Source organism: Hemicordylus capensis, chromosome 16 (assembly GCF_027244095.1).
Source record: "Hemicordylus capensis ecotype Gifberg chromosome 16, rHemCap1.1.pri, whole genome shotgun sequence".
NCBI classification, from domain to species: Eukaryota; Metazoa; Chordata; class Lepidosauria; order Squamata; family Cordylidae; genus Hemicordylus; species Hemicordylus capensis.
Window position 1 is genome coordinate 5145381 of NC_069672.1, and position 72089 is coordinate 5217469.

At 47.0% G+C, this 72089-nt stretch overlaps 1 protein-coding gene across 1 annotated transcript; it reads left to right on the forward strand.

Moving 5' to 3' along the window:
• The first annotated feature begins 20451 nt into the window (after nucleotides 1-20451).
• Nucleotides 20452-49511, forward strand: LRRC38 (leucine rich repeat containing 38). The gene is given in 3 exon segments (XM_053281283.1): nucleotides 20452-20901; nucleotides 20904-21509; nucleotides 41370-49511. Coding segments are annotated over 3 exon segments (882 nt in total). The 5' UTR covers nucleotides 20452-20876; the 3' UTR covers nucleotides 41621-49511.
• Nucleotides 49512-72089: the final 22578 nt, after the last annotated feature.

Below are 72089 nucleotides of genomic sequence, written 5' to 3' on the forward strand. Positions count from 1 at the left end.
ATCTATTTTATTTTTTTGTCATTTCTCTGTGTAAACCACCCTGAGCCATTTTTTGAAGGGCACCGAAATCAAATATATATAAGAATATATAGAAATATATATAGAAATCAAATAAACAGAATATATAGAAATCAAATAAATCTAATATAATATAGAAATCAAATAAATCTAATATAATAATATATGATAGCTTCAGCAGGCACAGGAAAGCAGGATGGGGAAATGCCCCACGAGCGCATGTGTCCCAAAGTAATCCACAGACATGGCTGGTTTTTAAAGAAATGAAAGCTCAGATTCCAGATCTTCAGTCTCTCATTTAGCTTGGCCCACAGGCATGGATGTGACGTATAAGTCAGCTGTGTTTTCTGTTTGGCTGCCAGGGAACAAAGGCTCCAACTGTTCCAGCGTACCGGGGACAGTTCCCATTTTCTGGCCCCTCCGTTGGTATAACCCTGTCCCTGTTTGGGCCTGATTTCTGCCTTTTGGGATGTCAGATGATGTACAACGTTTGCAGGGCACCGCCAAGCAACGTGGGAGGCATGGCATACCATTCGGCAAGTGTGTCACAAATGGAAAACAGATCCTAAAGGGCATGCTAGAGCACAGGATTCTAGATGACCACAGCAGATGAGTCAAGCCCAGACCTTCCTGTATATCTCGGGTGAAAATAAAAAAAGCCCCTTGGAACAACCAGGTCTCATACCAAGGATGACTGCACAAGTTCCCATCCATGGGGTCATCTCCCCAGTGAAGTTTGCTTGGTCTTTCTGTTCCCTCAGGCTTTTAAAAACTGATTATTTTTTTAAAAAGGTTTGTACAGCAGAACCTCGATCATTGCAGAGGTTGCATTCTCGGCTGCAACAGAAACCACGGACTAGGCATTAGGGGCTATGGGGTCGCAGGGGTTAGGTTTCTGGTCATTGGGGAAATTGTCACAAATTGCCCCCCCAAAAGGCCAAATTTGGAGAGGGAAGTTCAAAGGGGGAAGCTCCTTTCTGTGCCCCAGAATGCCCCCAAATTGGCCGAAAATCACTGATTTTTTTCCCCATTAAAAAACAAACAATTGAGCCATTTTGTGGCTCTAAAACACAATATGGTGGCCAGAAAGAAACCTCTGCGGTAATTTTCAGCCTCCTCTGACCCGCAGATACATGAGATCAATGTCTATTTTTTTCTTTTCATGTATGCCGAGTTCTGGTGTCTTTTACCCTACCGTGGATATGTGAATCTATGGATAGCGAGGCCCTCCTGTATTGTGTTTTCTGTTGTAATTTGTTTGTCTTGTTTTAGGTATTTTTATTGGATTTCTTTTATTGTTGTGTTACTCCGAGCTGCTCCAGAGAACAATTTGTTATGTGATGACTAACAAATACAGGTTGTTGTTGTTGTTTTGTTGTTGTTGTTGTTATTCCATTCCATTGCACACCCATTGACATGAAGGTGTATGATGCCTCCACTTAGAGATTGAAGAGACTCTACAACTAGTACAGTACTACAAATACAGGAACTGAATCTGAAGAATAACAATTCTAATAACTCACCTGAAAACAGTGAAGGAACCCTGTGCATGCTGGGAGTTCGCCTCCATCATCCTGAAAGTGAGAGCACCACATCTATAGCATCCCCCAGACCTGCCCTTCACCTATTCCCTAATCCTGTCTAGCACAAGAGAAATGAACATTTGGCACCCCAATTCATTGTGGGGATGGTAAACAGAAAACCCTTTGGACTACGGATAGGGGGCAGCCTCAAAGTCGCCTCTGCCCACCAGGGCATCTCATCCTCTCATTAGCTGAGGAATGATCAACTGGGGTGGAGCCACCATTGAGCTAACGGGTTCAAAGAACGTGGGCCACCACCCTTCAAGGACCATGCCTCGAGCCCTAGACATGCCCCCACATCTGACGTCAGAAGCTGGGTGTGTGATTTAGCTCCCAAATGGGGCTGTGTGGCTCTGTTTGGGAGTTAAACTGGCCAGCGCTGTGTTCGCAGGACGGCCGGAGTGACTCTCACTGCTTCTTAAATGCAGGGAGAGCCACTCCTGGCCACGCTGCGAATGCAGTGCTGGCTGATTTAGCGCCGCATGGCCCCATTTGGAAGCTAAACCACACCCCAACATCTGACATCAATCACGGGGGGGGTGGCTAAACACTCCCTGCGTCTGCCATCAGAGGCAGAGGGTGGGCCTAGGGGGCTACGGTGGCAGAACCCATGGCCTACCTCTGATTGGTCAAATGTGCACAGCGCCCCTCCAGGTGCTTTACTTACAAACTCTTTAAAAAGTGTCTTTTTGTCTGTGTGATGTTGTCAGCTACTTCCCATCTATCGGCTGGACCACCCGTCACCACGATATGCAAGTGCTTTGCTTAGACTGTAGAATGTGTTAGGAGCAGGAAATGACTGGAGTTTTATTTTACGGATGCCTACCCATTCCCCTACTCACCTTGGTTCCGGTAGCTTAATAAAGTCATCGTTTCGAGAGAACGATCTCGCCTCTGGTGTGTGCATGCTCAGAGACTCTGGAGTTGCCGCTCCCTGCAAGCTGACCGCTTGGTTGAGCTACTTAAAAGGAGACACTGACCTAAAAAGGGGGAATCAAGCCTGGTTCCCACTCTGCAAGGATGGAGTGGACCCACCAATGGTTGATTCAGCCCAGACTTGAGTTCTGTCTGGAAGGAAAGAGTGGTGGCAGTGACTACCGGACCCGCACTGGAGCAGGGGTGAGTGAGTGAAACTCCCTAAACTCCAGTGAGGTCTCCTTTACAGCACCTCGGGGGGGGGGGGGAAGGACTTTGGCTGATAACAGAATGATCCCCGATGCCATTAAGAGTGAGCGGCTGTACAGGCTGTGCGGACAATCCTTGTGACCACTCCTTTTCAACAGCATTGGGGCTGCCTTGTGCCATGGATTGCACTGATGTCCAGGGACAGATTCCAGAAAACAGGGACAGCTGGAGCTTATGCACCAAACAAAAACATTCAAACATTCCCTCTCCCTACATGTTTGGATTGGTGCGATCCCCAAACCCACCAACATGGGTGTAGTGCCCATTAGACAAACAGGGACAAATGTCCCTGGGCCCAGAGGGTCAAGGCCCCCCGCAATGGGCTCTGAAGCAGACCGGATCACCCTGGCCCCTTGCCACCGCCCTGGCCCTGCCACCGCTTTTCATCTTTGCCCCCATGTGGCGGCAGCAGCGGGCGCTCTGGCTGGGCGGGCCTCTCCTCTCCAGCTGGCCGGCGTGCCTCTCTCTCTCTCGCCAGCTGGCCAAACTGTACACCTGCACAGTTCCAACCATGGAAATCACACGTCAATAGTCAAACTGTGCACATGCGCAGTTCAGCCGGCTGGCAAGCGAGAAAGAAAGAGGCACGCTGTCCGTCCAGAGAAAAGCGGCCCGGCCCAGCCACAGCGCCCACTGCCTAATATAAGAGTTTCCATTATTTTGGGAAACATACCAGCGTGGATTCGAACCGGCAATCTCTGGCTTGCTAGTCAAGTCATTTCCCCGCTGCACCATTAGGTGGGCTAAAGCTACTGCTTTATTAGACAATGAGTTGATCAACCTCTGAATAGCACCAATAGTGTACATGGTGCTCTAGAGAATAACATGAAGAGACAAGTCCCTGCCTTGAGGATCTTACAATATCAGTTTTAGCAAAGAAGGAGACAGCCCCAGGAGGGGTGAAAAGAGGCAGGCATAACAAAGGAAGACAATGCACATTACCCTTGTGAATACAAGGGTATTAAAGAGAGTTAAAGAGAGAAGGCAGTACAAACATGTTTAAAGGAATGAATTAAATTAAATACATAGTGGCACGTCCTGGGGCACTGTCCTTTCCATGGTGCTTTTGGCTTAACTATTTAGTCATCTTTGAGAGGCTGAGCACTAAAGGGTTAAACCTTTAAGCCTCACCGCAAAGGTGGATTTCTGAAGAGGGATTGGAAGGGAATGAATCGTTTATTCCGGTCGTTGATCCGCATACAGAAAATCAAAAATCAAACAAAATTATACAAAAACCAAATAAAGGAGAGAGAAAACAAAGGGGGGGAATCACTTTAAATCCATAATTCAGTTAAAGATTTAATAACAACAACACCACTCAAACTGTACATTAGACTCTGAGTCCCAGTTGCAGGGGAGTAACAGCAGGAGAGAGGGCATGCCCTCAACTCCTGTCTGTAGGCTTCCAGCAGCATCTGGTGGGCCACTATGGGAAACAGGATGCTGGACAAGATGGGCCTTGGGCCTGATCCAGCAGGGTTGTTCTGATGTTCTTATGTTCATAACTGATGAAGCTACCAGCTTCCGGCGAACTTTCCCAGCTGTTGAGCAAAATGTGGTGACATCTAAAGAAATTCCATCAGATGTATCAGCTAAAAGCAAATTTAGATCAAAATTATCTAAACACCTTGGAAATTCTTTTATGCGGGGTAACAAATAGTAATCCCGAATGAGGAGTAGTAACAAATAGTAATCCCGAACACAGGAAATGTGGAAGTACACTTAGCAGATCCATAGTGACACTGTTGTAGGGTTTAATCTGGAAAGCACCTGGGGAAGGTTTCATATTTTACTGCTTGCCAGATAGTATTTTTGGCTGCAGCAGGGAAAGAGGAAATTACTGGCAACCTATTATGTATTTTATTTTATTTTATTTTAAATATTTCTATACCACCCAAAACTTGCATTTTGGGCAGTTTACAATTAAAATCATTTAAAAATTAAATCAATTAACAATTAAAATCATTTATAACATTAAAAACATTGAAAACCCAGTATTAAATTTTTTAAAACTATAAATCTCATTAAAAGCCTGGGTGAATAAATGTGTCTTCAGAGCCTTTTAAAAAATTGCCGGAGATGGGGAGGCTCTTATTTCAACAGGGAGCGCATTTCAAAGTCTAGGGGCAGCAACGGAGAAGGCCCGTTCCCAGGTAGTTGCCAGACGAGTTGGTGGCAACTGCAGGCGAACCTCTCCAGATGATCTTAGCAGGCGGTGGGGCTCATGGCGAAAAAGACATTATCTTAAATACCCAGGGTCTAAGCTGTTTAGGGCTTTATAGGTAATCACCAGCACCTTGTATTTTGCTCGGAAACGTATCGGCAGTCAGTGTAGTTCTTTCAACACAGGAGTAATATAGTCTCTCCTAGTTGGCCCAGAGACAAACCTGGCCACCGCGTTCTGAACCAACTGCAGTATCCAGACTACATGCAAAGGCAGCCTCACATAAGGCGCATTGCAGTAATCCAGCCTAGAGGTTACCAGCAGATGTACCACTGTTTTGAGGTCGTTCATCTCAAGAAACAGATGCAGCTGGCCAAAGCCAATAAAAAGCACCTCTGGCCACCGCCTCAACCTGAGACACCAGGGAGAGGCTCGGATCCAGAAGCACCCCCAGACTGTGTACCTGTTCTTTCCGGGGAGCATGCCCCCATCCAGAACTGGTAGATCAAAATAGTCTCCTGAGTTCCAACCCCACACAATAAGTACCTCTGTCTTATCTGGATTCAGCCTCAGTTTGTTATCCCTCATCCAGCCCATTACTGCCTCCAAGCAGGCATTTGGGGAGTTTATGTCTTCTCCCGAAGATGTTGACATGGAGAAATAGATTTGGGTTTCATCAGCATATTGATAACACCCTGCACCAAATCTCCTGATGTTCTCCCAACAGTTTCATGTAGATGTTAAACAGCATTGGAGACAATATGGAGCCCTGAGGGACACCACACTATTATGGATGGAAGAAAACCACTTTCCATATTTCAGACTTAGGATTGTCCCTTGCTATACTGGGCCAAAGAAACAGTGAATCTGGAAAAAGGAAACATCTCTCCAGTTGCTGAGCAGCTTTGAATGAGTTACGAACCAGAGGTTTTTTTGCTTGAGGACCAGTTTTCAGTGTAAAGGGCCAAGACATCTGTTCTGTACTACAAGCTGGCTGGGAGCTGGATTTGTCTTGTGATTTATTTATTGAATTAAAAAATTCATACAACTCTGAGATCCATCCTGGATAGGTTTGCCACATGTCCAGGATTCACCTGGGTGCTTTCCAGATTAGACCCTGCAATGGGGTCACGGCGTCTCTCCGAAGTGTGCTTCCACACTTCCTGTGTTGTGACACCACAATCTCTATGCTGACAGCAGGGTGCCGTTCACATTTCCGATGCCTTGCTTTGGATTTAATCGCTGCAATTATTGCTCTAACATTGTATATCCAGTGTAAAAAGGTTGCTGTATTTCCCGGTTGTTCATTTTTGCAAGACTGCTCCCCCTGCTGGGTGCTTTGCTATTTATGTTCTGGATGAGATTTGCCTGAATGGAAGCATTTTGCCGCTATTGAGCAGGTAACTGGAAAGCACCCCGGAGAGTCCAGGAATGATCAGAAATCTGTCCAGGATGTAGGAAAAGTGTCATCCTGGATATGGAATGTCCAGGAATTTGAGTGGAAGCTTACTTTAATGCATTTAACCCATTTTCCTGGTTCGTCTTTCCAGGCATTGTAGCCATGTGGTGTCAGTTTTTAAATGTCTCATATTCTGACCCTTCCTCCGGAGGGGAATACCACCGGAATAGCTGCCCCACATTCAGTGAAGGCGCCCCCTGTCTCCCCATCTCCTGGCAGACCCAAACACATTGCCCAGTTTCAGTAGCAAAGCTAGCAATAGCACTTACTGCTACAACTCCTCAAACAGCCAAACTGAATAGAGTGCAGCCCAACACCGAAGGCCGCCTACAGGCTGGCCATGCCCGTGGCTGTGCCGCCTGCCGCAGCCCTTCCCTTAAATAGCTCCCAGAGTCCTTCCTCTCACAAAGGCCCCTGAGTAGGCGTGATGTGAGCACTCAGTGCCTGCAGGGGGTGAAGCATTGGCACCTGGGGAAGGGAGGATCCCAATTAGGCAGCAGGTCTGTGCTGGGCTCAGTTGGCCCGTCCAGCAAACGAAGGGTGGGGAGGAGGAGCTCCAAGGCCCCCAGCTGTCCAAGAAAGGAGGCTTGATAGTAAAAAGCCACAGCTCACCTCCTCCAGTCTCCCATAAGAGCATCCCCTTCTCTGTCCGCTTTTTGGAGGACCCTGAAGACATACCTGTTCCCCCAGGCCTTCAACTGAGATCCAGTTTTTAAATTTTAATGTGTTTTTAATGTGTTTTTATCTATGATTTTTTAAAAATCTTTTTATGAATTTTAAATGTTATATTTTATGTTTTAATTCTGTACACCGCCTAGAGATTTTTTTATACGAGGTGGTAAATAAAATAAAATAAATAGGGATCCCCAGATGTTGTGAACTACAACTCCCAGCATCAGCAGTGGCAATGGCCTTTGGTTGGGGATTATGGGCATTGTAGTCAACAACATCTGGGGGAAACGTGCAAAACAGCTGCCAAGCAAGAATGTCGAGCACTTCTTTCAATCCCAATTTAAAAAGTCGGGTTTTAAAATGTGAAAGCCCCAACTTTTGATGGTTGAGTCCAGGACGTCTCCAATGAATGTGGCAACCTTAATTCCACAGCCTGGATAATAAATGTTTATCTGTTGCAAACAGATGACTTCCTCTGCTGCAGACTTTAGCAGTGCTTCTGAAATTTTCCTTATCCAAACCTCTCCCTAGATTTTTGAGTTACACATAGCCTGGCTGTTTCCCTGAAGTGGAATCTATGAATTAGGACTCTTCTAATGTTCCACTTTTAAACTGGCCAACAATTTTACAGAACACTGCTCACACACACTTTGCTATAATTAATCATTCATATATTTTCCCTTCCTCTGACTGCATTCTTGATGCACATGTAAATGTTGAGAAAAACTACCCCCCTCAAAAAAAAAATTGGTGTGGGTGTATAAATGATTATTTGCTGCAATAGAGGATTCTGAATGCATTCATTCCATTTGAAAAGACTGGGTAGTTTTCTTGGGGAAATTTTCCTGGGGAAAATTTGAATGAGGAGATCTCTTGGCAATGTTCCTATGATTAATTAAAGCATTACCAATTTTAATTATTGAGGCTCTGGGAACATGTATTTTGGGTTAGATGCTGCAGCTGTTTTTTGCAGCTCACACAATGGTTCGAATCTAAGTTTAATGTGGGTTACCGACATTACACCTTAAGTGGTGCAGCGGGGAAATGCTTGGCTAACAAGCAGAAGGTTGCCGGTTTGAATCTCTGCTGGTACTATATTGGGTTCGCAGCGATATAGGAAGATGCTGAAAGGCATCATCTCATACTCTGCGGGAGGAGGCAGTGGTCAACCCCTCCTCTATTCTACCAAAGAAAACCACAGGGCTCTGTGGGCGCCAGGAGTCGAAATCGACTTGACCTAATACTGCTCAGGGCAAGTTCGGACAATCTTGCTAATGTCAGAGACCCACATGAAACCAAGGGCACATTCTGATCATCCAGGCAGTTGGGAAAACAGGAATCCTAAATCCAAATGGGGCCCGCCTACCTGATTTGGGGCTATATGAACCTAGAAATGTGCCTGTGAACTCCAGATCAAATAGAGATTGCTAGTCCGGGGTCAGTGTGGGATGAGAACAATTGCAAGTCCTATTTTTCTGGGTTCTCATAACAGATAATTGGAAGTGCTCTGCCACTTGGATCTAGGATTCTCACTTTTCCTGACAGCCCAGATCATCATGAGAACACGTCCTTACCAGGCCAAAGTGTCCCTTACAGCAAGGGAAATCAGAGATAAATTTGTGAGGACTAGGGGGATGGGGATTTTCTTCATGTATATCTTTAATTATTTTGCATATGTTCTGTTGGATTTGCTCCATATGCAGGAGAACTTCATTATTCATGGGGTTCTGTGTACCCAGGGGGTGTCTGATTGACACCTGTTTTCAGTATCCATGGATATAAAAGGGTTAAACTCCACATATCTGTGGTTCCCAGAGGGCCGAATGTGACCACGGAGGTCACTTCCAGCTGCTCTTTTGTCCGTCGGAGCCATTTTGTGGCTAATTACTTCTCATTTCTTGAAAAAGAACTTATTTTTTCCACCATTTTTCATGGTTTTGGGGGGGCATTTTGCAGTTTGGGGGGTATTCCTGGACACACCCTGGACACATGCTTTTTCAGTGGGTTTTTTGCACCTTTTAAAGCACTTTTCTGCCATCCTGGAACGTAAACCCCCATTTCCCATAGGAATAAAGCCTTATTACTCAGGAACAGAGGAACATAGGAAACCTTTGGTCCATCTAGCTCAGTATTGTCTTCACAGACTGGCAGCAGATTCTCCAAGGTTGCGGGCAGGAATCTCTCTCAGCCCTATCTTGGAGATGCTGCCAGTGAGGGAACTTGGAACCTAGATGCTCTTCCCAGAACCTAGATGCTCCATCCCCTTATGGAAAATCTCCATAACGAGATTCTCCTGCATACGCGATTTTCTTTTGTCATGACCTTTGTCCTGTACAATAAAAAGTGTGGTGATGATGATGATCATGTCACGGGCAATGATTACCGAGGCAAATTTGTGTAAGTGCAAGGCACATCTTCCTTTAGAAGAAGAAAAAAAGCTATTTTGGTAAATTATACTCAGTACTGGCTGTAGGGATGAGTGAACCAAGAGGCTGCACAATGCACCTGCCTGAAGGAAGTACCAAGCTGAGCGTGCAGGATCACTGTTTGTGGAGTCTGTACTGTCCACAGTGAAGTAGGCGCTTTCCAGATTACACGCTACGACAGCGGTAGTTTACTTCACCTCGGCAGGATCGTATTGAAACCGTAAATAAAGGTTGTTGAGCAAAGCCACCAGCAGGGGGAGTCGTCTTTTCTAGCTTTTGAAAACCTCCTACAATGGGAAAATACAGCTTGCTTTTGTGTGTGTGTGTGTGGCAACGTTGTAGTACTGTAATGCAAAGATAAAACCCCAAAGAAGGCATTGGAAATTCATTCATTCATTCATTCAATTTCATTCAATTTCTATACTGCCCTTCCAAAAATGGTTCAGGGTGGTTTACACAGAGAAATATCAAACAAATAAGATGGAACCCTGTCCCCAAAGGGCTCACAATCTAAAAAAGAAACATCAGATAGACACCAGCAACAGTCACTAGAGGCACTGTGGTGGGGGTGGATAGGGCCAGTTGTTCTCCCTCTACTAAATACAAGATAATCACCATGTTAAAAGGTGCCTCTTTGCCAAGTTAGCAGGGTAAATGTGAATGGCACCTTGCCGACAGCACAGGGACTGTGATTTTTATTGATTGATTGATTTGATTTGCCTTCCAAAATGGCTCAGGGCGGTTTACAATGAAAACAAAACACTAAAACAGTAAAGAGCTAAAACAAATTAAAAAACAACAACATAACAATTAACACTTTTAAAACATTTTAAAACAACAATTAAACAATCACAGTGATTAAAAACCCCGAAATCGGGTTTTTAATTTTAAAATAAACCAGATATTAAAAACCCCAAAATTTAGAAAGCCGAGAAAGCTTGGGTGAAAAGATGGGTTTCCGGGTGTTTTTTGAAAATGGCCAGAGGTGGGGAGGATTGTATCTCAGCAGGGAGCGCATCCCACAATCTCGGGGCAGCGACCGAGAAGGCCTGTCTCCATGTAGCCACCAAACGAGTTGGCGGTAACTGGAGATGGACCTCCTCAGATGACCCCAATGGGCGGTGGGGCTCGTAATGAAGAAATAATGTAATGGCAAAACACAGGCAGTACAGAAACACATTTAACGGAACATAGTGACACTGTTGTAGCGTGTAATCTGGAAAACATCCTAGGGAATTAAAAGCAGTGATAAACTAACCGGGGAGGGGGGGTGCTGAAGGCACTCCTTGCCCAGGGCATTCTTTATTTATCCAAGGCCTGGCCCTGGTTACAGTAAAAGGAACTGAAGTTGACATTTGCCATTACAGATGTCTGATTGCAGAGGATGCTCCGCAGTGATCGTCTGCAGCTGGCTGGAAGAACAGAGCGTCAAAAGCCAATCGGGGCCAACTTGAGTGCGTGAGGGTCGGCATGCACATGGCCGCTGCGCCTGTGGCAGCGCGGCCTGACTAAAACCCACAGCTGTCACAGGCTGAAAGGAAATCATTGTCGTTCAAGCGAGCTTTGTGCTGGTGCCATGCTGTCCTTCTGTTCTGCCTCACGAGCGGGTTCTGTGGAACACCAACAACGGAAAACAGAAGGAGAATTCTTTAGTCATGGCCCGGGTTCTCCCCACCATAAAGTCCCGTACCAAAAAAACCCACAAAAAAACAACCACCCCAAATTAAAATAAATAAAGTTGGCCAGCTGCTTAATGAAAAATATAATCAGGTGACTCAGAATCCAACACAGAGATGCTTAATTTTGGCTGCTACATTTGTTCTGTTCTGTTCTATTTACAGTCACCAACCAGAAAAATAGAGAGAGAGAGATAGACTTTATTACAGTCTTTGACAAGCACAGAATAAACAACAACAACAGCAACAACAACAACTGGGGCAGATGGACCCATAAGAGAACAATTTCTTCTTAAGGCTGCAACATTTAAAGCCGATCGCTGGCTGCTGCCTAGTGACACCCAGATTGGAATATGGGCACACATCTTTCTGAGCCCCAAACCAGCACATGTAATTAGGTTATTTACAAAAGGAACACATGCAAACAAAACACAGCAAAGGGCATTCACACATGTGGTGTGTACCAGGCATTTAAAGCTATATACTATTTCCGAAAGTGCTGAAATGTGGGGTCCTTATGGATTGAGGACCAGAACATCTGCAGGCAAGTAGGAAGTACCAGCAGGCTCAGGGTGATCTGCAGATGTGTCAGTGAACAAAACAAAACTGGAAGGGGGGAAACCCTAAGGAGTGCCAACACCCCCAACTAGAGGTAAAGTGTGCCGTGGAGTCGGTGTCGACTCCTGGTGCCCACAGAGCCCTGTGGCTGTCTTTGGTAGAATATAGGAAGGGTTGACCATGGCCTCCTCCATAGTATGAGATGATGCCTCCCCCCAACTACCGCCATGTTAATCAAAGGGATGGAATGTTTGTGAGCTCGAGAGTTAGCAGACAAGCAGGTGAGCAGAAGTGATGGAACTTCCGGGGGCGGGGGGCGGGGAGGGCTTGATGAAAAAGCTCAGGAAATGTCTGCACTTGAAGAACACTCCATCAAGACAGATGCGAGTCCTCCTGATTCTCAAAGGTAAAACTCTTTTGTTAGCTTGCCCACCATTTCGCATTTCGACCTCGAGCCAAACCAGGCCGATTCAAGTGCAAGCCGGCTCAACCTCAAGCGGACTCACACATCCGTAAACAAGACAAACAAATGTTTCCCTTGACTTCTGCATATCACAGCACAGAATTTGAAATGATTCAAAATACTATGCAGCTTATTTCAAGCTCGTTTCAAAACAAAACATATTTCTAAAGGAAAAATCTTTTGGACGACCCAGTGGGCCCAAAACACAGTAAACTGGTTTTGCATATAACCAAATATAATCTGACATGGGCTTGAACCCTGCTCTTCATTGTGTGGCCTGCAGGCCCCTGGCAGCCTGCATGGACCTGTGGCACCTTCCCTTTCCACCCTCCTCCTGTCCCCTTTACTCCCCTCGGCCCTCTCTCTCCCCCTCCTCTCTCTCCCCACTCTAAAAAGAATGAAGATCACAAAGCTAGAAGATAAGCTTCTAAAGTTACCGCTAGAGGGAGCCAGAACTTCACAGTTACATAGCCCAATTAATATAACCCAAACCCAGTGCAGAAATAAGTACATAAATATAATAATAAATAAGAATAATAAATATAATAATAATAATTTTAATCATCATCATCATCATCATCATCTGCCACACAATATACCAGATCTCTACAAATTGAAACTGAAAGGCTGTGGCAGAAAAAGACCCAAATCATCCCAGTGGTGATTGGCGCCCTGGGTGCAGTTCCAAAAGACCTTGAAGAGCACCTCAACACCATAGGGGCCACAGAAATCACCATCCACCAATTACAAAAAGCAACTTTACTGGGAACAGCCTATATTCTGCGACGATATCTATAACCATTGACAATAAAATTCTGGCATCCCAGGTCCTTGGGAAGGACTCGATGTCTGGATAAAACAAACCAGTCAATAACACCTGTCTGACTGTGTAAACAAGAGATAAAAAAAAATCTGCCACACAATATACCAGATATAACTGTAGTCAAAAAGAAAGAAAAACAAGTCAAAATAATCGACATAGCAGAATAGAAGAAAAAGAAACGGGGCAGGGGGGAATACAAAGATCTACAAATTGAAATTGAAAGGCTGTGGCACAAGAAGACCCAAATAATCCCAGTGGTAATTGGCGCCCTAGGTGCAATTCCGAAACAACTTGAAGAGCACCTCAACACCATCGGGGCCACAGAAATCACCATCAGCCAATTACAAAAAGCAGCTTTACTGGGAACAGCCTATATTCTGCAACAATATCTATAATAATAACAGCAACAACACTGATGATAAGATTCAGCCATCCCAGGTCCTTGGGAAGGACTCGATGTCTAGATAAAACAAACCAGTCAGTAACACCTGTCTGACTGTGTAAAAACAATAAAGTTGCTGCAATGATCCACTGGAACATTTGCAAGAATTACAAATTGCCAGCAAGCAAGAATTGGTGGAATCATCCAATTAAGAAGGTCACCAAAAATGAGGAGCAACAGGGTGGACCCTGCTTAGCTGAGGGGGCAAGGCATGCTTGCTACCACAAGAGCAACTCTCATAGGAACATCGGAAGCTGCCATATACTGAGTCAGACCCTTGATCCGTCTGGCTCAGTACTGTCTACCCAGACTGGCAGCGGCTTCTCCAAGGTTGCAGGCAGGAGTCTCTCTCAGCCCTATCTTGGAGATGCTGCCAGGGAGGGAACTTGCGACCTACTGCAAAAAGGCAGATGCTCTTCCCAGAATGGCCTCATTCCCTAGGGCAGGCCTACTCAACTTCACCTCCCCCAGATGTTTTTGGATGACAACTCCCATAATCCCCATCCACAGTGACCAGTAGACAGGGATTATGGGAGTTGCACGCCAACATCTACAGGAGGGCCAAAGTTGAGCAGCCCTGCCCTAGGGGGGAATATCCTCCAGGGCTCACATGTGGTCTCCCAAACCAAATGCACAGGGGCGGAGCCACTACTGGGCAAATGGGTTCAAAGAACCCGGGCCGCCACCAATCAGGGGCCACGAGTGTGGCCACAAACACGCTCACCGCATCCAACACCCGATATGAGGGGGGCATTATTTCGGTCCCTCCCAAACAGGGCTGTGCAGTGTTTGGGAGGGAGACCACGCCCCCACACCTGACATCAGATGTGGGGGCGTGGCTAGCCGGCCCTTGTCTGACTTCAGATGGGGGGGCGGGGACAGAGGGCCATCACCAGCCTCCCTACGCTTCTGCGAACGCAAACCCTGCTTAGCAAAGGGGGCAATTCCATGCTTGCTACCACACGGCCAGCTCTCCTCTAGCAGCTTCCTTACTAGACTCCATCACCTATAAATTCCCGTGTCCACACGACGAACACAGTTGGGAGTACCAAGCAGACCTGGAGCTCGTCCAGGGTTTCCGTACACGCCTCACACCTTCATTTCTCTCCTCCGCAGAAGATCCAAGTGGAGCTCCCCGCAAACCCAGAGCGATGTTACCGCAGGCGACTTGTGCGATATCAGAGCAACAGCCGGGCTCGCTCCCGGAGCAAGTTGAATTGATTCAGGTCTCTGATGGATGCTGCAACACTCGCTTTTAGGATTGGCTGACAAGTCCGGTTTAGGAGTCACATGCAGCAGACAATTGCTCGGGGAGATGGCTGAGCGCCCTGATTTAATCTCTCCTGACGTCTCACCCATCTTATTAACGAGGCAAGTGAAACGTCAAAAGCCATCAAGTCAGAAAGAGGCGGCTTTGCTGCCCGGAGGCTGCCGCGGGTGCAAGGAGCAGAGGGCTACATGCCGGGTCAGAGAAACGCAGCCGGGAAGCGGAGCGGCTGCCTTGGTGTGAACTTGCCTGATCGATTAGCACGGCATCTTATGTCTCGGGCAGTGTATCAATTTCAGGCTCACCCCGAGAGCTGTAACTGAACAGATGAATCAGCCTGGACGGGTCTCGCTGCACAAACTCGCATGCATCCCTGGTTGGCGAAAAAAGAAGAAATGCAACCAAAGCATGGATTCCCCCAAATAAGCACCAAGTGGCACGTTGAAAAAGCTTTTTTCTGCTGCTGCCTCCCGCTACTCTGGAATTCTCCCCTGCCCCCCAGATTCGGTCTGCCTCCTCCCTTTCAGCCTTTAAAACCTCATTGAAGACATTTACATAGGAACATAGGAAGCTGCCATATACTGAGTCAGACCATTGATCCATCTAGCTCAGTGTTGTCTTCACAGACTGGCAGCGGCTTCTCCAAGGTTGCAGGCAGGAATCTCTCTCAGCCCTATCTTGGAGATGCTGCCAGGGAGGGAATTTGGAACTTTCTGCTCTTCCCAGAGCGGCCCCATCCCTGCGTCTGATGTCAGATGTGGGGTTGAGGCCAGGGGGCCGTGGTGGCCAAACACAGGCCGCCGCCAGCCTCCCTCCATGCATGGCCCTGAGTCGGTGGATTGGGCTGGGGATTATGGGAGTTGAAGTCCAATAACATCTGGGGACCCAACGTTGAGAATCCCTGGTCTACACTGACTGGCAGCGGCTTCTCCAAGGTTTCAGGCAGGAGTTTTTCCCAGCCTTACTTGGAGATGCTGCCAGGGAGGGAACCTGATGATAAGAATATAAGAAATGTCCTGCTGGAACTTACCCAAGATCCAGCCAGCCCAGCATTCTGTTTCTACCAGTGGCTGGATACCTTCAGAAGCCACAAGGAAGGCGTGGGGATATGAGCCCCTTCCCTGCGGTCACTCCCCAGCAATTGGTCTTCAGAGTCAGGCTACCTTTGAAGATGGACGTGCCACTTAACCAGCTTGGCCATCGCAAAATGGCACCCATGAATCGGCCAAATCCCTTTTAAAGCCATATAAGATAGTGGCTGTCACCACATCCAACGAGTTCCATAAATGAATCAACGTTCTTCCTTTTACCTTTCCTGTATTTTCTGCCAATCCGTTTCACTAGGTAGACCCAGGTTCTCGCACTATGGGGAAGGAAGGATGCATGATTGTCTACCGTATTTATCCGAATCCAAGATGAGGTTCCTCCCCAGTTCTTTCTTGTAGGGGGTCATCTTGAATTCAGGGTCCTCTTTCATTTGGGTATATTTAACTTGTATTTAACCTCCATCGTCTTAAATTCAGAGTCACTTTCTTTTCAGGTAATTCTACAAATCATGTAGCTTAGAATTTGGTAAGGGAAAGGGAAAGTGTGCCGTCAAGTCGATTTCGACTCTTGGCGCCCACAGAGCCCTGTGGTTTTCTTTTGGTAGAATTTGGTCAATTCTGCCAAATCTCTTTAGTAGTCTTTTCCTAAACCTCCATCTGCAACGTGCTTTTCATTTCATTCTCTTTCTCCCCCTGCTTGCTGGCACCCAGGGTGCAGCCATCTCTCTTACAGGGCTAGTGATTTCATCATGGCCACCCGATGAATCCAGAGGTGAATAGAGATGTGAACCCGGCAGCATAAGGCACTCAGGGCACATAAGGTCCCTTCTGCTTTTGCTGCTTCCGAAACTTGAGAGCAGACAGGTGACGTGGAGAAGCCAGCCAAGAAAAGCACCAAGAGGACCCTTTGTTGTTTATTTAGATCATCAGAGATTCCAGTATACTTTCCCACAAGGGGGGATTCAAAATGGCTAACCATCCAAGAGATAAAGCAATCAACACCCCAGCCATTTGGAACATCCCAAGGGGGTGGGCCCCAAGGAAGTCCAGTGTGACCCGGAGTGAATGCCTGTCACCCTGACAGGTGGTGTGTGTGTGTGTGTGTGTGTGTGTGTGTGTGTGTGTGTGTGTTTGGCGTGGGTGGAGAAATGCATGTTGGCAGCAGTTTTCTTGCAGAGTTAGCAACTTGTCAGAGAGCATCAATAACGTCGTTGCGTCTTTCTGGATTCTAGTCCCTCTGGCAAGATTCCTTTAGCCAACACTCCAGTGAATGGTGACACTTCTGTCTAACTTGAGTTAGAAAGAGCCTGAACTCCTGTATTCACTATGACCTCCCCCCCACCTTCTTCTTGTAGGGTGCCCAATCACAGCCGGGATATTTTTTTTGCCTGGGGACATCACTTTCTTTTTGTCTTTTCTTTCCTACTGGGGAAAAGGGTATCCAAAGTAACCTGTTTCCAGACAATGGAATTAACACTCTAGTCCCACTCTGTGGGTGCGTTCTCCAAGATTCCACTGCAACTCCCTCAGCAAGGCTGCCCAATGGTTTCCCCTGGCTTGGCTATGCAAAATGCATCCTGGTCTTTGTCAGGAGGTCAACAGCCTCGCCTTGTATGGCCTTGTCTATGTCCCTCCTACCTACTGCGTATCCTGACTCCCCGTCCGCACAGTCTCCTGTGCCTAGTTCCCATGTTCCTGGATGTTCCTCATATCATAGAGTGTTAGAGCTAGAAGGCACTTTGGAGGTCCAGCCCCTTGCTCAGTGCAGAAAACTGCGATGGCATCTCTGACAGATTATAATTATTATTTTTATTTTTACATTTATATCCCGCTGTTCCTCCATGGAGCCCAGAGTGGTGTACTACATAATTAAGTTTCTCCTCACAACAACCCTATGAAGTAGGTTAGGCTGAGAGAGAAGTGACTCAGCAAGTAGTGACTCAGAAGAAGTGACTCAGAGTAGTGAAGTGACTCAAAGAAGTGACTCAAGTAGTGACTCAGAGAAGTGACTCAGCAAGAGTCACCCAGCAAGTATTTGGCTGAATGGGGATTTGAACTCGGGTCTCCCTGGTCCTAGTCCAGCACTCTAACCACTACACCACGCTGGCTCTGTCCAGATGGCTGTCAGATGGCTCGTGTCCAGCTTCACTTTAAGAGTCGACCATTGCAGGAGACCCAGTTCGATTCGAACTGGGTCTGATGCGGTTAGAACACGGACCAGACGGCTCTTTTTCAGGCTGGTCCAGTTCACGTTCAAACTGACGGCACCCGTTCAAACCGAACCAGTTCTTCACGTCCCTACTCTTCTTTTCTTCATTCCTGCCACTGAAGTTAGCAAACCCGGCAAGGTGAAATTCAAAAAGGGGAGAAATTTCCTACTGCAGTCCAGCTGCCTGAGCAGCGAAATGGGTTTTACAATGGAATTCCTCTTGGAAGGCTGTGTGCACACCTGATTTGCAGTACTAATATGAAGCCACAATGTATTCAGGTCACAGATCTTCACAGGAGCTCCTGCCAGGATGTGAATCACATTAAAGAAAAACTAAAGACGCAGAGGAGTCCATTGTGGATGATTCTGTTTTAGAGGAGGTAACCTGGCACTGAAGCTCACTTTTGAGCCAGAACTTTAAAAACACACGACACCACATGTTTTTTTAAAACATTTATATCCCGCTCTTCCTCCAAGGAGCCCAGAGCAGTGTACTACGGACTTAGGTTTCTCCTCACAACAACCCTGTGAAGTAGGTTAGGCTGAGAGAGACATGACTGGCCCAGAGTCACCCAGCAAGTCTCATGGCTGAATGGGGATTTGAACTCAGGTCTCCCCAGTCCTAGTCCAGCACTCTAACCACTACACCATGCTGGCTCCCTTTTAGATCACTGGAGCTGGGCATGTCAAGCTATCAATTTGTTTAAATCCCAGTGCACTGGGCTAGATGTTTAACTGGAAGGGAAGGAAAATACTTCTTTTTTAAGTACTTTGGAGCCTCTTTAGGGAATAATCTTATCAACATTTATATCCCACTTTTCCTCCAAAGAGCCCAGAGCAGTACACATAGCTATGTTTATCCTCACAACAACCCTGTGAGGTAGGTTAGGCTGAGAGAGAAGGGGTCCAGGATCACCCAGTGAGTTTTGTGGCTGAATGAGGACTTGAACTCGGATCTCCCTGGGTTCTCCCAACAATCTAACTACGATGCCACACTGGCTCTCTTCTTTTGTGCTCAGCCTGCTGCATGCAGCATATAAAGGTAGAGTGTGCCGTCAAGTCGGTGTCGACCTGTGGTGCCCACAGAGCCCTGTGGTTGTCTTTGGTAGAATACAGGAGGGGTTGACCATTGCCTCCTCCTTCACAGTGTGAGATGATGCCTTTCAGCATCTTCCTCTATCAATGCTGTCCGATATAGGTGTTTCCTATAGTCTGGGAAACAAACCAGCAGGGATTCGAACCGGCAACCTCTGGCTTGCTAGTCAAGTCTTTTCCCCGCTGCACCCTGATGAAAGTCATACGTTGAATGGATCTGGCTGTTGGGTTCTTCTTCTTTTCTCTGAGATTGCCAGGTTGTGTCCTCATGACCATCCATTACCTTAATTCTCCTTGAAACTTTAACCCCGCGCTTAGCTGGCATCTGAGGTTACACGCTACCTTATGTCACAGCAAACAGGAAACTAATTACATGTCATCTATTTGTACCCGACGCCTTTGCAAGGTGGAAAAGTAGAATTGGACTCTCCTTCGTTCAGCCAAGGAGGACGGCAGTCTTTTAACAAAGTCTTGCAGATGAAGCCTAGAGTAGAAACATAGGAAGCTGCCATATACTGAGTCAGACCATTGGTCTATCTAGCTCAGTATTGTCTTCACAGACTGGCAACAGCTTCTCCAAGGTTGCAGGCAGGAGTCTCTCTCAGCCCTATCTTGGAGATGCTGCCGGGGGTGGGGGGTGGGACTTGGAACCTAGATGCTCTTCCCAGAGTGGCTCCATCCCCTGAGGGGAATATCTTCCAGTGCTCACATATAGTCTCCCAGTCAAATGCAAACCAGGGTGGACCCTGCTTAGCAAAGGGGGCAATTCATGCTTGCTACCACAAGTCCAGCTTTCATAGGAAGCTGCCATATACTGAGTCAGACCCTTGGTCCATCTAGTTCAGTATTGTCTTCAGAGACTGGCTGCGGCTTCTCCAAGGTTGCAGGCAGGCGTCTCTCCCAGCCCTATCTTGGAGAAGCCAGGGAGGGAACTTGGAACCTTCTGATGCTCTTCCCAGAGTGGCCCCATCCCCTGAGGGGAAGATCTTACAGTGTTCACACATCAAGTCTCCCATTCAAATACAACCAGGGCAGACCCTGCTTAGCTAAGGGGACACGTCCTGCTTGCTACCACCAGACCAGCTCTCCTCTCCTGGCCTTTAGAGCCAGCCTCCAAAATTTCCTAGCCGCACCTCTGCTTGGCCCATGAGGACCCTGAGCGAGGCAAGCAGCAGATCCACGTCGGTCACTCACAACTGATCCTTGCAAGCTTGCAAAGTGTGCAAGGGAGGGCGCTTGCCAGCCAGCACCCCGCTCTTGTCCCCATCGGCGTTCCTTGCAAAGCTTAGGCAGCCTGCACCGCGCCCCAAGAGCGCTTCCCAGAGAAGGGCAGCCTGTACCCGCCGGCGCCCGAACCGCCGGGTCTCCCCGAAGAGCCGCCTCCCGAGCTCCCGCCTCGACACACCCACACTGCCGTGCGCGCGTGCCCGTGCGCGAGCGCTCTCAGCCCCGCGCAACGCCTCCGTCCGCTTCCCTCGAGCAGCGCGAGCGAGGCGCAGCCAGAGAAAAGGCTCTAGAGCGGGGCGGGCGCGATCGGCGCCGTCGGGGCCCCCGCTCGGCTGGAGAGCGCAGCCGGGCAGTGCGCACGCACTCCCCCCCCGCCCCTCTCCCTCCCCGCCCTGCCACCCGATCTCTGCCATCTGATCTCTCGCCTCCGACAGCAGGCTCGCGCCCGCCGGGGCCCAGCGCGCCCCCGCGAGGAAGCCTCCTCCCTCCCGCCTCCTCCTCCTGCTCCTCCTAGCCGAAGCGGCGGCTGCAGCAGCTGCGCTCCCCTCCGCGCGGCCTCGACCATGTGGCCATGCCTCCCGCTCTCCCGCCGCCGCTGCTGCCGCTGCTGCTGGGCGCGCTCTCCCTGCTGCCCCTGGGCCGCCTCTGCCCGGCGGGCTGCAGCTGCCTCGACTCGCACACCATCGACTGCCGGGCGCGGGGGCTGCCCAGCGTGCCGGCCGCCTTCCCGCTGGACGTGCGGAGGTTGCTGCTGGCCGACAACCGCATCCAGGCCCTGCCGGCGGACTTCTTCCTCTTCTACGGCGACCTGGTCTACCTGGACGTCAGCAACAACTCCATCGCCCGCCTGGAGGGCGGCACCTTCGGCAGCTCCAGCAAGCTGGTCTTCCTCGACCTGAGCTACAACAACCTGACGCAGCTGGACGGCGGCGTCTTCCGGGCGGCCGAGCGCCTCATCAAGCTCAGCCTGGGCAACAACCGCCTGGCGCAGGTGGACGAGGCGGCCTTCCAGAGCCTGGAGCAGCTGCAGGTGCTGGAGCTGCAGGACAACAGCCTGCAGGCGCTCAGCGTGGCCGCCTTCGAGGGGCTGCCCAGCCTGCGCGCCGTCCGCCTGGAGGGCAACCCGTGGCGCTGCGATTGCGACTTCGCCGCCCTCTTCCGCTGGCTGGAGGAGAACGAAGCCAAGCTCCTGAGAGGTAAGCGGGCGGCCGAGCGCCCCGGGGGCTCTGCGGGGCAGATCCTGCCGCTGTGGGTTAGGAAGCTGCCAGAAACTGAGTCCAGCCCTGCCTCCATCTAGCTCAGGATTGCCGGACTCGGACTGGCAGCGGCTTCTCCAGCCGTGGGCGGAGCCACTCTGGGACGAGCACTGAGGTTCCGAGGTTCCTCCTTGGCAGCATCCATCCATCTTATTTGTGTATTATTTCTCTGTGTAAACCACCCTGAGTCATTTCTGGAAGGGCGGTATAGAAATCGAATGAATGAATGCATGAATCTCCAAGATCGGGCTGAGAGAGATTCCTGCCTGCAGCCTTGGAGAAGCCGCTGCCAGTCTGTGAAGACAGTACTGAGCTAGATGGACCAAGGGTCTGACTCAGTATGTGGCAGCTTCCTATGTCCCTAAAGTTGCAGGCAGGAATCTCTCTCAGCCCTACGGTATGCTTTGGTAGTTTGTTGGTTCAATAACAAAATCTTGTCCTATTTAAAAAATAAATAAATCTTGTCCTGTCTGGGAGATGCTGCCAGGGAGGAACTTGGAACCTCAGATGCTCTTCCCAGAGCCGCTCCATCCCCTGAGGGGAATAATATCTTACAGCGCTCACACTTCTAGTCTCTCATTCAAATGCAAACCAGAGTGGACCCTGCTTAGCAAAGGGGACAAGTCCTTCTTGCTACGACAAAACCAGCTCTCCTCCTATAGATCAGCTCTCCTGCTATAGACCAGTTTAACTACACATTGTGTAGAGAAGTTCTTCCTTTTCTCTCTCCTGAATCTCCCCGCGTTTAGCTTCAGCAGGTGGCCCATAGGAAGCTGCCATATACTGAGTCAGGCCCTTGGTCCATCTAGCTCAGGATCGTCCACACAGATTGGCAGCGGCTTCTCCAAGGTTGCAGGCAGGAATCTCTCTCAGCCCTACTTTGGAGATGCTGCCAGGGATGGGACTGGGAATCTTCTGCTTTTCCCGGAGCGGCTCCATCCCCTGAGGGGAAGATCTTCCAGTGCTCACACATCAAGTCTCCCATTCAGATGCAACCAGGGCAGACCCTGCTTAGCAAAGGAGGCAAGTTATGCTTGCTACCACAAGACCAGCTCTCCTCTTATAGAACAGCTCTCCTCCTATTCCTCCCAGGGTTCGAATATTATGAGATAGAGAGAGAAACCTATCTGTATTCACTTTATCTATGTTGTGCATCGTTTTATGCATCTGGGGTGTGTGCATAAAATATTGAACCTGGGGCCTTGTGCATGCAAAGCAAATGTTCTTCCCCTGAGTATTGGTCCCCAGGCTAAAGAAATCTTCTCTTCTCCAAACGGAACATACCCGGCTCCTTTAACCTGTCCTCATTGATGCTGTTTAGTCTGATCAGCAGCTGCAACTTTGAACCTGAGGCTGGTTCAAGGCGGATCTCTCGTTCCCGAGCCTTCAAAATCTCTCATCATGAGAGTTTTTGAGCTCTGTGAGAAAACCTTCCCAGGGAGACAGGAAACCTTGTCTAAGAGGATAACCCAGCATGGAGCTTCTTGCAGCCGAGCCTGAATAAATCGGCGTTCTCCTGAAATCACCCTTTTCTGTGCCAAATCCTTTCTGACGATGTGCTGGGAATGCCCAGTTTTCATTCTGCCTCAGGACACGGGGAGGGCTGGAAAGCTTTTCCCATTACAAAGTCTAAGTTAGTCATGGCCAAGTCCCACGATTTTCACTGGCTGACATGAGAGCGAAAGTAGCCCTGTGGAGACACACAAAGATGTGCGCTTAACTGCTTGGTTGTCTTTCTCCACAGCCCCAACCGGCGCAGTGAGGAGGGCCTCATTCTCCCCGCTCTTTCCTCCCTCCTGATTGAGTTTTCACATGCAGGAATCTGTCCCTGAGGGTCATGCAGCCCTCGGGGACAGATGCCGGGAGTTTATATCGCCACCTGGACGCTCTCCAGATTCCACTCTGCAGCGGTGTCACAGCAGATCTTGGAAGTGTGCTTCCACATTTCCTGTGTTGTGACACCGCAGTCCCTACTCAGACAGCAGGGTGCCGTTCACATTTCTGATGTCTTGTTTCGATTGTAATTGCTATATAGTGCTATGACGTTGTGTATCCGGCGTAAAAGGTTGCTGGTTTTTTGGGTTGTTTCTGCGAGACTGCTAACCCTGCTGGTATGTTTCAAATGCGATCAGGGGTGCATAACTCAAATGTCACAGTGGGCCAGAAACAATCTTGACTTGATGTGTGGGGGGCTGAGGTCAATTTTTGGTGCATTGATTATTACAGTGAAATTAATTATAAAGATATTGAGGCTATTCTCACGATGAGGGGGAAATGGGCTAGAGGAGACCAGTCTGGTTTCCCCCCCCATCGTGAAAACCACTGGGCTCGCGGGCTCGCCCAGTGGTTCTCTGGTGGCTAGCCCGCCAAAGTAGCCTTCCTCTTAAAAAGGGAAATTCGGCCACCCAGCAACAAGCAACTGCTCGTCTGTGGGGAGAGCGGGCTAAGTGGAAAGCGAGCTAACTTCTCGTAAGGAGAGCCTCATTAATTAAAGCATTTGCTAGTTACTTGTGGGTCTTTCCCACAGGGGCCCACACTTTTAACCAAGGATAATGGCCTAAAATTGTCCTTACTCAGATGGGCACCTGACTGTGCCAGCCCCACAGAAACCCATGTTCTTTGTGGCTCCTGCTGTTGCTGGCTACCTGTGGGCCAGCAAAAATGTCCCCCACGGGCCAGATTTGGCCCACGGGCCTTATGTTGTGCAGGCCTGATCTGGATCGACCAAGAGGTGTAACAGCACTTGGGGCGTGGAACTATTCCAGGAACATTTTTGCGTCCTGCAGTGATGGGGATTAACTGGGCAAAGAGGCACCTTTTAACATGGTGATTCTCTTTATTTAGCAGGGGGAGAGTAACTGGCTCTATCCACCACCAGCACAGGACCTCCAGTGACTGTTGCTGGGGTCTCTCTTATGTTTCTTTTTAGATTTTGAGCCCTTTGGGGACAGGGAGCCATCTTATTTGTTTATTATTTCTCTGTGTAAACCGGCCTGAGCCATTTTTGGAAGGGCGGTATAGAAATTGAATGAATAAATAAAATAATAAATAAAGCTTGAGGTTTTCAAACCGAGGCTGGACAGGTATCTTCCAGGGACACCAAGGAGCTTCCTGCACTAAGCAGGCAGGGGACCTCTCAGGTCCCCACCAACTCTACCGCCCAGTGATGGTGAAATTCAGAAAGGAGCTGGCTGTTGCCTAAAGCAATATTTGAGACCAGCGTGGAGAGTCCTGATCTGGTGAGACATCTTGGGAATTCCATGGTGAGTTGAAAAGAATGTCCAGAACATTGAAATGGCCCAAGGGTTTGGAACTCTGGGTGTGGTGCTGCTGAAGGCACATCTCTAGGACGACATCATGCATTTTCTTGCCACTTTGGGTCAGCTAGTGGGAGACAGAAACTCAGAACAGCACATGGTCCTCCGCAAGATCCTCGGCACCTTCCTTTATGATCGGCCAGTCTTGTGAAGGATATCTGTTTCTGAAAGAGCTAGAAATCTTATTTTCCTTATGGGGGCCTCTGCTAACTGAGCAAAGAGGCACCTTTTCAAAGTGGTGATTCTCTTGTATTTAGCAGGGGGAAAGCAACTGGCCCTATCCATCCCCTGCACAGCATCTATCCAGTGGCTGTCTGCCTTATGTTTTCTTTTCAGATTGTGAGCGCTTTGGGGACAGACAGGGATTCATCTTATCTATCTATCTTTGTAAACCTCTTTGGACACTTTTGTTGGAAAGCGGTATATAAATTTTGTCCTATTTGTTCTTTGCACTGCTGCAGCCAGGGAGAAAACCAGTTAGCCAAGCTTTGCTCACAGCTCTTAGGGAGGTACTCTGCCTTTCCAGCACTGCTACCTGCCCCTAAGGTTTCATGTCCATTATTCTGTGTTCGCCTCCATCCAGGAATTGAAGGTGGCATATTGGACATACCTGTCACCAGTGAAAATAAGTGCATGCCTGTGAATATAATCCAGGATGAAAGAGAGGTGAGAGAAACCTCCTGTTTTCCCCAAAGCTGCAATCCTAAACACACACACACACACACACACACACACACACACACACACACACTGCACAGACCAGGATGGAAGCATTGGTTCTAGAGAAGTTTCTTGGGATTGTCTTAAAAAATCGTGATGGTTGGTTTCCAACAGGCTACAACAGACTAGGAATATAGGAAGCTGCCATATACGGAGTCAGACCATTGGTCCATCTAGCTACACAGACTGGCAGTGGCTTCTACACAGACTGGCAGTGGCTTCTCCAAGGCTGCAGGCAGGAATCTCTCTCAGCCCTCTCTTGGAGATGCTGCCAGGGAGGGAACTTGGAACCTTCTTCATGCAAACATGTTCTTCCCGGAGCGGCCCCATCCGCTGAGGAGAATACCTTACAGTGCTCACACATATACTCTCCCATTCAAATGCAAACCAGGGCAGACCTGGCTTAGCAAAAGGGATTGCAAGCAGATTCATGCTTGCTGCCACAAGACCAGATCTCCTCTCTTTATATGCACACTAAAACTAGCCGCTCCTGGGCTGTGGAATGCGCTCCCTGCAGAAATCCGTAATTTGAATTCATTATCAGCCTGCAGGAGAGCCCACAAAACCTGTCTGTCTGGCCTGGCCTCCCAGGGTTTTTAATTTCTCGTTCGTGTTTTTAATTTGCTGTAACCTGGTTTTCCAGGGGTTTTAAGCTGTTTTGAATGTTTTAACTGTTAGTTGTTGTACGGTGTGTTTATAGTCTCTGTTTCTAAGTGTTAATTGGTTTTAATTGTTTTGTTTTAATGAGCCATTTTTTGGAAGGGTGGTATAGAAATGGAATGAATGAAAGAGTAATGAATGTAGTATACAACAAGCAGAGATGATGCAGTATTGGTGGATCTCAAGCACGGCTTTATTTTGCTATGAAGCTGCCCAAAACATCAGTCCAGCTCTAGGGCCCTGTCCGAGGCCCCTTCTGCTGTGGGTCTGAGACCCCTTGCTGTCAGATGTACAGTGGGTGGTGTGAGAGACAGAGTTGCTTCTGCTGCGGGTCTCAGGATTTCGACTTGCCTCTCAGGAAGGGTCCACCTTGTCGTCTTCACAGTTCACTGTGGAACAGCCTGCAAAGACTGTTCCTTTCCAGAGGGATTTCCTGGAAGTTGCTGACAGTGTGCAGCGAAATCTCAGCATCCGCAAGCTGCCAGGAGGAGATCTGCTCTGCGCCTAAGATCCAGCCCTGGAGCTGTTGTGAAGCTCCTCAAAATAGGTGCTTTTGCAGCCCACTTCCACTGAAAACAATGCATATGGAGCAGGCCTGTTCAACTTTGGCCCTGCAGGGATTTGAACCGGCAACCTTCTGTTTGTTAGTCAAGCATTTCCCTACTGCATGTCATAGACCAGCATAGAGTATAAGGGTGATTACATGTTAAAAGTGAGAGTAGATAAACAGTGGTTACATATAAAGAGCCAGCGTGGTGTAGTGGTTAGAGTGCTGGACTAGGACCGGGGAGACCCGAGTTCAGATCCCCATTCAGACATTATACTTGCTGGGTGACTCTGGGCCAGTCGCTTCTTTCTCAGCCTAACCTGCTTCACAGGGTTGTTGTGAGGAGAAACTCAAGTATGTAGTACACCGCTCTGGGCTCTAAAACTGCTGGTTTTAAGCTGCTTTTTCTGAAAATGCTGGAGCAAATGGGAGAGGCACAGCGTGGTGTAGTGATTAGAGTGCTGGACTAGGACTGGGGAGACCCGAGTTCAAATCCCCATTCAGCCATAAAACTAGCTGGGTGACTCTGGGCCAGTCGCTTCTCTCTCAGCCTAACCTGCTTCACAGGGTTGTTGTGAAAGAGAAACTCAAGTATGTAGTACACCGCTCTGGGCTCCTTGGAGGAAGAGCGGGATATAAATGTAATTAATAATGATGATGATGATGATGATGATGATAAATATAAATATAAAACGGTGCATATTAAAACTAAAAAGACCAAATATACTAAAAATAGTAGACAATACCCCCAAAGCGTGAGTGCCTAAATGCCCATAAAAGTCATAAAAACGCATGAAAGGCATTAAAAGCAAGGGAGTTTAAAAATGGATGTAATAAAGTTAAAAGACATGAGAAGACCGAAATACATAAAAGCCTGAGTAATAAACCTGGAAAACAGCCAGATTAAAGGTTATAAGGAACAATAAAAAGGCAGGCCCGTGAGCAATTGCAAGGCCTGCCAAGTGTCACCGAGGGGCAGATTAAGGCTGATAGGACTCAATGCCTGTCATCCACCGATGAATGCTGATCGCAGCTGCACAGTACCTGAACATAAGAACAGCCCTGCTGGATCAGGCCCAAGGAGGCCCATCTAGTCCAGCATCCTGTTTTGCACAGTAGCCCACCAGATGACACTGGGAGCCTACGGGCAAGTTGTGAGGGCATGCCCTCTCTCCTGCTGTTACTCCCCTGCAACTGGTACTCAGAGGCATCCTGCCTTTGAGGCTGGAGTTGGCCTTTAGCCCTCCGACTAGTAGCCGTTGATAGACCTCTCCTCCAGGAAGTGATCCAAACCCTTCTTAAAGCCATCCAGGTTGTTGGCTGTCGCCACATCTCATGGCAGAGAATTCCACAATACCACCTGGCAGCGCTATATGTGATGGCAGGCTTAGAGTCCAAGAGTAGCAAGGAGCTGTAGAATTGGCTCGTACGGCCTGGATACTTGCTTAGCCATGGAAGGATGAGGGAGGCGCCAATGTCTCTATAGAGCAAGCAGTAGAGGAGAACATGCTCAGTAGCTTCGATCTGCCCTAGGCCACAGGGGATCTTGACCATAGTCCTGGTGACCCTTGATTTTTTTCTGCATGAAGGAAACCCAAATGTGTGTCTCATGCTTTCTAGATGGACCCAGGCTCTCTGTGCTCAAGATGTCTTTGGGAGATTTCCCCTCTTGGCTTGGGACAAGCTGAGTCCACGCTGTTACCACACTCATGTGCCTTTGCTTGGCATGGGGAGAACCTTTGTCCATGGATTCAGCTGAGGACAGAACGTCTCTTTGGCCTTACCTGGGTAAACAGCTCTTGAGATGTTGAGAGGAGGGATGGTGGAGGGGGAACCATAAGGAGGTCAAGGATGAGAGAAAGGAGACACCGCCGTCACACTTCAAGGGCTACTTAAACTCTAATTAAAAGTCATGTTAAAAATGCATTAGCCATTAGTAAACAAGGTCACTCTTGCAGTTACTCAAGACGTGTCGATCTAAAATGGTCACCTCTACAAAACACTTACTTAAGAATAGCTACTTGAATTGGTACCTCTCTGTTCCCGTTGAACCCATTGCCTGTCCACAAAAGAGAGAGAACCTGCCTTTGTTTTCCCCCAAAAAGTCACTCTACCTGTTACGGCATCTTCCATTTCGGCCTTCCCCAGATTAGCTCCCCAAGTTTCTTCCTGCATTAACACCTCTGAAAATTAGCAGCTCTTGGAAAGGGCAAATTTGATCTCCAGTCCACAGATGAAAATAACCAATTCCAACATTTGAAACCAAGGAGACCTTCATGGCCAGCATGGAGTAATGTAATGGTTAGAGTGTTGGACTAGGACCAGGAAGAGCTCAAATCCCCAATCAGCCATGAAGCTCACTGAAGCTGAACTCTGTCACGTGTCTCTCGGCCTAACCTACCTCACAGAGTTGTTGTGTGGATCATGTACCCTGCTCTGGGCTCCTTGTAGGAAGAGCGAGCTTTAACAGTTAGTTTAGGTCTAGTTTTGGTCTAGTTTTGGTCTAGTTTAGTTAAAGGCCTCTTGATGTTCCCTGCGGCCATTGTGTGAGGCATGTTTTGGATGTCCCTGTGGGTAGAGAGCACACACCTTCCAACACCAGAATCTATAAAAGCATGCATGGTGCGGAGAAAGTTGATAGAGAGCAGTTTTTCTTCCTCTCACATAATCAGGGGTCATCCCATGAAATTGATTGCCAAGAAATTTAGGACCAAGAAAAGGAAGTACTTTTTCACACAACACATAATCAACTTGTGGAATTCTCTGCCACAAGATGTGGTGACAGCCAGCAACCTGGATGGCTATAATAGGCGTTTGGAGGAACGGTCATGGAGGAAAGGTCTATCAATGGCTACTAGTAGGAGGGCTATAGGCCACCTGCAGCCTCAGAGGCAGGATGCCTCTGGATACCAGTTGCAGGGGAGTAACAGCAGGAGAGAGGGCATGCCCTCATCTCTTGCCTGTGGGCTTCTCGGACTGGTGGGCCACTGTGTGAAACAGGGTGGTGTACTGGATGGACCTTGGGCCTGTTCCAGCCGGGCTGTTCTTATGTTCACTTTGCAAATTAAAATAGGATCATATTTGTAATGGCCTAATTCTCATCCCAAGGATGACTGCCCAAGCCATCCTTTGACCCACTGGTGAAGACTGGATCCCACCCGCTAGATACGATTCACTGCATAGTGCCTTCATGTCGGGCACCCATTTGCAAGCAGGTGCACTAGAGAGAGGATGCGTCTGGCCACCCACTTGGAGATTCCATTTCTAGGGACTCCCAAGGAGGGAGCTGACGGTGACAACTCTTGTAACTTGTGGTGGGGGTAGGGGTGGTGATGGAAGAAAGCATTCCCAAGAAGGAACAAAATTGGGACACTGTTTTACCAGGGACAGAAACCAGAAAACAGGGCCTCTCCCCGGTGAGTAGAGGCAGTTGAAGTCAGTGCCTGGACTCTGATGAGTCTTGGCAAGTGAGGCTGGTGAATCAGGAGGAAGGGAGGGAGGGAGAGGTGGACTTCCCTCCTTTGCTCTCACTGCAGCCAGAGCACTAGGGATGTACGAACCGGCTTGACCTCGAACCGGTTTGCCATTGAATTGGTTCGGTCCGAGGGCGTGCCCTCGAGCCAAAACCGGGCCCAGTTCAACTCGAGGTCGATCTGAACTGTCATAGACTCACAGGCAGCACAAAAGGGAAAAGGAAAGGAAATGAACATTTAAAAAACAACAACATCCAAAACACAGGAAGCCCAGGACCATGAGACCCAGGACTGGCTAAGTCACCTGTATAAAACCACCATGCCCCCTGGCTTTGGGATGCTCTCCTGGCTGGGATCCACTCCTTTTGTGGGGGGAAGTAAAGATGTGGTTCTTCACCCAGGCTTTTGAATGAAAGTATTGTTTTTACTGCTGCTGCTGCTTTATGTTGTTGAGGAGGGCTGGTCTGGTGGTAGCGAGCATGACTTGTCCCCTTAGCTAAGCAGGGTCTGCCCTGGTTGCATATGGATGGGAGACTAGAAGTGTGAGCAGCACTGGAAGAGATTCCCCTTAGTAGGGGATGGAGCCGCTCTGGGAAGAGCAGAAGGTCCCAAGTTCCCTCCCTGGCAGCATCTCCAAGAGAGGGCTGAGAGAGATTCCTGCCTGCAACCTTGGAGAAGCCGCTGCCAGTCTGTGAAGACAATGCTGAGCTAGATGGACCAATGGTCTGACTCCGTATATGGCAGCGGCCCTGTGCTTTTCCTGACTTCCAATTCCAGGGGTGGGAGGAAAATGCCGGTTTCAGGTGAGCCCTGCAGAGCAAGTGCGTCTCTGGCCATTTTAAGCACTCCCTGGCATTCTGGGCTGCAGGCTACAGTCTCGAACCGTCTCCTGTTTACTGCTTGTGTGGTGGTTTCGCTGCCAGCGACATCTCCTTTCTTCCTTGCCTACCATCAGGGATGTCTGAGCTGCAATAATACGCCGAGAGAGAGAGAGAGAGACTTTGGCGGTGGGTGAGAGACGAAATGGCACTCAGCTCCTGCCTGCAGCTACCCGAATGGGGCGGGGGGGGGAACATTGCAGGCCTGAGTGCCTGCTGCAAAAGGGAACCCAAACTCCGTGCACGGACGGCTAAATGGAGCGGATGGATGTCTTGGGGTTATGCTTGCCCATTGTTCGCCGACGTTATCCTTAGAGGGTGCTGAGGTGGCGGCAGGTTGGAAACAAGGCCCTTGGTCTGGGTCTCAAAGATCTGATCCAGCACTGATCTCATGAAAGAGCGAGGGAGAAAGCAAGCCCACTCAGCCGGGGGGCTGCAAACCGGGAGGGGCCGAGGAGGGGCGCAGGAAAGAGGTGGACTAGCCCCCACCCCGATGCTGGCGTGAGGAAGGGCGGGTACTGACAAGGCCCCTGGCCAGAGGGGCAGTGATCTGTAGGGGTGGGCACAAAACCGCTTGGCCTGGTTCGGCTCGAGTCCGAACCAGACGTGAATAGAACCGGGCATGTTCATGGAGGAGGGGGTCTATCAACTTCATGGAGGAGAGGGCTATCGACGGCTACTAGTCAGAGGGCCACCTCCAGTCTCAAAGGCAGGATGCCTCTGAGTACTAGTTGCAGGGGAGTCACAGCAGGAGAGAGGGCATGCCCTCAACTCCTGCTGTAGGCTTCCAGCGGCATCCGGTGGGCCACTGTCCGAAACAGGATGCTGGACTAGATGGGCTTCCTTGGGCTTGATCCAGCAAGGCTGTTCTTATGTTCAGTTTCCCCCCGCCCGCGAACAGACCCCCTGGCTTGGCTCAAATTCTAGCCAGTTTGGAGTTTCTAACATCAAAATAATTTTTTTTCTAACACTCATTGCTTCCAGGGGGCACTGCCGCGGTCTCCAGCAGTTCCCCCTCCCCCATCAGCCTCCCACCAGTCTCAAAATGGCCCGGTTCGAGCCATTTTTGGCCCATTTGGGGCCTCTCTGAACTGGCAGTGGCCATTTTGAAGGCTGTTGCACATGCACCTGGGCCCTCTGTGTGACTGGAGTTTAAAGTGGTTCCTTTTTAAAAACACACACACGTTAGAACCCCTGAACCAGCCCGAAGCCAGCTGGGGGTGGTGGTGGTGGTTAAAGCCCGTACAAAAGTAAACCTGATGCAATTGTCCGTGTGGTTGCATTAAGATTCTTTCTGTGTGATGTGTTGTCAGTTTGGAGGAGATCACGGGCACATCAGTAAAACACCGTATGAAGCTTAATATATGCACACATACAATGCACACAAGCGTGCATGGACATTAATAAAATGCTGCTCAGATAGATCCGGCTTGCAGTCACAGTAAGAGATTGAGTTTGCAGCGTTTGATGGATGTGCATGTTTGATGGGTGGGATCTGCTGGCGCCCCAAAAATCTGCCGCTTGAGGTGACCACATCACCTTGCCTCATGAACGGGCCGCCCCTGTGTAGAAGGGAGAAAGTCTTGAAAAACTGGAAACGGCATGTGCTCAGTGCTCTGGACCAGTATTCCCTCTAACAGGGATTCCCAGAGGTTGTTGACTACAACTCCCATAAACCTCCAGCACAAGAAATTGCAGCCGGGTATTCTGGAAGTTGTAGTCAACAACATCTGGGAATCCCAGTTAGAAAGACACAATTCAGGACACAATTCAGAAATGCAAAATGGAGCGGTGGAGTTGTGATGCATCACTTCCACTTTGGAAGCAAGTCCAGGTCATCCAGAACTCCAACAACCAGGAAGTAATTTGAAAGGCGACTCTTCCTTTTATTTTTTTTTCAATTGTACAATTAGTTGGGATGAGCCTGCCCCTGGTTTTCCATGATCTTCAGTGCCAGTCTCAGATGTCAACAGTTAGCATTATGTTGTTCTACTGCAACTCTAACGAGGTTTAGAAAATCTAATTACAAGGAATGCTGGTGCTAAGTAAAGCAAAGCATCTGAGAAATGAAAGATAAGCCAGTGCAGAGACACCAAGATTTTGGAGGCCCCTTCATGTCAAGCCAAACTATTGTGGTGCCGACGATTCAATTTCCTGGCCCAAGAGATTGATCACTTGGTTCATTCCATCACCTGCTTCCTGAAGTTGTTAGTGAAAATACAAGGGCAGAAGATATGAAAGCACAGAGATGCACTGGAGAAAACCAGAATTTTCTTGGATCAGAAAGTAAAGAGCACACACAGAATTAGGGTGGCAGGTAAAGACAGTGTTGCCTCTCCCCCTTAGAGCAAACAAAAAGATATGTTTCCAGAGAGGCTTCTGAAATTCCCCTCATCTGAATTTTTCCAGGGATTCTAGGATTTCAAGGGTCATCTGCAGACTCGTGCCAATTCCTGGAGGGTTTGCAAGCCTGGCTACCTCACAGGGTTGTTATACAATCAAGAGAGATTGAGATACGATCCTCCACATCTCTGACAATTTTTAGGAAGCATTTGAAAACCCTCCTCTTCACCCAAGCTTTTTCAGTTCTTTAAACATTTTAAGGTTTTAATTTGTGGGTGATTTTTAAATTGTTAAATTGTTTTAAGTTTTTGTATGTATTTCAATTTATTTTATGCTATTGTTAAACCGCCCCCCCCCCCCCGAGATGAAAGTTTGGGATGCTGTACAAATGTGATAAATAACAGGGTGATAAATGTGGTAAATACAATAAATAAGAGGAGAACCCTTCAATGATTTCCTAACCATTGTTGGGAAAGCAGTCAACTCTGACTGAAGCTATTCCTGGAGATTTCCTCCCTAACATCCCTCCCCCAATTTCTCCCCCCCCCCCAAATAGCTGGCCCTTAAAATCTCCACAATTCCTTTCAATGGTCACCTGGGGATAGGAAACATAGGAAGCAGCCATATACTGAGTCAGGCCATTGGTCCATCTAGCTCAGTATTGTCTTCCCAGACTGGCAGCGGCTTCTCCAAGGTTGCAGGCAGGAGTCTCTCTCAGCCCTATCTTGGAGATGCTGCCAGGGAGGGGATGGATGCTAATTCCTAGTAGGCTGGCGCTGACAACCTTGGAGAGAAGTTTGAATTTGGTGTATTCATTCCATGACTAGTAGGGGGGGGAAATGGCAGAGAAGACACAATACAGAATAAATGACACATAATCCAGGAAATGCTGGAAATGTGTGTCATTTGCCTAATTAATACGTGGGGCAGAATGAAGCATTCCTCAGTGCAGTTTGGAGGATACACGAACAGAAGAGCTGGAGATCCTGTGAGCGAAGGCAGCAGGCAGCCCTTTGAATTCATCAGGCTGCTCAGGCAAGACAGCAAAAAAGATGAAACCCGACATGTGACGCTGTCCTTTGGACAGCTGGAGTCATCAGATAATGTGTGACCCTGACCAAAATAACAGAAGTGACATATTTATAACACTCTCACACTTGTTCTTTCATTTACGAGTTTGGTTTCAGCACAAAAAGCCAGCTCCTCAGAAACTGAGAGGGGGGCATTAGCTTTAGTTAGCTACTGCTAAGATCTGAAGCACAGATTCCTCTCCCTCAAGGAATGGAATTTCTCCAAGAGGAAAAAGGACAACAGCAAGGTGACCCTCAGCCTCTCTGTCGGAATGTTACAGGAAGCTTCTGAATGCAGATTCTGACCACTGGTCGATCCAGTTCAGTATTGTCTGCACGGACTGGCAGCGTCTTCTCCAAAGTTTCAGGCAGGAACATCTCCTCCATGGAGATGCAGCGAGGGAAAGGACCGGAGGCATTCTACATCCTAAGCAGATGCTCCTCCATTCAGCTATTGCTCAATTTCCAACTGAAAAGAAGAAGAAAAAGGACACCCGCTCTTGCCTCCAGCAAGCAGCTGGAAATTGAATTGAAAATCAAACTTCTTTGATTTTCAAACTTGAATTGAAAATAAGGATTGAATTGAAAATCAAACTTCTAACATTATAATGCCTTCATACAAGTCTATGGTGCAGCCACATTTGGAGTATTGCGTACAGTACCGGTCACCATATCTTAAGACGAACACTGTAGAACTGGGGAAGGTGCAGAAGAGGGCAACCAAGATGATCAGGGGCCCAGAACACCTTCCTGAAGAGGCAAGACTACAACACTTGGGGCTGTTCTGTTTAGGAAAAGGACGACTGCAGGGAGACATGATAGAAGTCTATAAAATCATGCATAGTGTGGAGAAAGTGGAGAGAGAGAAATTCTTTTCCCTCTCACATAACACTAGAACCAGGGGTCATCCCATGAAATGGATTGCCGAGAAATTTAGGGAATATTTTTTCACACAACACATAATCAACTTGTGGAATTCTCTGCCACAAGATGTGGTGGCATCCAACAACCAGGATGGCTTGAAGAGGGGTTTGGATAACTTCATGGAGGAGAGATCTATCGAGGGCTACTAGTCGGAGGGCTAAAGGCCACCTCCAGCCTCAGAGGCAGGATGCCTCTGAGTACCAGTTGCAGGGGAGTAACAGCAGGAGAGAGGACATGCCCCTTTCAACTCCTGCCTGTGGCTTCCAGTGCATCTGGTGGACCACTGTGTGAAACAGGATGCTGGACTAGATGGGCCTTCCTGGGCCTGATCCAGCAGGGCTGTTCTTATGTTAACCTGAACAACCAGATTTTTCACTCACCCCTGAAATTTCTCTTGTTTTGTTTCCCTCCCCTGGATCCTTTGAATTTGGTTAAAACTGCTTCTAGATTAATGTTCAATTCCGCTCTCCCAGTGCACGGATGCTCTTCACACCATCACATGGGGGGTGATGGTTCATCCCTACTGGCCCAAGGCGGGGGGAAACACACCGGCTTTCAGAAAATTACCAAAGTATGTGGCTTCATTAGCTTTGTTGTTCCTGTTGCCCTCGGCTGGGCAACATCCTTGCATGTTTCCGGCCTCCGTGACAGGCTCATGGAGCCTTTCGAGGCAAAGTGCCAATCTGATTACTGTTGCGGACGGGAAGAGAGAAGCCGAGACCCCAATAAATTCCCGCAACATCTGTCAGCTAGCAGGCAGCTAAGCTGAGGCGGCTTCTGCCTTATGTTCGCCTGATCCCTGTGGTTGTCCTTGGGAGAGAGGGAGAGCACATCAGGAGCCGAAGCTGTCAGAGGAGGGTGCGTGCCACGCGGAAGGGGCTGCAGGTCCGTGCCCGCATCCTTGGTTGACGTGCAGAAGGTCCCAGCTGCAATCTCTAGCATCTCCTGTGAAAACCATCCTGGCTTGGCGGGAACCCTGTCTGAAACCCCATGGCCTGGTTAACATAATCGTTCAGATCTAGGTTTGACGCTGCCCCTGGGGTTGGAACTCCCTCCTTGGGAGAGTGCTGGGGGCTGGCGTGCAGTCGGATCTCAGCAGGCGGAGTATTGAGGGCGTGGGGTGATTGCCATCACCATTCCACACACCCCCACCTCCCTCTGTCATGGCTGGTGGGGGCTCAGCTGGTCCCCCTTTCGGTTCCCCTTCTCTCTCACACACAGCCTAGCGAGGACTCCCCTGTTCTCCAAACAGGCACGGAGCCAGCCAAGCGGCGGCCTGCATCCAGACCCGCTCGGCAGCCCCCTCCAATACCCCTGTGCGCGTGACAAGGCCCAGAATGGGCCAAAAACAACCAGAAATGGCCTGAACCGGGCCAAATTGAGATCGGGAGGAGGCCATTGGGGAGGGGGAGCCCCCGGAGACATCCCCCCCACGACCACAGCAGTGCCCCACAGAGGTGGTGAGTTTCTTTTTAAAAGATCCCCCCCCCATTAGAACCCCTGGACCGGCTGGAGTGGTTCGGCTCGAGTTCAAACCAAACCGGGTTGGGTTCAGCTCGAGGGTGAGCCCTCGAACCGGCCAGATTTGATGGCAAACCGGCTCAAACTCAAGCTGGTTTGCACATCCCTGATGCCCACAGGGACCATTGGAGCAGATGCTTTGGACCGATCGGACCCTTGCTAGCTTTCCAAAGAGAGCTTCTCCTTGCAAAACATGTGAGTAGTCCAAGTTAAGATATGATGCAGTTGCTAAATTTACAGCTGTGTTTTCTGAGGGCCTCAGGCTGGGCTATTTAGAACATCCTCCCTAAAATTCACCAGAACAACTGAAGTGCTTTTAAAAAAACCTACCTTGCTCTTTTCTTGCTGAAGCTGAAACCTCACATCCACTCTGACATTTTGCTTTTGTTTCTCAGGACATTGGCTGGTTGGCAATGGAGATCTGAGGAAGTTTCCCCCAATCAGCTGAATGGTTTAAGAAGTGATGTGATTGGCGCAGGAGAGAATTTCAAATTAGGGACAGGAGAGGTTGCACTCCTGAGAGATTATTTAGACTGAAAAAGGGAAAGATTTTTAAATTATTGGAAGAAGAATTTCTTCCAGACCCAGACCTCTCCTGTTGGACAGTCAGTGGTGCAGAAATTGAGGTGTGGATGTGAAATTTCTTCCTCCCAAGTCTACTGGGTATTTAAACATTAAGGAAAAGTACAGATGACCAACTAGATTGCTGATCAGCTCATTGATGATAGAGCCTCCAGTGATATAGTTGAATCCCAGGATAACCCATGGTATTAGAAAAAAGAATAAAGAATGGAATTCTTTAAAGCATTTCAATGAAGAAAGGCCACCTTTATTCCAACCATCTCCCACCGACTTTCTTCTTCAGCGCCATCATTTCCTGTTCCTGCTTCTTCTTTTTGTTTTATAAAATCAGTAGCATCTGCATCTAAACAACCGATGTTATGAGACAGTTTCATTTCCAAATGGAAATCAGCTCTGAAATTAAAATTGCATCACTTGGGCTCTTCTCAAGATCTTATTGGGCAAGGATTAGAGCAGGTGCTTTGCTTTGTGAAGCAACGGCTCCGAGATATAGATTTGCAGGAGGAGTCCACACGGTTACCCAAGGGAATTTACTTAGGTTCTCAAATTTTAAAACCGGCTGAATATTTAGACCAGATCTTGGTACCAAAATTTAGGAGATTTTTGACCCTCGTGCAATTGAACATTCTCCCTTCGGCAGTACTTGATGGTAAATTCAAACGACTTCCTTATGATGAGCTGCAGTCTCTGCGGCTCATGGGATATAGAGTCTATCACCCTGTTATTCTTTATTGCCAGTTTTATAAGGACACTCACACCAAATTTATTGCTCCTATTTTAGCCACTTATCCTGGTCACACAGACCAATTTTATTTGGAAATTATGCTGACCGATATTTAAACCTGTAATTTCAGGTCATGTGGCAAAGTTTTGTTTTGTGGTGTTGAAGCTCCGTAAAGACTGTATTTGTAATTTGAACAGTTTGTGATTTTGTAAACTTTTGAAATTTTTGAACTTCTTTATTAATGTTATTAATTGTAGTTGTTTGTTAATCTGGTCTGTGACCGCAATAAACATACATACTATTCTAAACAAACGATGGAGAAATAAAATGATGGAGTTGAGGAACAATGTCATTGACACGAAGCAGGGAAAAGATTATTCTTTCAAGTTGTACTTCAGAGATACCTGGTCTCAGGAAGAGCAGGTATGCCCTCTGTGCCTGTTCAGAAACATCAGTTAATAAAGCCTACATGGTGCTGACGGGTGCTGCTCCTTCCCCACACAAGTTGAGCACCAGGTCTAGGAAATGTCTCCACCAGGCCTTCAGATCTGGGTGGATTTTTTTGCCATCTCTCAACTTGGAACTGGAATCTCTCCAGGCCTCCCATCTCCCCCCCAGAGCTGTTCCACAGTTAATCTCAGACTGATCTGTCCCCTCTCTCTTGTATCTCCAGCCTTCCTGTTCATTTTAATCTGCAATATGTTGCAATGATTCACTTCTGGTTTATCTCTAATTATGTACTCATGTCTCTTCTCCCCCCCTCACAACTGCTAGTCTTTCAAACATAAGGCTTTAGCAGCAGAAAGTTAGGGCCACTGCCCCTTCCCCTCCCATAAGAACAGCCCTGCTGGATGAGGCCCAAGGAAGCCCATCTAGTCCAGCATCCTGTTTCACACAGTGGCCCACCAGATGCCGCTGGAAACCTACAGGCAGGAGTTGAGGGCATGCCCTCCCTCCTGCTGTTGATCCCCTGCAACTGGGATTCAGAAACATCCTGCCTTTGAGGCTGGAGGTGGCCTTTAGCCCTCCTACTAGTAGCCCTTGATAGATCTCTCCTCCATGAAGTGATCCAAACCCCTCTTCAAGCCATCCAGGTTGTTGGCTGTCACCACATCTCGTGGCAGAGAACTCCACAAGTGGATTATGCATTGTGTGAAAAAGTACTTCCGTTTGTTGGTCCTAAATTTCTCGGCAATCCATTTCATGGGATGACCCCTGGTTCTAGTGTTATGCAAGAGGGAGAAGAATTTCTCTCTCTCCACTTTCTCCACACCAGGCATGATTTTATGGACCTTTATCATGTCTCCCCTCAGTCATCCTTTTTTCTAATCTAACAAGCCCTAAGTGTTGGTAGCCTTGCCTCGTAAGGAAGGTGCTCTGGGCCCTTGATCATCTTGGTTGCCCTCTTCTGTACCTTTCCCGGTTCTACAATGTCCTTTTTTAGATGTGGTGACCAGAATTGTATGCAATAATCCCCAGCATGTAAACTGCATTAAGTGGATCTAAAAGCAATGGGCTGCTGTGTTTTCCCAAGCCCATCCTGTCTGGTTTAGGGCTGAGTTATATGTGACATGAGAGATCAGTGGTCAGATCTCTCAACATTAAACGTAGGTAGGTAGTTAGGTGGATGGATGGACGGACTAGATCGGTAGGTCTCACTAGTGTGGTGTAAAGCGGACCTTCTTGTGATCGAAAATTCTGGTTCTATTAATGCAGCCTAAAATTGCACTAGCCTTTTTTTCAGCAGCATTACACTGGTGACTCATGTTCCGCTTCTGATCAACTGCAATCCCGAGATCCTTTTCACATCTGCTACTACCAAGCCAACCACCTAATGGCGCAGTGGGGAAATGACTTGCCTAGCAAGCATGAGGCTGCCGGTTCGAATCCCCGCTGGTACTATATCGGGCAGCAGCGATATAAGAAGATGCCGAAAGGCATCATCTCATACTGCATGGAAGGAGGGAATGGTCAACCCCTCCTGTCAACCAACGAAAACCACAGGGCTCTGTGGGCGCCAGGAGTTGAAATGGACTTGACGGCACACTTTACCTTACTATCAAGCCAGACTATGGGAAACCCCTCTATCGGGCAGCAGCGATATAGGAAGATGCTGAAAGGCATCATCTCATACTGTGAGGGAGGAGGCAATGGTCAACCCCTCCTGTATTCTACCAAAGACAACCACAGGGCTCTGTGGGTGCCAGGAGTCGTCACCGACTCGATGGCACACTTTACCTTTACTAACAAGCCAGGTATCTCCTATCCCAAGGCTTGACAAATCCCAGGCACCAGGGAGCCATGCTGCCTAGAAATTTAACCATGGTGCTTAGACTACGATATTCAGAGGCAGAGTTATTTAATAAAATATGTACTTGCTCCAGGCAACCCTGTTTCTGGTCTAAGGGTACCTGCTTGTAAAGGGGATAAAGAGAAGTCTACTTACCCTTGTGAAATTCTCTACCACTTGTGGAATTCTCTGCCATTTTCTGGATGGCTTAAAGAGGGGTTTGGATAACCTCATGGAGGTCTATCAAGGGCTGCTAGTCAGAGGGCTATAGGCCACCTCCAGCCTCAGAGGCAGGATGCCTCTGAGTCCCAGTTGCAGGGGAGTAACAGCAGGAGAGAGGGCATGCCCTCAACTCCTGCCTGTGGCTTCCAGCGGCATCTGGTGGGCCACTGTGCGAAACAGGATGCTGGACTAGTTGGGCTTCCTTGGGCCTGATCCAGCAGGGCTGTTCTTATGTTCTTACGTTCTTATCCTTCCCCTCCACAATGTCCATAACTAAGTCCAGTAATTTTGTCAAGTTGTCTGGTTCCCAAAGACCCAAAGGAAATTTGTCAAGGCCTGTCCTAGCCTATATCTGTCCATTTGATTCTCACCCTCGCATGCAGAACTTTACGTATATCTCTGCCGAATATTATTTTGTTTGTTTCAGCCCAATTTTCCATTCTGTCAAGGTCATTTTGAATCTTATTCTTCTGAGGGGGTTTTCTCTATTGGTCACTGTTCTTTCAACTTTCTCTCTTCCACTATGCAGGTCTCGATGAAATCCAGTGCACTGTCCCTGTGGAGGACAGAAAAATCTTCCTCAGTGAATTATCAGAGGACAGCTTCAGGGACTGCAAATTTAGCTTGTCACTCAGAGACCTTATTATCATCATCTTCTCTGGGGTTGCGGTCTCTATTGCTGCGATTGTCTCAAGCTTCGTTTTGGCTCTGATTGTTAACTGCTTCCAAAGATGTGCCCCAAGTAAAGACGATGATGAAGATGAAGATGAAGATGACTGAAGCCCCTTCCATTTAGAGATCAGCAGGTCAGTCGCTGATGCTCCCAAGAAAGGGGGGAAAGGACAACCACATGTCTAAGGGCTGAAGATCCCTTCCTGATGTTCAGTGGGATTTCTCCGTGGGTACCGGAGGGAAATAGAAAAAGGTGTGTGGGGAAAAATGTAACCGTACCTGATTAGAACCCTTGATGCAATCCACTGTTCATCACAGAAGAAGGGAAGAACTTACAGAGGCAGATTCAGATACATCTGCACCAGGTTACAGACCCGGCATCTTCATGCACTGGAACGCAACCTTCCTCTTGACCTCAGCATCCCTGCTACTGTAGCTTTTCTGGTTCGTCCACCGCTGCTTCAGATTCTCCAGATTCTTATAAATGCATCATACTTTGGTGTCTGAAGATGGATATGCTGATCCCACAGAATCACAGTTCACAAGGTCATGCAACTGGCATCAGTACACACAATCTCACCCCCACACCACCACCTGACCTCCAAGTTTTGGAATAGACCAGAACAGAAAGCCCCTCTGAACGTGTGATTATCTTAGAGGAGTGGCACAGTTGCTACTGCCACGTCTCTCCATCCTCTTCCACCCTAGGAAGAACAGAATGCAGACGATCGCATGAAAGGAGCCGTTATATCATGGCTTCAATACTTTGGCCCTCCAGTAGGTGGACCACAGCTCCCATCATTTCCAGACACCTAGTGGCCAATACAACTTCTACTACTACTACAACGACTACTACTACAGGCAAACCTCGTTATACGTGGACTCTGTGTCCGCGGTTTCACGTATTCATGGGTGTCTAATAGACACCCGGTTTCATATCACATATCCGCAGTTCCTAGAACGCCGGGAGTGACTGTGGAGGTAACTTCCGGCTGCTATTTTGTCAGGAGGAGCCCAGCGGGAGTCAGGAGGAACCATTTTATTTATTTTATTCATTTATTTATCATATTTCTATGCCGCCTGCTATGTACATCTCTAGGCGGTGTACAACATTGAAAATATTTAAAAGTTGCAAATGAAAATGCATGACGCTGAAAACAATAGAATAAAATAGATATTAGAACAAGTTTTAAAAATATTAAAATTAATTCTAATGAAAAGCCTGCGGAAACAGGAGAGTCTTGAGGTTCTTCCTGAAAACAAACGGAGAAGGAGATGCTCTCATAGGGAGCATTTTGTGGCTCATTGCTTTAAAAATAAATAAATGAATAAAATTCCAGCGATTTTTGGCAGTTGGGGGGGCATTCCGTGGATTGCAGGGCATTCCAGAGCATGGTATAGTAAATAATTTTAATTATTTTCACCTTTTTTTTTTTGCTCGTTTTTTCACACACGCGCGCACACACACACACCCTTTTTGGTCCATTCTGGATCCTAAACCCCCTTTCCCCGTAGGCATAATGCCACATTACTTGTGGTTTTGTTTCTCGTGGTAGTAGGCGAGGAATGGAACCCCCACAAATAACAAGGTCTGCCTGTACACCAACACTAATACAAATATTTATATACCACTTTTCAACAAAAGTTTCCAAAGTGGTTTACATAGAAATAAATAAATAAATAAATAGAATGGCTCCCCGTAGCCAGTATAAGATAAGACACCAGCAACAGCCTCTGGACGGTTGATGTACTGGGGATGGATAGGGCCATTTGCTCTCCCCCTGCCAAATAAAGAGAATCACCACTTTTAAAAGGCGCCTCTTTGCCCGGTTAGCAGGGGTTGTACCATGAATAGGTTATAAGTTTATTGGGTCATTGACCAGCAAACATTTACAATAAACCAGTACATATTTTACAAATAATATAACAAAACTTGGCCATAACAGAAATAATATCAGTGTCCTCATTAATTAAAAGATAATTTAAATAAAATTCATCAGACCGGCCAGGCAAATTGTCTAACATAGGAGATAAAAGTCTTAAACGGGGTTCCCTATAAAAATCACAATAAAGAATAACGTGCGAGGTGGATTCTATAACCCCTTTGCCACATGGGCAAAGACGTAAAAATAGCGGAACTCCCTTGAACCTGCCATCCAATACTGCTGTAGGAAGAACATTTAAACGTGCTAAAGTGAGGGCTCATCTAAATTTAGGGACAAGCACCACATCAAAATATTTAGCTGGTTTAAGATTAATAGCTCGACTCCCTAAGTATAAACCCTGCTTGAGCCATGCACCTTCTTGTTGAACTTCTATATCCAGGACACGTTGCTTAACTAACTTCCTGGCTTGCTCAATTCCTACAGTATGCAAATCCTCTATGGAGAGGTACCATGAATATTTATATACCATTTTTCAACAAAAGTTCCCAAAGTGGTTTACAGAGATAGATAAAATGGCTCCCTGTCCCCAAAGGGCTCACAATCTGGGATAGACAGGGATGATGGGAGTTGTAGTCCAACATCTGCAGGAGGGTTGCAGTCCCCTTTCTCCTTTATATGGCTGCTTCCTATCAGGGGCATTGCTAGCTCTGTTTGGAAATGTGATACTGGTGCCTGGTGTAAATTACCCAACCAAGGAATAAACACAGGGAAAATCCCTGACTTATAATGCTAGGTACTGAAAAGATCTGGGGCCCTGGCTCATGCCAAGGTCCCCTCCCCACCATTTTGGTAATTAACCCTTTTCATACTCTAAAGGAATGCAACACTCCTTTCCGGTTTTTGAAGCTATCACTCACCCATACACTCACCAATGTCAGGTAGTGCAGAGGAGAAGGACACAGAAGAATGGGAAGCAACAGAAACAGCCCCCCAAAGTGACGGATGTTACCTGCTTTGTTCCGAAGCTTGTGCTAGTATTGGAACCAAATCAAACTCGTTCAAAATGGGTGGACCTTTGAGATACTCCTTGTTGAGCTCTTCTCCTTGGGAACCAAAGTTGAGTTTTGATTGGCCGTTGTACACAAAGTGTATTGCCCACCTTCCCAACAGGAGTGGACAAGGCATCCTCAAGAAGGGCTATTTTTAAAAATTATCCCTCCTCTGCATTTCGCCGCAGATTTTGGTATCCTGAAAAATCTGGTCTTCTCCCTTCTGCCAGGCGTATTCTAGGTGGCCTCCTGCAACCCACGGCAGCTCAACATCAGGCTAACAATACGGGGCTAACAAAACAGGCTTCCCTTCCAGATGTGTTATGAGGATCGTCCCCTCCAACATTTCACAGATGGAAATAGGGACATCTCATATTCAAGCTCCTGCCTCACTCCATAATGTGCTGCTTTTGGCTTCTCTGCCTGTTCAAGCAGTATTATTTTACTCGCCCACAACCTCTCCTGAGTTGTTTTGAAAACAATAATATTTCCTTTTAGTTAATGTTCTAGGGACGCATGATGCTCCTACAGCATTGAAAATGAGTTTCAGTGGTGTGTAGAATACCAGGCATGATGCTGGAATGATCGCACATGTACTTTTTCATGTATCTGTGTATACATACATGTATACATCAAGCCCAGCGTAGAGGTTTAAGGTCTGTAGACCTGAGTTAGAAGGCAATCGCCTAAAAAAATGTGGAAACACTAGTCGCATTTTAAAAAGGCATCCCAAGAGGCAAAAATAGGGACAGCACTGGGACAGGAATTTACCGAGGACAGGAACCACCACTGGTGCAGTGAGAGAGCAGCCTAACAGAACTTCCCAACTAACTGCACCGAGGGAGTGGCAATTTTTGCTGCCCTCCCATTCCCCAGGAAGCCCTCTGTGCCACCTGAAACATGTCCCTTGGGGTCACACAGCCTTCGGGGACATCTTTTCAAGTGACACAGAGGGTTTCCTGGAGAAGAGGAGGCTGTTGAAATCCACCCTGCCCCACACATACCCTAGCACTGGTGCAACATTAGTTTGGGACTCTTCGGAAGCATGAGTGCTTGGTTAGGTTTTCAGCCAGTGGGCCTGTGTTTGTGGAATGAAGGATTACTCTACACATGATTACTCTACACATGAAGGATTACTCTAAATTTTTGTGTCTGAAGCACTTAAACAAGTCCATACACAGTTGCATGTGTATATGTACACACACACACATTCTACATGTAAACTATGCTTATAGGATTGGGGATGTTTCTTCCACAATATTGTTCCAAGAGACGCTAAAGACCAACTGACCCCTTTGACAGTGAACTTTGCAGGAGAGAATGGCCAAATGTTTAAAACCCTGACAGCTGCTCTTAAACAAATATATAAGAATTAGATGCTTTGTTTGCTCTTGCATACTGTGGATATAAATGCTGAGTAGCCCCAGAGGTTAACATGCTTAGCTTTGACATTTCGGCTCTGCTTTATCCTAGAACTGCCCTTGAAAAAGAAGAGATGCGCTGAAACCGTGACTGTTCTGTCACACCAAGTCCTATCACACCAAGTCCAAGAAAACACAATTAAATTGTCCATATTAATCTCACTGGAATGAAAAATTAAGCATATGGTCCCTCCGCCCACTCCTCCTTCCCTTCCTGAAATCCTACATGAGCTCCTCTCTCTCCAATTGCTGTCCATTTTTAAGCAGAGACATAATATAATCAGTTCATGGAATGACATTGCCACAGGGGTATATCATCAGATTGATAGGCTGAGTTCACACATAGTGGGAAACCTGAGGTCCCCCCAGCCCAAAACTTAGAGGAAACCTTAATCTGGCACTGCAGGCAATCACATATCTCGGTTTATTGAAGCAGCCAAGTTGAGCTTCCTGTCCGGGCGTCCCAGCAAGGCCCCGATGATCTCCCGGCCTTCTTTGTCCGTCCACTAGCAAGCCTGCCCTACACCATCTGCTTTGTAGCCACCTGTGTTTTGTGTGAACCAACCTATAGATTGGGGACTATGGTAGAGGAACAGGATTACTTCGATCCACAATCTGGTGATGAGTCCTCCATGCAATACCGTAAACATTTTGGTCTTCGTCACGTTCACGTTCCTAAAGTGAAAAAGCTGTGAAATAGCCCAATTCTATGCTAGGGATCATTAGGAAGGGGACTGAAAATAAAACTGCTAATATTAGAATGCAAAACTATGATGCAGCCACACCTGGAGTACTGCGTACAATTCTGGTCACCACATCTAAAAAAGGACATTGTAGAACTGGGAAAGGTGCAGAAGAGGTCGACCAAGATGATCAAGGGCCTAGAGCACCTTTCTTATGAGGCAAGGCTACAACACCTGGGGCTATTTAGTTCAGAAAAAAGATGACTGTGGGGAGACATGATAGGGGTCTATAAAATCATGCATGGTGTGGAGAAAGTGGAGAGAGTGAAATTCTTCTCTCTCTCTCTTATAACACTAGAACCAGGGGTCATCCCATGAAATTGATTGCCAGGAAATTTAGGACCAGCAAACCGAAGTACTTTTTCCACACAACGCATAATCAACTTGTGGCATTCTCTTCCACAAGATGTGACAGCCAACAACCTGGATGGTTTGAAGAGGGGTTTGGATAACTTCATGGAGGAGAGATCTATCGAGGGCTACTAGTCGGAGGGCTAAAGGCCACCTCCAGCCTCAGAGGCAGGATGCCTCTGAGTACCAGTTGCAGGGGAGTCACAGCAGGAGAGAGGGCATGCCCTCAACTCCTGCCTGTGGGCTCACCAGAGGCATCTGGTGGGCTACTGTGTGAAACAGGATGCTGGACTAGATGGGCTTCCTTGGGCCTGATCCAGCAAGGCTGTTCTTATGTTCTTACATTCTTTGCAAGAAGTGAGATCAGCCACACTTGCTTGTATGAGGTCACCTTTAAGTTTTAAAGTTAGAATGGTGTTGGAATTTGATTTGGTTGGTGCTGAGATGTAACTAAAGAGGTTGCCAGAGGTCCCAGGCAGATTTTAAAAAATAGCAAGCAAACAGCCACTACATATTGGCTGTAGATCTGAACAACAGTGTGAGATATTGTGGAATACACATGCCTCAATTTCCTTGCTCAAGTGCCCTGATCTGATAAAGTAAATGGGTCAATAGATTCTGGATTTGAGGGGCGGGGGGGGGATGGTCTGTTGAGTCAACTCAGGGGTGTTAAAGTAAACACCCTAGTAATACCAAAGGGCTCCATTCTTGGAAGTGCTTATGGGCTGCCTTCTGCTCACTTTTATGCAAAGGGGTGTGTGTGTGTGTGTGTGTGTGTGTGTGTGTGTGTGTGTGTGTGTGTGTGTGTTAAATTCTCATTTACGGGTTATGGATGAGAGCAGAATGTCACTCATTTTGGAATCCACTAACAGCAGTTTCTTGTTCAGCTCTTTCCTCGATGAAATGGCATTGCTCTGGAGCAAGCCAGAACCCAAAGGGCACAAACATCACTGCAAAATTAGGACTGCTCTTTTTGTATGCATGTCTTCCTTGTTGGCCAGTAAGGAAGTAAGAAAAGAAAGTGGAGCTCAGATTCACAGCTTCTGCTCTCCTCTCCTGGCAGTAGAAAGACTGAGCAAAGCTTCTGTTGTACCTCTCGGGATTCTGAAAGGAGGTTCACTGAACTGGACTCAGCTTCGCCCATGCAAGAGGCCGGAGATCTTTGGTCAGAAGAATAAAACAAAAAAGAAAAACAGATTTTAATAGCAGAAGTTTTTTGTTTTTTGTTTTAATTCAGAAAAGTCTGTGACGAGGATAGGTATATTTTTTAAAAAATGAAAATATATTTTAGGAAAAGATAATAATTTTAAAACAAGCAAAAATCTGTAGCTTAAAAGAATAACTAGCCAAAACAAAACAAAAACCCCAAACTCCACAAGGCAATATGTTTAGAAGAATCAGAGCAGAAGTCAAAATTAGCATCAATTTATTGTAAATGCTGCTGTTTCTATCTCTCAATTTTGTACTATATTTGTTGACATTTGGCTTCCCTGCTTATTATTCTTCTGATAAGTTCTATATGTTCTCAACTGGACACGAGTGCTAATATCGGAAGGTAGCATTTTAATTTGTGGGTTTTTTAAAAAGAAAATACAAGCACTGGGCTACGTCTTGCTGAGAAGCCATGTTCTGTAGCCTAGAGGCTTTGGCTTTCAAACACTGTTGGGCACTCTTTACACATGCTCAGGGGTACCCTATTCTTTAAAACTTACTTCCAGGTTCCCGGGATGAGGCTTGGCATTGAAAATATGACTCAAACGCAGGACTAAATGGCTGACATCCAGACTCACACTGCAGTTGTGCAAAGTTTTTGTAAGGATGTTGTGCGTAGTTCCACGATGCTGGAAGCTCGCCTTTGAGACTAGTGATGTGCAAGCACAATGCTACTACCTAACACAAGGACACAGCGCAAGGATGTGCATAACCAAAATAATGTCTCTCCCCGACTAGTCCTTATGTTAGTGGAAGAAGATGAGAGGTTGCACAATACATTACATTACAGAGGGCACAGCGTTGTAGTGCAACCTTGTATGTGTTCCTGAGAAGTGTTTTCATGAGCCCAACTCTGAGCATCTGTGCAGATATGTGTGACCTTGTGTGTGTGCAACTTAGTGCATTGTGCCAGCACAGCGTTAGTCTGGATGTCTGCCGGTATCTTTCCCCCTTTCAACATCACCAACGTGCATATTGATAAACCGTGACGTTATTTTATGTACAATTGCATCAAGATTCCCCCCGCTGCTGTTATACAAGAGTATGACAGCTTTGCTTTAAATGAGCATGAGATCATCTCCATGGAGTTCTTTCTGATTTGTCTTCCGTTTTCAATGCCATCCTCTCTTTCCAGTTTGTTTAGCCAAATGTACCAAGATCCACTTGCTCATAATCTTATTCCCTGTTGCTGGGAATCTGGATGATGTGGGATGGTGAGAGGTGGAGAAGGATATCCTGGGTCACTTTAGGCCCTAGTTCTTTTTCTCCCAAACAGAAACTATTTTTCACAATGTAGTGCCATGGTTACAAAGATTAAAAGAATATATTTCTAATTATCTCAAAGTTGTGTTGTGTTGTCTCGTCTTTAGAAGCACCGATGATACGGATATGACGGATATTTATATAACGCTTTTCAACAAAAGTTCCCAAAGTGGTTGACATAGATATAAATAAGTAAATATATCAGATCCCTGTCCCCAAAGGGCTCACAATCAAAAAGGAAACATAAGACAGACACCAGCAACAGCCATTGGAGGGATGTTGTGCTGGGGATGGATAGGGCCAGTTGCTCTCCCCCTGCTAAAGAAAGAGAGTCACCACTTTAAAGAAGGTGCCTCTTTGCTCAGTTAGCAGGGGATGGCGGCATGATCTGTGCCTGTTTCCTGCTCCTTGTGAGAATACAGATATAACATATAGACGGTGGGGCCAATCTGGAAGTGCTTGCCCCACATCCATCCATATGAATCCTCCCCAGATTTTTGTGTGTGGGGGTGTGTGTGTTGTGGTGTAGATCAGGGTTTCTTAACCTTGGGCCCCCAGATGTTGTTGGACTACAACTCCCATCATCCTCAGACTGTGGCTGAGACTGATGGAAGTTGTAGTCCAACAAAATCTGGGGGCCCACAGTTAAGAAACCCTGGTGTCAATGTTGGCTGTGACCACGTCACCAAGAAACCTTGGACCTGCAAAGCAGTTATGGACCATTAAAAAGGTGTCCCTTTTCAAAGAAATGAGGTGGTGAAAGAATTGATAAGCTCATGACCATTTTCGTAGTGAATTTAGAAATATTAAAAAGCACAATCCAAGACCAGCTCTCCTCAAGAAGCTTTCTGAAATCATGGGGCTTGTTTTGTTGGTTTTGGTTTTTTTTTTTTACAAATGTATTGCTACTCAGGCTTTAGGGAAAAGAGCTGGTCTTGTGGTAGCAAGCATGACCTGTCTCCTTAAGCTAAGCAGGGTCTGCCCTGATTGCATTCAAATGGGAGACTAGAAGTGTGAGCACTGGAAGATATTCCCCTCAGGGGATGGAGCTGCCTGCAACCTTGGAGAAGCCGCTGCAAGGAGAGGAGAGCTGGTCTTGTGGTAGCAAGCAATGACTTGTCCCCTTAGCTAAGCAGGGTCTGCCCTGGTTGCAAATGAATGGGAGACTTGATGTGTGAGCACTGTAAGATATTCCCCTGAGGGGATGGAGTTGCACTGGGAAGAGCTGAAGGTCCCAAGTTCCCTCCCTGGCAGCATCTCCAAGATAGGGCTGAGAGAGATTCCTGCCTGCAACCTTGGAGAAGCCACTGCCAGTCTGTGTAGACCATACTGAGCTAGATAGACCAATGGCCTGACTCAGTATATGGCAGCTTCCTATGTTCCTATGTTTCTTCTAGGATGATCCCATCCACAAATGACCCCCCCAAGACACACACCCCTTCACTTGTGACCTGTATTCATGCAATGGAATTTTGGCAACCCTAGGCAGCATCAACAAGTGGGGCTGGGAGAGACTCCTGGCTGGAACCACCGCCAGTCAGCATAGACAATATTGAGCTAGATGGACCAATGGCCTGATTGCCTATGCCCATATGATGGTGAGGGGACTGGAAAGTAAGTCTGATGAGGAAGGGTTGTTCTTGTGCTAGCAAGCACGACTTGTCCCCTTAGCTAAGCAGGGTCTGCCCTGGTTGCAAATGAATGGAGACTAGAAGTGTGATCACTGTAAGATATTCCCTTAGGGGGTGGAGCTGCTCTGGGAAGAGCATCTAGGTTCCAAATTTCCTCCCTGGCAGCATCTCCAAGATAGGGTTGAGAGAGACTCCTGCCTGCAACCTGGGAGAAGCCGCTGCCAATCTGTGAAGACAATACTGAGCTAGATAGTCCAATGTTCTGACTCAGTATATGGCAGCTTCCTATGTTCCTAAGGGTTAAACTGTGCTTCCCTGCTGGTTCCACCCCACCACACACACACAGTGCTCAGTTTGGTGTTTTGGCTTCTTTCCTGCTGTCACGAAAAAAAGTTGTACCTGCTGTAAGAGACGAGAAACCAAACCACTGAGCATGACCCAGATACAGTGTGGTGCGCATAGAGCTAGGAAGCAGCCATGAGAGTGCCCAGGGGGATGTCTCTGTCTCCTGAACGACCCTGCAGCTTCAAATCATGAAGCCTAGAAGCGGGGTTGCTTAGGAAATTGGCAGAAGCTGAAGTGTTGCTGGATTGTACTGACGCAGCTCTGGCAATTGCATGCCCATCACCGCAGGGCTCTGTGAAATTATGTCCCTGAGGATATGGGGCTGTTGTGCTGTCGACTTGTGGCGCCCACAGAGCCCTGTGGTTGTCTTTGGTAGAATACAGGAGGGGTTTACCGTTGCCATCTCCCACGCAGTATGAGATGATGCCTTTCAGCACCTTCCTGTATCGCTGCTGCCCGATATAGGAGTTCCCCATATTCTGGGAAACACTATATTGCTCTCTTTACCTGTCATAACAGGAAAGAACTTATATTCCCTTTGTTAGAGCAATTTCCAGGAAGAGCCGACCCTTTTTATTTGAACTTCTGTCTTGAGGACCAAAATAATGAGGTCACTAAAGTGGTGGTGAAATTCTTTTATGTTGCTATCAGAATAAGATCTTGTTTAAGGTCTAACTCATGGGAGCTTCCTGTTTTATTTTGTTTTATTATGTTTACTATGTATAATATCTTGTTTTAATGCTTTTTATTTTTTTTGTATGGCCTATGGCTGTAATAAAAGTGATTGATATTCTGGGAAATACACCAGTGTGTCATGGCTCAGACTTCTGACTCAGAAGAGTCAGAGCAGGATGACTTACCAGCTAGTGAGGGCTTAGAGGCACAGCCACAAGATTGGGCAGAGAAACCAGACTCTGGAGCTGAGGATTCTCAACAGCTGCCAGACATGATCTCTGATGGAGAAGAGCCTGGGATTTCACCTGTCTTGAGACAATGACTCAAGAGACAGGCTCAGTGGGAGTCACGCAGGTGTAGGAGATCCCAAGAAAGAAAGCCATAGTGCTGACTCAGGGAAGCCTGATTGGCTGCTGGTTCTCTTGAGCCATTCAACAGTCTCTCTTTGCTCTGATGCTGTTTGCAACTCTGTTGGCTGCAGATAGTGTGTTCTTGAATTTCAACCATTTCTGTGTCACAGTTTGCCTTGTCTGTACTTTCCTGCATTGTTCCCTTAATTCCTTGTTCTGTGTTCTTCGCTTGTTTCATTCCTTGTTTTGTCTTTTCCTTCCACTTATTACTCAGTTAGTGTTAGAGGGGGGTACCTAGTTTCAGTTCAGGGGCCTTAATCCATTGACTAATTGCTTTGTGAGCCTTTTGTTTTCCTTCATTTGGTTTCGCTGATGCTTTCTGATTACTCTCAGGGGAAGTACTGAAGGGGGGTTGTAAAATCCCATTGGGTTAGCTGAACCAACAGATTCATGACTGTTTGCAAACGGCCTTATTTATCACACCTACTTACCAGCTCTGGGTAGAGAATGGCTGAAGCCTTACAAGCCCAGATTGACCACCTGGTGCAGGCTTTTACTTTCCTTCAGGCTCAGGTACATGCTGGCCCCTCCCCACCTCGGCATAAATGCCCAGTTGCAGCTCCTGATAAGTTTGATGGCTCTCTTGCTGGCTTTGCTGCTTTTCTGGCTCAATGTGAGCTATATATGCAACTGCGGGTAGAAGGCTTTCCTCAGGACACCCACAAGGTGGGGTTTGTTATCAGTCTTCTCTCAGGAACAGCAGCTAAATGGGTGACTCCTCTTCTGACTGGGAATAGCCCATTGTTAAACAACTATGCTGCCTTTATAACTGCCTTCAGGGGAATGTTCGAGGATCCTGTAAAGGCGGAGACTGCTAATAGGTAGATTTGTCGGTTAAGGCAAGGGAGCGGGTCTGTGGCTGATTATGCCACTTCTTTCAGATTGTTAGCCCAAGATCTGACCTGGAATGAAGCAGCTTTGATAGATCAGTTTCAAGAGGGGTTGGCTGAGGAGGTCTTGGATGAGCTGGCTCGGGTAGAATGTCCAGGCACATTGAGAGCTTTAATTGATTTATGTCTCCGCATTGACAGATGTCTGGAAACCAGGCGCCAACACCGTTCCACTACCTCAGCACGTAGAGTTCCTGTGGGTACTTCTAGAGCATTACCCCCTCCCATACCTGCCATAACTGATAAGGGGGAAGGAAAGCCTATGCAATTGGGTGGAACCTGCCCCAGATTAACCTTAGAGGAGAAGGACCCACCGCAGAAAGGACGGGCTCTGCTTGTATTGCGGTCAAGCAGGCCATTTCGCTCATTCATGTCCTGCCAAGGTTCCACGCCCGTGGTTGGCAGGAAACGCTTCTCCCCAGACTTAGAAGGGACCCTAGGGCTGGGGTGTGGTTCCAGGTCCATTCATGTTACCTTATTAGTTCAGGTTACCTTATTAGTTGTTCAGGTTACCCTAAGAATCTCTGGAAAGTCTCCTATAGCCACTCAAGCTATGGTGGACTCGGGCTCTAGTGGGACCTTTATGGATTGCTGGATTGTGGAGAACTGGGGGGTGGTTTGGAGAATTTTGGAGAAACCCCTTACAGTGGAAACAATTGATGGCCGCATATTGTCCTCAGGGCCTGTGACCCGGACAACAGAACCAGTAGCAATGGAAATACAGGGGCACATAGAAAGGATCAAATTCTTTGGGGCAGAGATTTCCCCAAATCCCATAGTTCTGGGGATGGACTGGCTGCAGAGCCATGACCCCCATATTTCATGGAATTTAGGGGAGGTGGTATTTTCATTTCCTTATTGCCAACATAATTGCTGTCCAACTCAGGCAACAGATGTAGCGCTTGGCTCCGCATGCTCTCATAATACTCGTGGGTAGCTGGTGGAGTTTCAGACTTCAAGGCACGTTTGGCAAGACCCCATGGGCTGAGCTGCTTGTCTGCTCCTGCTACAGCTCTGGTCCTGCCAGTAAAATATCAGGACTTTGCTGATGTCTTTGATAAGAAAGAGGCAGATCAGTTACCTCCCCATCGACCATACGATTATACGGTCGATCTGATCCCCGGGGCAAAGATACCAGCAAGGCCTATTTACCCTCTTTCCGAGCCAGAAGTTCAGACTTTACGGGATTTGGGGGGGGGGATCGGAAATGGGGTTTTATAAGACCTCCTACCTCCCCAGCATCTGCTCCTGTGTTATTCGTCAAGAAAAAATGCGGCGAGCTGAGACTCTGTAATGATTATCGAGCACTAAACAAGCTCACAATCCGTAATCGGCACCCGTTACCACTGATATCAGAATTATTAGAGCAGTTGAAAGGGACTACCATTTTTACCAAATTAGAGGGGCTTATAACCTGATCCGAGTCAAAGAGGGAGATGAGTGGAAAACCGCATTCTCTACCCGGTTCAGCCATTATGAGCACACAGTTATGCCGTTTGGTCTGTGTAATGCCCCGGTGGTCTTCCAGCACTTTATGAATGATGTGTTCAGAGATTATTTGGACCAGTTTGTGGTCATTTATTTGGATCATATTTTGATTTACTCTGCAACTCCGATGGCCCATGTTTCTCATGTCAGGGCGGTCCTGCAGAGACTGCACAAAAACCACCTGTACGCCAAATTAGAGAAATGTGCGTTCAACCTTCGGGTCATAGACTTGTTGGGGTATCGGATCTTCACTTCAGGCTTGGAGATAGACCCTAACACAGTTGAAGCGGTGGTTTCATGGCAACCTCCATGAAACAAGAAGGAGGTACAACGGTTTTTGGGTTTCGCAAATTACTCACACTGTTTCATTCCACATTTTGCGGACTTAGATATACCCCTAACCAACTTGCTTCGCACCAAAGGCTCGTTTCAATGGACTGCGGAAGCTCAACAAGCCTTTGAGACCCTAAAGAACGCCTTTGTAACCGAACTGTTGTTGCAGCATCCTGATACACTAAAACCATTCCTTTTAGTAACCGATGCATCAGACACCACCATTGGGTCTGTTCTATTAAAAAGGAGCTGCCGTGTGGCTTTTTTTCACGCAAACTTACCGATTCTGAGTGTAATTGCACTATTTGGGAGAAAGAACTCCTAGCAATCAAAGCTGCCATGGAACATTGGAGACATTTGTTAGAGGGGGCTCACTTCCCTATAGAGGTGAGGACTGATCACCGAAATCTAGAATCAGTTATTCCCAAGTTCAATCAGCATTTCCAGGAGGCTTGACACGCAGGGCTTCTGCCCCGAATCTCCTTCAGAAGAGAGTGTGTGCATTCACACACCAGCCAAACTAACCCCAAGTCCCTTCGAGATCCTTGGACCCACTCCACACACAAACCGGCCTTTGTGATACAAATTCTAGCTTATCTCAATGCACACCCAAGTTTTTAAACTGCTGGTTCTCTGGACGAGATCTGTCTTTGGTGGGTCTGAGCTACCAGATCTAGCTCTTGGGCTTGTTGTAATCGATCCAAGAACAATACGGAAGGTGCTGAAGCCAGCAAAGCATGAGTGGGCAATACGGTAGATGGTACTGTTGAGCACTCTTCTTTCATGAACTCAGGCTTTCGAGATAAAGCATCAGCAAGCCTGTTGCTGGAGGTGGGGATATATTTTATATGAAAATTGAAACGGGAAAAGAACTGTGACCAGCAAATTTAACTGATTTGGGGGGGGGGGGGTTGCAGGGGAGAACTCCTTACCACCACCTCCTTCCTTTTTAAAACGACACCTTTTTAATGGTCCAAAACTGCTTTGCAGGTCCAAGGGTTCTTGGTGACGTGGGACCCTGCTTAGCTAAGGGGACAAATCATGCTTGCTACCACAAGACCAGCTCTCCACCTCCAACCCTGATTATACTGGTCGTGTGAACCGGTCTGATATTCCCAAGTGCATGGATGCCTGGATGCAGCAGCAGCAGTATTTGAGGTACCAGAGAAGGAGATCTCCAGTAAGCCTTCCTCCTTGCTGCAGCTGCATGGCTGATGTCAGGGGTTGTCATATCAGCCAACTCCCCAAACCTTGTTTGACCTTGGGCCTGGCTCATAAAAATTTGCTAAGTAAAGTGTGAGTTGGCCATCGACAGCACCGCCCCACAACCACCGCAAAGAAAATCTGCTAGAGAGAAAAAGCGTTGATGAGTGAGCCCAAGCGATGGTTTGGAACTCGTTCAGATCACAGACCGATAATTCTTAATCCCTGCCAAGGATGCTCCAAATGACAGGATTGTCCGATGATGCAACACAGGGAGAAGCTTTCCTCTGCGTGCAACTGATCCTTGGATTAAAATAAAACAGCAGCATATAATTGTTTGGTTTGACTTAATCTGCTTGATGAGCAGCTTTGCCGTCCTGATTTAATGTACTACTGCTGTCTGCTAAATCAGACCAAGCCATGGGCGATTTGTAGACCCACCCCACTTCCCAAACCAGCTTTATGTGCATGTGATGAACAGACCGGATCCCAGCCTGAGGGGAAGGACAATAGCTCAGTGGAAGAGCATCTGCTTTGCATGCAGAAGGTCCTGGGTTAAATCGCCGGCGTGCTGGGAAATGCCCATTTGAAATGCCCATCGTGGCCAATGCTCTGACTGGGCACAACAACAGCAGCATCTTACATAGGAACATAGGAAGCTGCCTTCTACTGAGTCAAACCTTTGGTCTATCTAGCTCAGCATTGTCTACACAGACTGGCAGCGGCTTCTCCAAGGTTGCAGGCAGGAGTCTCTCTCAGCCCTATCTTGGAGATGCTGCCAGGGAGGGAACTTGGGACCTTCTGCTCTACCCAGAGCAGTGCAGCCTTCCTCAATTCGCAGCCTCCCTGAGGTCTATTTGTAGCTCCTTCTCTAAGCCGAGGTCTCTGTAGCTTTGGGGGATTATGACTGTATTTTGTGTGTTGTGCTGCATTATTGCTCTGTGGGTTTACACTGCCTTAGGTCCCCCCCCCTTCTGAAATCCAGGAGGAATCTAGGAAAATTTGTTAAATTAATTATAGAAAATAATTAACTCTTTGAGCCTTGCACAAAATCACATGGAGTGTTGTTGTTGTTGTTGTTGTTGTTTTGGTGGGGGGATAAATATCTCCTACTGTAGCCACAGATGAGCAGAACCTCTGTTTCAGTCTGCAAACTCAGCACACACATGATTAAGGCAGCTGCAGTCTCCATTGCAGAAAATAGGAGCTGGATCTTCTGAGGAGTATCATCCATCCTAGCATGCATTGTGCTGCCAGTTGTGACTGGCAACCCTCATTGCATCATCAGCTGTCTTCTGATTGGCCAAAAAAGAGGCAGGAGGTGGGCTCAGCCCTACTGAAGGTACTGCAAGCAACAGGATCATAGAGTGTGCTTTGCAGAGCGGCACATTCGCAGATAGCAGCCCCTGTAGCCATCACACTCTATTGAAAACATGGCTGCTGCTTCCTGAGACTTGCAACTGATGGCAAATTCACCCAGTTGAATTCGCCCATTGTGCTTGGGTTGCTCTCTTTTTGTTCTACCTGAGTAAAAAGCAAGGAAGAGGAGCTGGGTTGCCCAGACTTTTGAATGACTGGGTTGCCCAGACTTTTGAATGAGCTGGGTTGGAGGAATTCCTGTGAATTCACACAAGCATTAATAGCTGGGTTGACTGCCTCTTACCCTCTTTGTACTGGTTGTGAGAATGGTCTCTCTGGCTGAATGCCAAAGGAGCTTCTTGCAGTGCTTCAGTTTAACACTGCAGGACATGTGAGCAAATATGCCCCGTATAGTATCCCTGTCTATTTCTCTGATTGCTATGCACCCATAACATAATCGCGAGTGAGGCTATTCACACGTGCATGCAAAACTGGGCGAAGGGAGCCCGGCCTGGTTTTGCACACGTGGGTGAACTGCGGGATCAGGCCCTATCCCGGCAGCATCACAGTGGCAAACCCACCTACGGATCCACCCGTTTATTTGATCACATGTCAGCTGTGGCTGGCAGACATGGTGCTTTATTGGAACATCCCAGCACCCCAACCCTTGGAGCTGCTGGCAGGAGCCCATGGTCATCTGCCCGTCCAAGAACGGACAACTGCTCATGTGCGGGAAGGTGAGTGCTGTCGGGCTTCCTCCCCGCCGGATCAGGTAGCCATTTCTCACTGGTCATGAGAAGGGACTCCGTGTGTGGCCAAATTCTTTGCGGCTGCATGTAAGGTTAGTTCTGAGCTGGTTTGAACTATGCTTAGCAGTACTATGGAGATTCTGCATGGAGTAGTGGTTAGAGTGCTGGACTAGGACCGGGAAGACCCGAGTTCAAATCCCCCTTCAGCCATGAGACTTGCTGGGTGACTCTGGGCCAGTCACTTCTCTCTCAGCCTCACCTACTTCACAGGGTTGTTGTGAGGAGAAACCTAAGTATGTAGTACACTGCTCTGGGCTCCTTGGAGGAAGAGCGGGATATAAAATGTAATAAAATAAACAAATAAATAAATAAATAAATAAAAATACTATTTGTACTACTTATACTATGCTCTGTGTTGTTTCTGTCTTGTCGGGTCAAAGTCCGTAATGAAGTTTTCATTCATACTAGTTGATCCAGTGCAGAGCATCAGCGCCCCTAGTTCTCCCTGTCTCTCCTCCCCATCTTCATTTCCCCCCTCCCTTCAACCCCAGTCCATTCTCCCCCTCCCAGTCCGCTTTCCCTCGCTGGCCAGCTTGGCCGGTGCTTTCCCTCCCCCCACCCCCACCACCACTGCCATTTTCTCGCCCCATCCCCGTCACTATCCAGGCAGCTGCTCACAAACTCTTGCGAGAGTTGCCACGCATGGGATTAGTGATGGGTACACTTAAGAGAAATATATAGATGGATAGATTAATGAATACTCTCCCCTCTCCCTCCCTCCCTCCCTCTCTGAAAATCTCCTCTGTGAATTTTCTCTTGCATACTTGTTCCCAACCATTTTAAAAGTAGAAGTCCCTTTTTAATTCTTTTCTGACATTCTAGAAATCTTTAATTTTCCATGATCCTTGAGATCTGGTTTCAGGCCAGCCTCCTTTTATCAGCGCAACTAGCTTCTGTCTTTCGCTCTTTTGTGTCTTGTTTCCTTCAGGTTCTGCTCAGTGGCTGGAAAGTTCCTGAGTATCGTATGTACCTGTTTCTTCAGATCTTCTTCCCCTTTGGCATTCGTTCCAGGTTGCAATGTTCTAGACAGCATGTCTGCTACAGGTATTGCTTTCCTTAGATTGTACGTTGTGAGTCTCAGGTCTTTTTTCTGCATACGTAAAATCATTACTTGCAATCTGGCTGGTGCCTAATAAATAATAATAATAATAATAATAAATAATTGGCGCCCTAGGTGCAATTCCAAAACAACTTGAAGAGCATCTCAACACCATAGGGGCCACAGAAATCACCATCAGCCAATTACAAAAAGCAGCTTTACTGGGAACAGCCTATATTCTGCGACGATATCTATAACAACAGCAACAATGTTGACAATAAAATTCAGCCATCCCAGGTCCTTGGGAAGTACTCGATGTCTGGATAAAACAAACCAGTCAATAACACCTGTCTGGCTGTGTAAACAATAATAATAATAATAAAACTTTATTTGTTAGCCACCTGATAACAAATTGTTCTCTGGGTGCCTCACAACAGAGGATTAATTCATACAATAAAAACACATAACACATTAAATCATAACAAACATAAAAAGTGAAAATAAAATATAACACAAAGCAGCATTAAAAACTCATTTTAAAATTAGTTAACAATCACATACAATCTGAAACTTGTGGCTTGTTTCCATTGATGCAACTTCTCACAACTACAAACTTTTTTTTGGGGGGGGGCAATTTGTGCATAACCATGTTGGAGTCTGTAAACGTGATGCATGTGCAACAGATTCCCCTTCTTTCATCTTCCAGTTCCCTTTAATGAAAGGACCTTCCATATCTTTCGTGCTTGGGATGTCAATGTTTTCTAACCCCAATCTCTTCTGTTTGCATATTGCACATAGGTAGCTGCTTCACACAGAGTCAAACCATTGTTCCATTTAGCTCAGGATTGTCTACACAGCTGGCAGCAGCGCCCCAACATTTCAGATGGGGCTTTCCACGCTGTGTCTAGAGATACCAGGGAACAAAGCTGGAACCTTCTGAATGCAGCAGAGATGCCCTCCCGTGGACCTATGGCCTTGTGCCCCATGTGGAATATTTGTGCTGGTATTCTTGGACTCCTGTGACTAATATGGATGGGAGACGCATTCTTGTTATGCCTCTGCCTCCTTTTTATATCCACATGGGCTTCATTTTGTTCATTGTTTGCCCTTGTAGCTGATGTGAACCTGTATGTGGGGTAAGGTGGCTGGTGGCAGAATAATGGGGCACCAGCAAAATCCACCTCCCCTTATTTTTAAATGAGAAACTGGTGTTGGAAATTCTCTGTGGTGAGAGAATTTCCAACAGGTTATGGGCTCCAGCAAGTTATGGGAGCAGTATTTTGAGCTGCGTGTGCTGCAACTAGAGAGTTAGGTTTGTTCCAGGAGATCCATTGAGATCTAGCGTGGACACTTTGAATTGCTAATCTACAGCAACAGCCTTTTGGAGCCGGTGAGCATGGCTGCATACCTGGAGGGAAAACTCAGGCTTACCATCCTGGAAGTGGATAATTACTTGGAATGGAAGACCAGACTGAGGATTTCACTGAAAGCAGAGGGACTCCACCAAGTTACTGAAGAAGACCCCCCGCCAGATGGAACCACAAATGCTGAGAAAGCCCTGAAAGAGAAATGGGTGCGCCAAGACCAAAAAGCTGGAGCGATGATTGCAGCTTCCATGAGTAAAACTTTCCTTTATGCTATTTGTGATCTTGGAACCTCAAAGGAGATGCTAAACAAGCTAGATTCTATGCATATGAGGAAAGGATGGGCATACACGTTTAATTAACGCCGAAAATTGCAAGATCTTCAGTATAAAGAAGGGGACTGTTTCTCTACTTTTATTGGGACTTTAGAAGATTTCTTTTTTCAATTTAGAGAAGCAGGGGAACAATTTACAGAGAGTCAAAAGCTGGAGACTCTGTTCTTGAGCTTGCCTGCTTCTTATAGCAATTTAATTGGGCAATTGGAAAGCCACACCAATCTAAACTTTGAAAAGGCTGTGGAGACGCTCTCCTCAGAGGCAAACAGAAGAAACCTTTTAAACTCACGCTGTGAAAGTGAACTGGCTAGGAACTTTGCTCTTAAAGCTACAGTGGGTCATTCCAGCCATAACCCGAGATGGGGAGGGAATGCTGCAAGAGGGAACCGCATGGGCACCTCACATTTGCATACAAAGAGAGCCGATTACGCCAGAGAAACTCAGCCCAGAGAGAGAGGTCACATGACCACCAGTGCTGAAATGAGGTCAGCTGGAAACAAAGCCTTTAGGTGCTTTTTGTGTAACGAATTTGGCCACGGGGTGGCACATTGTCCCAAGAATCAGACCAGGAGGTCTGGGAATATCAGTCAAACAAAGGAGAAAGAAAATCGTGATTCCAAGTATACAGACAGACATTTCAACAAGAACTATAGTGTTAATTTAATGAAAAATAATGAAAAGCTGATTTTAGATTCTGGGTCATCTGTCCATATTTCTAAAAATCTAAGTTTCTATACTGAACTGTTTGATATTCCTGAAGAGACTGTTTATTTGGGCAATAATACTACAATTAAAGCAAAGAAAAAAGGCGAAGGAATTTTATATTGCAAATTGCTGGATGGATCTGTTAAACCATTTTTTCTGAGAGATGTTTTGTATATCCCTGACTTCTCAAGCTCCTTGATTTCAATTTCCAAGCTAGAGCAACAAGGCTGTGAACTGTATATTAAAAATGGACAATGTGTTGTTACCCAGAATGGGGAAGTTTGCCTTGTAGGCTCGGAATTTCAAGGTGTTTATTGTGTGGAAGAGCATTCTACAGACAGAGAAAGACCTGAGGATACCAGCCTAATGTAGTGAACCTAGCCAAGTTGTGCCAGCATGGAAACTGCTCACTACTATGGCATAGGAGACTAGGACACAGGAGTTTTGAATCAATCCAGAACATGAAGGAACAAGGATTAGCTAATGGCATTGATTTTGTACCATGTGACATTGTAACTAACTGTGTTTCTTGCCTTAAGTTCAAAGCAGTAAACAAGCCATTCCCAAAGCAGAGTGAAAGGAAGACGAAAGGACCCTTGGATCTGATCCACAGCGACATATCTGGACCACTACCAGCAACCATAGGTAATCAAAAGTATTTTCTAACTATAACAGATGATTTCTCACGATACACGTGTGTTTATTTACTAAAGGAAAAATCAGAGATGCTGGAGAAATTAAAGGAATATGTGGCGATGGCAAGCAACAAATTTGGCTGGAAGCCAAAGATCCTGCGCACAGACAATGGAGGAGAATATATGTCCAATGCTACACAGCAGTTCTTGAGAGAACATGGAATCGTGCATCAAACTACGGTGCCTTACTGCCCGCCCCAAAATGGAATCGCAGAAAGAATGAACAGAACTCTACTGGACATGGTAAGATGCATGCTTGCTGACGCACACCTCCCACAGAAATTCTGGGGAGAAGGCATCATGACTGCTACATACATACACAACAGAATGAACACAAAACCTATTGAAACAACACCTTATGAACTTTGGCATGGTCATAAGCCGTCCATGACGCATCTGCGTGTCTTTGAAAGCACGGCTTACTCATACATCCCAAAGAAAAAAAGAACTAAGTTAGGGGCTAGGGCCACAAAAGGGATTTTTGTAGGCTACCAAGCACAGTCCAAAGCCTACAGAATTCTGGATCCTAACACCAACAGGATAACCATAAGCAGAGCAGTGTGTTTTGAAGAGAATGAAAGAGCTACACCTTCAGAGGGGGCCTACACCGAAGCAAGCAACCAGACCAAGCACCCTGATGACTGGATCATGCTTCTTGATCTCAGAGGAATTGAGGAGGAGGAGACAGCAGATCCAGATCCAACCACACTTGACGCAGAGACCCCCAGCGATCCACCAGACACACCTGAGGTGATGGGAGAGACCACAGAGGGTGAGTTGAGGCGATCAACGCGCTCAAACAGAGGTGTTCCAGCTCCGAGGCTGTCCTACCTCACAAGAACGGTGGAACAACCAGAACCTTCATCATGGGAGGAAATATCCCAGCTACCACAACCAGAAGCCCAGAAGTGGAAACAAGCTGCAATTGAAGAGCTTGAGGCTCTACAGAAAAACAAAACCTGGACTCTTACTAAGTTACCACAAGGAAGGAAAGTTATTGGCTGCAAATGGGTTTTCAAACTCAAACATGATGCTGATGGTGAGATTCAGCGCTACAAAGCCAGATTAGTAGCAAAAGGATATTCACAGAAATATGGAGATTATGATGAAACCTTTGCACCAGTGGTTAAACATACCACAGTAAGGACTCTATTAAGTATTGCTGTTAGCAAAGGAATGAATGTTGAGCACCTAGACGTGAAAACTGCATTCTTGCATGGTGAACTAGAAGAGGACATTTACATGCAACAACCACCAGGTTTCTTACAGAAAGGCAAAGAGGACTATGTATGCAAACTGCAAAAGAGCATTTATGGTTTAAAACAAGCTGCCAGAGCATGGAATATAAAACTGAATGATAAGCAAACTTCAAAAGAAGTGAAGCTGATCCCTGCCTGTACACGAGATGCAGAGATGGGAAATGGACTTACATTTTGGCATATGTTGATGACTTGATTTTTGCCTATGAAAATCCAGATGACAGCAAGGAAGTAATGGATCATCTGAACAAAGAAGTGGAAGTCAAGCAACTTGGCAACATTGCACACTACTTGGGCATTCAAGTACAAAGAGAGAAAGATGGAAGTTTCCTGATCAACCAAGAACAGAAAATTAAAGACTTGATAAACTTGCTCAGACTGGAAAATGCAAATCCTTCACCAACTCCAATGGAAGTGAACTACATAAAGCAAGAAGATCAAACTGAGCCACTATCTGACAACCATAGATATCGTGAAGCATTGGGTAAGCTTTTATACATTACTACACTCACTAGGCCAGATATTAGTACAGCAGTTGGCTTACTTTGTAGAAAGACTGCATCACCAACAGTCAAGGACTGGAATGCAATGAAAAGACTTGTTAGGTACCTAAAGGGTACTGCACACTTTAAGCTCAAGCTGCCAGCTAATAGTCAACCAAAACTAGAAGCATACGTAGATGCAGACTGGGGTGGAGATATAACAGACAGGAAATCCACCAGTGGTCACATAATTTTCTATGGAGATGGAGCGATAAGCTGGTCAAGCAGAAAGCAAGACATAACAGCATCATCAACCACTGAAGCAGAATATGTATCAGCTGCACAGGGCTGTCATGAGATACAATGGCTGTGTCAACTACTGAAGGACCCAGGCACAGATGTACCACAGCCCATACCAGTGTATGAAGACAACCAAAGCTGCATTCAACTCTCCAAACAAGAAGATGTAGAGAGAAGCACCAGACATATTGATGTCAAGTACCATGTAGTGAGAAGTCTGCAGAAAGATGGACTAATCAAGTTGCTCTACTGCCCGACAAATGAAATGCTTGCAGACTTACTCACTAAGCCACTACCAAGACCCTGCTTTGAAAAGCTGAGAGAGAAAATGAATATTGTGAACTGAGTCACGAGACAACGAGAGGGGGTGTTGGAAAGTTAAAGGACTTTGCACTGTCTCATGCCTCAAACAGTGGAGGACAGACTAGTAAGTCAGAGGGCTAGAAGGTCAAAGACATTTGGTCATCACTTCCCACTGCTCTGATACTATCCCTTTGAAATGTAGATTGCTGATCTCAGGGGATTCAACTTCCTTCCTTCCTTCTCTCTCTCTCTTGCTACCTGGCCGTTGACCTTGCAACATGGCAAGTCTCTTGCCCTGCACCATATGTGCAGAGAAGATGGTGAATCCATCTGCATCCATTTAGATAGATAGATTAGAGATCCTAAATCCTCACTTTCCTATCTAGAATGGAGTTCCTTAATAAATGCCTTTTATATTGATTTGAAACTAGCAATTGGCTCCAAGTTACTTTACTCTCAGCACACACGCATGCCTAACTAAATCCGCTGTGTTTGTGCCTCTGTGCACTCTGCTATATTGAAAAAGGGATTCTCTCACCACAGAGAATTTCCAACAACTGGGGAAGAGGCCGTACCTGGCACACTGCCTCAGGCACACAGAGGTCTTGAGCCATCACTGAGCCTGTGCCATCACTGACCCTGTGCCATCACTGAGCCATCACTGACCCTGTGCCTCTGCTTGCTTCAGAAATTCCTTCTCTTCCCTATATCCATTCACTTTCCTCAGATTTCTGTTTTCTGCAGTGCAAGCTTGTGCAAAGTAGCCCCTCTGTTGGCAGCTGTGACATGTCCCCACCCCCCAATGCTGGGCATTTCCCCTCTTAGCTGTGTTCCCCTCCCCCCCCACACACCTTTCCCACTTTTCCCCTCTCCCCTTTCCCAAAAATCATTTTCTTGTGAGGTTCCATGGTCTCCAACAGTGTGGAATTATTTCCTCTGGTAGAAGGAAGGGAGGAGGGAGGCTCAGTTGTCGTGCACGCAGACAGGGCCTTCTCTGTTGCTGCCCCCAGACTCTGGAATGCTCTCCCGGTGGCTATTCGCTCCTCGGTCTCCATCAGAGCTTTTAGAAAGAGTGTAAAATCTTGGCTTTTTGCCCAGGCTTTTATTTGATTGTCTCTGCTGCTGCTCTTTGTACTCTGTATTGCTTTTATGCTTTTGTTTTAATTTTTTAATCAGATTCATTTTGTATTTTTAGCTTAATATTTTAATTGTGTCTTTTTTACAATCTTGTTTTTAAATTTTGCTGTAAACTGCCTTGGGATTGTTTGAATGAAAGGCGATATATAAATTTAACAATAAACAAACAAACCCTCAGTAGTGTGACGCAGCAGGGAAATGTGTGATGAACAAGCAGACGGTTGCTTGTTCAAATCCCTGCTGGTACTATATTGGGCAGCCATGATATAGAAAGGAGCTGAAAGGCATCATCTCATACTGTGCAGGAGGAGGCAATAGTAAACCCTTCCTGTATTCTACCAAAGGCAACCACAGCGCTTTGTGGGCATCAGGAGTCGAAATCGACTTGATGGCACACTTTACCTTTAGCTGGTGAGAATGCGGTCCTGCCATGCTTTATATAGGAGATTCTCAAACCGTTTTTCATGGACCATCTGAAAATCACTTGGGGGCTTTGCAGATGACTTCATGCACTTTATTTTTCTCCTGCAAAAAAGCACACATATAAAATTAAACATTAAAACATGAAGTGCAGGATGAATTATAGATATTCTCAACTATCCTGTGGCCTTTCTGTGGACTACTGAGAAAGTTCATAGACTGCTGGGGATTGGGTTGGATCTCAGTGGAAGAGCATCTGCTTGCATGCAGAAAGTTCCAGGTTCTCTCCCTGGCAGCATCTCCAGGTAGGGCTGGGCAGGAGTCCTGCCAGAAACCTTGGAGAGACACTGTGTTGTAAATCTGTTGGCACAGCTGACCCGACAGGGTTTACGATCCCTTCAGCTCTACTTGTGTGAGTCAAAATAAAGGTCTGTAGCTAAGAGAAGCAGCTTAGCTGCACGAACTAAAGCAAAGAATGACTCTCAAGATCAAGTAGTATAAACAAAAGAAAGTCCCTTGAAACTAAACTAGGTACCCATCTCTTCAATAACTGAGTAATAACTGAAATAACGGAGCAAGGAAGAACAGAACAAGGACAGGCTGAAACAGGGAAGATTGAGAAAGTACAAATATGAGGACACAGTCTGCGAAAAAAGGCAAAGTTGCTGACAGTGCAGACTTAGAAACCACGTCGGCTTGATATAGGGCTCGAGATAACTGGAAGTCAATCAGGCTTTCCCGACTCAGCATTTCTATTGCCTCTCCTGTGAGATCTTGCGCCTGCGTGTCTCCCACTGAGTCTTTCTCTTGAGACGTCTTCTTAACACAGGTGAAATTCCAGCTTCCTCCTGGTCAGATTCCTCCACCCTCATCTCTGTCAGCTGTCCAGATTCCCCTGTCTGTTGCCGACCCTGCTCAGTTTCATCGTTTGTTCTCACAGCCAAATCCTCCAGCTGTGCTTCTGAGCCTGTTCTCCCAACCAAGTCCTCCCGTTCCTCCTCTAATACTTCTGGCTCAGAGGTCTGAGTCATGACACCCTGCCAGTCAGAGCAGACAATACTGAACTGGATGGACCAAGGGTCTGACTCAGTATCTGGCAGCTTCCTATGTAAGGAAAGGGGGGAGGGGAGGCACAAAATGGACAGGGCCATAGCTCAGCAGTGGAGCCTCTGCTTTGCCTACAGAAGGTCCCAGGTTCAATCCCTGGCAGCATCTCCGGGTAGGGCTGGGAAAGATCCGTATCTGTAACACTGGAGAGATTCTTTAAAGTACTACCATCTAATCAAGTCTATAAAACTAGGTAAAGTGAGCCGTCGAGTCGGGGTTGATTCCTGATGACAGCAGAGCCCTGTGGTTGTCTTTGGTGGAATATAGGAGGGGTTGACCATTGCCTCTTCCTGGGCAGTATGATGCCTTTCAGCAAGGCTCTTCACACAATCAGTGTAAAGAGCCATAAGGATGTTTGCAGGGAGAGTGGGCTTAGCCCACTCTCCCCGCAGATGATCAAATGGCAGCACTAGGCGGCTAGATTGGCCACCCTCATGACTGTGGGGGCTGCAGGGATCGAGGGCCGCGTGGCCCCTGGAAGTTCCAGGATGCCACACGCGGGCACACAGGGCATCTTGGAGAGACCCCCGAGCTCGGGAGGCTGCTTGCAGCCTCCTGGTCAGGGGTCTACTTGTGTGTCACCATGCGCCATGGAAACACATGAGCAAAAAGATAAGGTTAATGGAGCGCTCACTCTGTTAACCTTGTCTAAGGGGAAGGGTATTTATGGCAGTTTGCAGTTGCAGCACACGATCGCCCCAAAGCGGCTAGGCTCCTTTAGCCTCCTTTTGGGCAATTGTGAGAATAGCCTCAGCATCTTCCTGTATTGCTGCTGCCCGATAGAGGTGTTTCCCGTCGTCTGGGAAAGATACCAGTGGGGATTCGAACCGGCGACCTCTGGCTCACTCGGCAAGTCATTTCCCTGCTGCGCCAATGTCCTTAATCTCATCCTGTGGGGGCGCATTCAGTAGCTGTCTCTGCAGGGAGGTAACACTCTGACCCTGTCTCAAAAAGAAAATATGAGAATTGGGTCAGATTCCTTGGCTGAATGTAGACCAGACAGCAGCCTGAAATACTTTGCTCTGTGTTCCTGATGACGTTTTGCACCGTGTGTGATGAGTGAAGCTGCTGTGTGGGGTGTGGTGGCAGAGCTAATGGGTTTGCATAAATTGGTTGGCCTGGCCTGAGAAGGGCACAGTTTGGAAATCTGCAGCTGAAATATTTGTGGGACAGACCTTTGGAAGATGGTGGCTGAGAATTTATAAATGGCCTTTGGATCCATAATCAGATGTCCTGAACTGAGCTGACCTACCTTGGAAAGTTTTAAGACTCACCTTTAGTGGCGCAGCGGGGAAATGCTTGACTAACAAGCAGAAGTTGCCGGTTCATATCCCTGCGGGTACTATATTGGGCAGCAGCAATAGAGGAAGGTGCTGAAAGGCATCATCTCATACTGTGTGGGAGGAGGCAATGGTCCCCCCCCCCGTATTCTACCAAAGAAAACCACAGGGCTCTGTGGGCGCCACGAGTCGAAATTGACTTGATGTCACACTTTACCTCTAATCCCATTGTATCAAAAAGCCCGTGGCTGCAAGGATTCCTCGTTTTATGGGTGTTTGCATCAAGGCAGGGGTGTAGCTTTAATTGAGTGAATGGGTTTGCAGAACCCGGGCCCCCAGCTCCTATATATATATATCACACACACACACACACAACAGTACAAGACCAAACATAACATACATACGCAATAATACAATTATCAGAAGTCAGAAGAAGAGGGGGGGGGAGAATAACGCATAAAACATATCAATTGAAATTTGTTAAAACATTTCTTATTTTTATAGCAGCTGCACAAAATCTGGCCATGGCCAAGGTAATTCCCTTGTGCGGACCTGACAGGAAGAGCTCAACACAGAGCTCAACATCCTGATGTCTAAAAATTTGCACAAATAAGGTTCAAGCCAGGAGGTGCGGATGGTTTTGTAAAAGGTGCAGTGTAAAAGCACATGCGCAGTTGTCTCAACCACTTCTGCACCACAGGGACATAGTCTATCCTTAGAAGGGATAGTCCACAGGGACATAGTCTATCCTTAGAAGGGATAGTCCACAGGGACATAGTCTATCCTTAGAAGGGATAGTCCACAGGGAAATAGTCTATCCTTAGAAGGGATAGTCCACAGGGACATAGTCTATCCTTAGAAGGGATAGTCCACAGGGACATAGTCTATCCTTATACCTTCCCTCCAAAACCATAGATGGTAAGACATTAAATAAAGCCTGGGAGAATGCTCTCCTTTAGGTCAGAGCAGACAAGTACATAAGATAAATTTCCGGAAGTGGGTAACTTGAGAAGGCAGGGGTGTAGCTTTAATCGAGTGAATCAGTTTGAAGAACCCGGGCCCCCAGATCCTGAGGGCCCCCCCAGTTCCAACAGTCCCTATTTTCTTCGTTATCTCTCTCACTCGAAGGGGCCGCCAGGGAGAGGGATAAACACGGGCCCTCTCTCCCTTAGTTACGCCGCTGCATCAAGGCACGCTAAGGGATTTTGGAGAGGCTTGCTGATTCGAAGCAAAGCTCTTGGGTCTCCTCTCCTAGGCTTTTCAAGCTCAAACCTTTGAGCCATAGCCCTATGTGCAACTCACGAGGTTGAGAGGAGCATTTGGTATGGGATGGGGTGTGCAGCCAGAAAAAGAAAACTCGTTATCTTTTCATATGTGCACAAAAGTGCCTTCTGAATGCATGTTCGCCTCTTTAGGTTTTGGCCATTGTCTTTCCATTCAAACTGGGGACATATTGCCCCCTAGCGGCAGAATTCATAATTGCAGAGTATCCTAACAGATAAACATATCAAAACTCCTGTTTCTGTATTCTAAATGCACTTATAGTGACTTGAATAAGAATGTTAGAACTCCAAAGCTGTATTCTGACTTTTCACGAATATATAAATAAAATATGCAAATATGAGATTTTATATAGGGTGGTATTTAAATGTGTTAAGTAAATACATATAAGGCAATGTTGGGTCATGGACCACTGTCTGAGAACCATTTTAAAAGGTTCCATTTCTGGAACAAAGTAATTCAGAATTACAACATCTGGGTGCTTTCCAGCTTAGCTGCTCAACAGCAGCGAAATGCTTCCGTTCAGGCAAATTGCATTCGAAACGTAAACAGCAGCGGGAGCAATCTCACAGAAACTAACAACCTGAAAAAACAGGAACTTTGTTACGCCGGATATACGACGTCCTAGCACTCTATCACAGCAATTAAATTCAAAACAAGGCATCAGAAATGTGAACGGCACTCTGCTGTCAGTTTAGGGACTGCGGTGTCACAACACAGCAAGTGTGGAAGCACACTTCCGAGATCCGCCGTGATCCTATTGTAGGGTGTAATCTGGAAAGCACCCTAGGGAGAAACTCAAATGAGTTTTCAGAAGCATCCCTTGTGTCTTTCCTGTTCAAAAAAAGTAAGTCAACAACTCCACTGAATTCATATTAGATCCTGGACACACCTCAAGTATCTCTTTGGATCCCTGCACAAAAGATGTGAATGCATTTTTCTACCAAAAAGAAAGTTTCAGACTGCTTTATCTAAGTGTATCTCCAGAGTCAGCAATCCCAAGTGCTGGGAATTCAAAGCCTAGCCCGGAGGCATCTCTGTGACAACTCTCCATGTCATAAACAAGCCATATCACTCCGAGGGACATCTTCAAGGTATGAATAATTTCTGCAGCAAGAGAATGGAGTTACATTTCAGGATGATTGCTCCTGTAATGCAACCAGGAACCTTGCTGAGGAGTTGGTTTGCAAGAAAGGATTGTGTGTTTAATTTTATCAATAAGGTACTAACAGCAGGGCAGGAATTATGTATGATCAGATTAGATTCCCAAGTGTGACCTAGAGGCTATAGGGGGAATTCTGGATCCTCTGCACTGTACATGGATACATCTTTTACAGTGCAAATCCTTTATATCCACCCCAGAAATAACAGTACAAGCCAACAGGCAATTTACAAAATTCGAAGTTCTGGTTTTGGAAGACCCGGACTCCCTTAAAGGTGTGGTTTCATAATTATATGAGTTAATCATAAACCACACATTTAACCCACTACCCGGCCTTAAAGCGTCTTGGGAAAATGACTTCCAACAGGAAATCAGACAAGGAGTGGTTGAACATATGAAAATGAAAGCCGGTTACTTCCTCCCAGTAAAACTAGCACGCATCCATAAAGACTGTTCTCTGCTTTGCTGGAGTGGTTGTGGGTTGAAGGGAACCTATTTTCATCTCTGGTGGACCTGCCCCAGGGTCTTACACTTTTGGACAGAGTGATTCACAGAGAGGAGTAAAATCACAAGTTACTAAATAGGATTATGCCCCCAGCTGGCATTAGTAAATATATTTTCTGGGGTCAATTCAGATGTG